We start from the raw sequence: 72,089 nt of genomic DNA on the forward strand, positions 1-72,089 counted from the left end.
TAAGGACACAGGGTTTTTCCGTTTTTGCATTTTCATTTTTTCCTCATCACTTTCTAAAAATCATAGTGCTTTCAATTTTGCACATAAAATTCCATATGATGGCTTATTTTTTGTGCCGCGAATTCTACTTTGCATTGACATTAGTCATTTTACCAAAAAATCCACGGCGAAACAGAAAAAAACATTTATTGTGTGACAAAATTGAAGGAAAAATGCCATTTTGTAAATTTTGTGGGCTTCTGTTTCTACACAGTGCATTTATTGGTAAAAATAACACCTTATCTTTATTTTTAAAATGATACCCTACTTATATAGGTTTGATTTTGTCGTACTTCTAGAAAAAATCATAACTACATGCAGGAAAATTTATACGTTAAAAATTCTCATCTTCTGACCCCTATAACTTTTTTATTTTTCCACATACGGGCCGGTATGAGGGCTAATTTTTTATGCCGTGAACTGAAGTTTTTATCGGTACCATTTTTGTATTGATCTGACTTTTTGATTGCATTTTATAAATTTTTTCCTGATATAAAAAGTGAGCAAAAATAAGTTATTTTGGACTTTGGAATTTTTTTGCGCATACGCCATTGACCGTGCGGTTTAATAAACTATATATATTTATAATTTGGGCATTTCCACATGCGGCGATACCACGTTTATTTTTATTTACACTGTTTTTTGTTATTTTTTATGGGAAAACTTTTATTAGGGAAGGTATTTTTATTTTTTGACTTATTTTTTTTGCAGTATTATAGCTCCCATAGGGGGCTATAACACTGCACACACTGATCTTTTACACTGATCCCTGCAAAGCCATAGCTTTGCATTGATCAATGTAATAGGTGGTTGATTGCTCAAGCCTGTATCTCAGGCTTGGAGCAATCAATCGCCGATCGGATGCGATGGAGACAGGTGAGGGGACCTCCGCTCGTGTGCTAGCTGATCGGGACATTACGATTTTATCGCGATGGTCCAGATCAGCCCGGCTGTGCTGCTGGGAAGCTTTCACTTTCATTTTAGGGTTAAAGGGTTAATAGCGCACGGCACAACGATCTGTGCCGCACGCTATAAGCCCAGGGTCCCGGCTATCATTAGCCACCAGGACCGAGCCGGTATGATGCAGGGTCACAGGGTCATCTGTACGCCCTGCATCCTTAAGAGGTTAATATAAAAAATACATACATTTTGTATGTATATTTGTGCATGAACTGAAATATTGTTCTTCTTCGATTTCTAATATAATGTATTTATGTACAATATTTGTGTGTATATAACAAAAAAATATAAGAAAAAAGTATATATATATATATATATATATATATATATATATATACTTACCGTATTTATCGGCGTATAACACGCACCCCCATTTTAACAGGGAAATTTAAGTAAAAAAAATAAAATGTAAAATAAATAACTTGGGCTAAATGCCACATCATCCCCCCAACTTCGTTTTCTTCTGCACCTCAGTTTGGTCCCATCCCCTCCAGTGCCACATCATTCCTTCCCTTTTATCAGTCCCTGTGCCCCATTTACCCCTCTCATAGCCACCCCCCATGTCTCATCATTTCCCCCCGTCATAGACCACCACTAGCCATACAGACATTAAGCATTTAGTGCCTCCACCATTTCCCCGTCTCATCATCCCCCACCCTGTCTCATCATGTCCCCCATCATTCCCCCCTCATCATCCCCCCACCCTGTCTCATCATTTCCCCGTCTCATCATCCCCCACCCTGTCTCATCATGCCCCCCATCATTTCCCCGTCTCATCATCCCCCCACCCTGTCTCATCATGTCCCCCATATTTTCCCCCTGTCTCATCATCCCCCACCCTGTCTCATCATGTCCCCCATTATTCCCCCCTCATCATCCCCCCACCCTGTCTCATCATGCCCCCATCATTCCCCCCACCCTGTCTCATCATGCCCCCCATCATCCCCCCCTCATCATTTCCCCCTGTCTCATCATCCCCATCAAGACCATCATGGTCTTTAACCTGTGGACCTCCAGATGTTGCAAAACTACAACTCCCAGCATGCCCGGAAAACCAACGGCTGGTCCCAGTCCAGCCCTGGTTCACACTGTGCTTTCTCTTGTATCAGTTCATATGAAGTTCTGTTTTATATTTCTGTTTTCCTACTGGGTCAGCTTCTGACCACACTGTGGAGTGTGCCGCTGGCCAGTAGTCTATTTGGATTTATTATTAATGGCTACTTAGTTAGTGGAGTGGAGTGTCCAGTTTGTGTGTCCAGTGTGAACAGTGTTCTATATCATATACTGGGTATTTAGGCATCCCCGTTACCTGTCCATGGGGACTCAGAGGGTATTGTTATTCCTGCGTCTACTGGAGGTGTTCTGAAGGGATTGCGATTATTCCTGTCTTGTGTTCAGTGTGAACAGTGTTCTATAAATATATCTTGTGTATCTAGGCATCCCTGTTACCTGCCCATGGGGACTCAGTGTCTACTGGAGGTTTTATGTGGGATTGCAAATATTCCTGTTTAGCTATAGATCCCTGTTATTGGTCCATGGGGACTTTGTGTCTACTGGGGGATTATGCTATATTCCTGTCTGTTCCTGGAGTCTGCTCAGACTTATCTGTTTTCCGGTCTGGTGTTTTGAACTCTATGAGGGAGATTTATCAAACTGTGTGAGAGGAAAAAATAGAGTGATTTTCCCACAGCAACCAATCACAGCTCAGCTTTCACTTTACCTCAGCTCTTTAGCTGAGCTGTGATTGGTCGCTGTGGGAAAGTCTCAATTTTTTTCTCTCACACAGTTTGATAAATCTCCCTCTATATGTTTATTAGTTCTTTATTCAGATCTTTGGGGTTCTGTCCATAACCGCTTATCTATAGCGTCCTCTGTTCATGACCGCTGATATAGTGTCTGCTGTACTAACTCTCTGATCTGTGCTCTCTGAACTTTTATACTATGGAGTTCTATGTTCTTGGAAGTTTCTGGTTTGTTAACAACTATTTATTAGTATGTGTTTTTATTAGGCCCCTAGTTCAGGAAGGGACCGGTGCCCAGTTGTCGATCCACCTTTTAGGGTGCATGGGCAAGTAGGCAGGGAGAGCGGTTTTTGGGTCAGTTTAGGGCTCACTCTCCCTGTCCCCTGGTCAGTCCCTGACACGCATGTTTTTGGTCACTTTGTATACCCTAAAAAAATTATAAAAAAGCGATCAAAAAGTCCTATCAAAACAATCAAAACTAATTATAAAAAATAGAGATCACAGGGCAAAAAATGAGCTCTAACACATCATCGTATACGGAAAAATAAAAAAGTTATAGGGGTCAGAAGATGACAATTTTAAACATACTAATTTTCGTACAAAAAGTTATTTTTTAACAGAAGTAAAACAAAATCAAACCTATATAAGTTGAGTATCATTTTAATCGTATGGACCTACAGAATAAAGATAGGGTGTCATTTTTACCAAAAAGTGCACTGCATAGAAACGGAATCTGCCAAAAAATACAAAATGGTGAGTTTTTTTTTTCAAATTTGTCACACAAATACATTTTGTTTGGTTTCGCTGTAGATTTTGTGCTGAAATGATTGATATAATGACAAATTAAAATTGGTGTCGCAAAAAACAAGACCTCATATGGGTCTGTAGGTGGAAAACTGAAAACGTTATGATTTTTAGAAGGTGAGGAGGAAAAAACGAAAGTGCAAAAATAAAGGGATTAAAAACACATAGCAGAAGAAAATTTGGTGGCACGGCGAGCATTATATATATATATATAATTATATATTTTAAAAGGTTTTCCAGAGAAAACTGAAATGATTGCCCTATCCACAGGATAGGCCATCAACAGCTGATGTGCAGGGTGCCAGCTGTGGGCACTCCTCTGATCAGCTATGGACAACCTATCCTGTGGATAAGCCACCAATCCAGTTCTCCTGGCCCTAATGCACTTTGTCAGTCTCAGGAACCTTTTAGCAGGTTGACAACCACTACTGGCCATCATTACTAAATCCAGAAGTCTATATTTTTATTAGGTAAATTTGTTGCAGAAATGTCTGTTTCACTCATATAAATGGAATAGTTTCTGAAGCATGGTCATAGATTTCTGCTATTTCCATTCAGATAAATGGGACAGAAATGTCTGCAACAAATCTACCAAATGTAAATAAGCCCTTACTCTGCTTTTTACTGGGCCTCAATGCCTATAAAATGTGTATTGTTATGTAATGCCCTCTGCTCTGCCTAGTGGCTCATGGCTCACACGTGAGCATATTACAGTTCTGTAGGAAGTGCACACATAGTGCTCCTGGGAGATTACAGAAGCCTTTGTATGAGAAGGGTTGGCACTAAATATAAAATTTAATTGCAGAGCAGAAGTATGGCTTTGACTGCTAGAGTGTCTCCTAAATTGTATTAAAGAGTACCTGTCATGATCTTGTTAAATGTTATAATCTTCCCAGTTTACTGCCCCCATCATGATAAACCACCCCTGCCTTTATTTTTATTATTTTTTAGTTTTCTACCTTGATATTGCTCTGTATTTTCTGCTCAGCCTCACAGACTGGGAAGGGGCATTGCCCAGCAAGTGTGACATCATCTGAAGCCATACAGGGGAGAACGTTCTCATGCTGAACTGCTCTGGGCTGTGTGTAGCAGAGTGAGGGAGATGAGCTATGAATGGCTATTGCTGCACATCCCCCTCAGCACTACAGAATGCATTTCCTGATTTTGGACTTCTGCCAGGCCAGCAGGAGTCCAAAGTCTGCAAGAGATGGGGGGGGGGGGGGGGGATGTGCTCTGGACAAGTAGGGAGACACCTAGTGGCAGCTTTTTTTAAACACAAATAAAAACATTTCTCGGTCGTCTCCATTGGAGGACACAGAAAGCGTGGGTACATCTTGCTGCCACTAGGGCTTACAGTAGGCATACAAAAAGAAAGTCGGCCCCTCCTGGCAGGATATACCCCGCCTACTGACTGAGCTAATCAGTTTTTAGCTTAGTGTCAGTAGGAGGCAAACACAGGTCTGCAGTTCTACAGACCTGGTCATCTTATTTTTTAGCTAGGGCCTGTTTACATTTTTTCTCCCTTTTATGTCTTGTTTTTAGGTGGGGGTTCAGGAGCATAGCACTACCTGTTACCCCATATGCAGTGAAGGGGCACAGGGCATAGAGTATGCATCGTTAACCCCTTCCCGCCAACGGTCAGTGCTTGGTATTGCACCTTGGGTTCGAGTTCCCCTAACTTCCCTGCTTGTCCCGCTCTTTCAACCTAATATGACGGAGGTGACCATAGCTGGCTGAAGACATCCTAGGTGAGTATGTTCCCAGCTTCCCCTTCTTTCTTTTCCTTTTTCCCCTGTCTTTTCCCGTGCCCCTCTCCTTGGGACCCCAAGTGGGTTTCCCTATCTTATTTTCTGGCACATGACCGTGGCCGCTGGGACTCTCAGTCCCCGGGATAGTCGGGGTTACTCTATCCCCTATTTCCCCTTCCGGCACCGCTTACTTTTCTTTTTTTTTTATTGAAAGCCGAGGTACGTGCTCTCAAATCACCCAAGTGCAAGTAAAAAGTGCAAGTGTTCACACAAAAAACCGTGCACGAGGATGCGGTCTATCGCAAGCCCTTCTCCAAAGGGAGAGAGGCCCTCCAACAAACCAAACCCTTCGCCTCCGGGCAGGGTTCCAGGTACGATGTCCCCTTTCGCGGAAGCTACTCAGGGACCGAAAGTGTTCCCGGCAGACAACTAGGCGTTAACCAGGTTTTCACCAAGGAAGCAGTAAAACCGGTTTGGCATCCTGCCGAAACAGGATGCCACGGGGTATAGCAGGGAGGTGAGGAACCTAATGGCCACACACACCTCCCCTAGACCGGCAGGAGGGACACCTAGAAGGGCTACCGCACCCTACCAAATCCTAGTAGACAAAACGAACACAAAAAGTGGACACAGTGACAAAAATAAAAAAATAAATAAGTGGATGTGCGCAGTGTGTAATACTGCCCGGACATCTGACCGGCTCTATAAAAATTCCCCGAACCTAGCCGGAAGGCCGGGATACTAAGGGTGAGTGCCCAGAAGAGTGAGAGAAAAAGTGCGTGCTATGTGCTTTCACTCAAGTGGGGTTGCCAATCCAAAGTGAATTCCGGCACCCTAGGGTCACCACGCCCAGGGCACTTGTGCACCTCGGCCTTCACTCTACCTGGACCTTAAGGCCAGATCCAGCAGGGAACAGGTCTCATCGGGGATGACTGCTGTGCTATACAGTCATCCCTGGTACCCCCCGTCCTACTGTGTGGTTCCCCATCCTGCCTTGGTGGTTTTCCACACCGCCAACTAACAGGAAAGGTACTACATTTGATCTTAGCCAAAAGGGCGAGAAGCGATTACTTTTCTGGCGCATCTCATTCGGGCGTCAGTGTTACAGGCAGCCCGATCCTCCACATAAGTGCTCCGGCGCGCCGACTGTGGTCCTTACCTTCTGGGCTGCGGCTATGCGGCCGATCCTTTTTACTTTCACTTTTGCCTCAGTTCGCATGCGGCAGCGAGGGCATTGAGGCCGTGGCTGCGGCCTGTTCTTGGAATTAGCGCCGCCCGCTCCACGCCGGCCAATAAGTTTTTGCGTGCTTCTGGGGGCCTCCTCCTGTCCCTCCAATGGGGCACCATCTAGGTCCCTGAGTCACCTGGCCAGTGCAGCTAACACCTCCCTCTTCTCCTCTTCCTGCTTAGCGTGCAGGTTCTCTTCTGATGCTGCCCGCTTCCTCGGCTCCGGCCACAGTACAGCTGCAACCTGCTTCTTCAGCACCAGCCACGGGACACAGGACCTGGGCGAGACTGCTCCATTTTCTTGGCTGTCTATTTCTTACTAGCACCTATGTCCAACCCCTGACCCGAACCCCTCCTCAGACAGGTGACCGCAGCCTTGCTCACCTACTATTCTTGTGTGGGCTGCAAGACCAAAATGCCCGGTGTTTCCACTAAATCCACCTGTCTTGCCTGCTCCACCACGCACTCCATCCCCCTGTGCCGCCTTCTCAGGATTTCCCTCCGGAACGTGAGGTGTTTGCCCAGAGTGGGTTTTTTCCCTTTCCCAGTCGATCTCCGACCTGGCTAGGGTCTCCAGATCAGTGGCTTCGGCTTTGGAGCGGTATTCCCTGCGCATGAACCCCAGGGAGTCCCACTCGGTCTCTCCTGACCCCCACTCCTAGCACTCTCACAAGCGCCCTAAAGTAATCTGGCCAGGCTCTTCTCCAGAGTCGCGTGTTCGGGATAAACATTCTTCCCATAGGTCACGCTCCTTTTCACCAGCTCACCGGTAGCACCCCCGCTCCAGAGGCCACTCCCCTGGTGACCATGCCAGGTCCCGACTCCTCGTTCTTGGTCTCACACGTCTCAGTCTAAGGCTACCACCACACACTCCCACTCTCCAGGGGAAGTAGTGGATGACGGGTCGGAATCCACCTCGGATCATGAGGACCACTCTGCCATGTCTGATATGGTGGACAGCTTGGTGTAAGCCATCAAGGACACTTTTCATCTGGAGGATGCTGATCCAGAAGTTTCTTTCCTCTCTGGATGTTCTCCTAAGGCTTTCAGTTCTCATGCTGAATTACTGGACGCGGCTAAGAAGCATCCGGACAAACGTTTCCAGGGAACCAAGAAGATTCAAGCTCAATTTCCCTTTCCTCCAGATCTGGTTTCCAAGTGGATAGTGCCACCTGCAGTAGATCCTCTAGTTTCTCGTCTGTCCAAATCTACTACCCTGCCTCTGGCAGATGCAGCATCCTTTAAGGAATCGGCGGACAAGAAGATTGAGAAATTGGCAAAATTTGCCTTTGAAGCAGGTTTATCGTTGCTACCCACCTTCGCTTACGCTTGGGTGTCCAAGGCATTTTCGGTTTGGGCTTCTCAGCTTCGGCAGGGTGTCCTGTCAGGCGCCCCTCGGGAGGACTTGGCAGACCTCGCTCGTCAGCTCTCTCAGGCCGGGTACTTCCTCTGTTCAGTGGCTTTGGAGTCAGCCCGATGGACGGCCTTTGCCTCAGGTAACTTGGTTGCGATTCGTTGCTCCAAGTGTCTGAAGGTGTGGGATGCAGATGCTGCTTCAAAGAATTCTCTAACAGAGTTGCCTTTCTCCGGTACTTGGCTCTTTGGGAAAGGCCTAGATGAAATTATTTCTGAAGCTACTGGAGGTAAGAGTTCTCTGTTGCCGCAGAACAAACCTCACCGCTCCGATCACAGTCAGAAGACCGATTCCTTTTAGCCCTTTGCTTTGGGTTGCCCTCCCACTCTCGGAAAGCCCCTTCTTTCAAAGGCGCGTCATTCCTGGAAGCCAGAAAACCGTTCTGGCGGTTTGTGGCCAAGTCCGGTAACTGAAAGCCTTCCTCCTCCTGAAGGGACGCCCCCCACCCGTGTCCTCTTCTCGAGTGGGTGGCCGTCTGTCTCTTTTCCAGGACGTTTGGCGCAAGTTCAGGACATCTGGGTCCGGGACCTCATATCCGATGGTTACCATATAGAATTTGCTTCCTTTCCCCGGGATTGTTTCTTCCGATCTCGCCCTCCTCGTTCCCCTTCTTTGGTGGCAGCCTTTAAGTACCCTCCTCAAGGAGTTATTGTGCCAGTTGCTCCAGGGGAGCCTTTTTCTGGGTTCTACTCAAAACTCTGTCGTCCCCAAGAAAGGGGGCTCTGCCCACCCCATTCTGAACCTCAAGCTGCTCAACCGCCACTTTCGGCTGTCACTTTCAAATGGAGTCCCTCCGATCCGTGGTAGCAGCCATGGATAAGGGGGAGTTTCTTTCCTAGGTGGATATCCAGGATGCCTATCTGCATTTTCCCCGCCCATCAGCATTTCCTCCGCTTCGCTGTCCCTGCGGGTCATTTCCAGTTCGTGGCTCTTGTTTTTGGTCTAGCTACGGCTCCCAGGGTTTTCACCAAGATCATGGCAGCGGTGATTGCCATCCTTCAGGCCCAGGGGATCTCGGTCCTCCCTTACCTGGACAATCTTTTGATCAAAGCTCCGTCTCGGTCCCAAAACCTAGAGAGTCTTCATCTCACGGTACAGACTCTGTCCGCCTTCAGTTGGGTGATCAACCAGGAAAAGTCCAATCTTTCTCCCTCCCAGTCCCTTGTCTTCCTGGGTCTTCTTTTTGACACGTCGGCTGTCTGTGTTCGGAGGGTGTCTGTCTCCTATGGCGCCCCTCTCTTGTTCCTATTCACTTCTACATGGAGGTGCTGGGCCGGATGGTGGTGGCCATGGAGGCGGTCCCTTTCGCCCAGTGCCGCTATCGCTCTCTTCAGCTGGCCATCTTGGCCCGGTGGAACAAGTCACCGTCCACTCTGGATCGCCGGATTCTTCTGCCCCCCTTAATTCGTTGGTCTCTTTTGTGGTGGCCCCACTCTCCCCTCCTTCTCCAGGGGCGGCTGTTTCTTCCCCTCCACTGGCAGGTCGTCACGACCGATGCAAGTCTCCTGGGTTGGGGAGGTGTGTTTCAGGACCTAACGGTCCAGGGTTGCTGGTCTCCTCAGGAGGCTCACCTCGCCATCAATCTTGTGGAGCTCCGGGCCATCTTTCTCTGCCTCCTCCACTGGGAGATTCTCCTACAGGGTTGTCCTGTTAGTGTCCAATCAGACAACGCTATGGCGGTGACATATCAATTGCCAGGGCGCCAAGTGCAATTGCTTTGCGATGGAGGAGGTTTCCAAGATTCTGCTCTGGGCCGAGACTCCGGTTCCTGTTCTTTCCATGATCCACATTCCAGGTGTGGAGAATTGGGAAGCGGACTAGATGTGGGGGAGTGGTCTTTACATCTGGTGGCATTTTGTGCAGACCTGAGATCTTTGGGGGTCCCCAGATGTGAACCTATTCGTGTCTCACCACAACAGAAAGGTTCCTTGCTTTGTGGCGAAGTCACAAGACCCTCTGGTTCTGGACGCACTCGTCATCCCGTGGTCATCCTTCAGTCTTCCTTACCTCTTTCCGCCTCTCCCTCTCCTGCCCAGGGTTCTGAGGAAACTCAAGGCAGAGGGCTTTCCCGCCATTCTGGTGGCCCCAAACTAGCACAGGCGCGCGTGGTACACCAAAGTAATTCGGCTGGTCTCAGACGTACCCCTGCATCTTCCAGTTCGCCCGACCTGCTCTCCCAGGGTCCTCTTTGCCACCCTAATTCACTGTCGCTGCATTTGACGGCGTGGCAGATGGAACCGCGGTTTTAAGAGCTCGGGGGTTTTCTTCTGGGTTGATTCGCACCATGCTTTGGCCTCGGAAGCCTTCCTCCTCTAGGATTTACCACCGCATTTGGCGTGCTTATTTCCGGAGGTGTGAGGCTCAGTCCGTCTCCTCAGTTGTCTTCTCCTTTCCGCGCCTTCTTGTAATCCGGTTTGGATCAGCGCTTGGTGTTCAGCTCCCTGAACAGTCAAGAGTTGGCTCTTTCCATTCTCTTTCAGTGGCAGTTAGCTTCCACCCCTCACGTCTGCACCTTCCTGCAGGGCATGGCCCATGCGGCTTCACGATATTGGTTTCCCACCCCTCCTTGGGATCTCAACCTGGTGCTTGGCGCCTTGAGGAAGGCTCCATTCAAACCTCACCGGGACGCTTCTCTTAGCGTTCTTTCTTGGAAGGTCACTTTCCTCATTGCCATTACCTCCATTTGGAGGGTCTCCGAGCTGGCTGCTCTCTCGTCGCTCTCCCTTCTTGGTCCTTCATCAGGACAAGGTTGTCTTTCGGCCACCTCCCTCCTTCTTGCCCAAGGTGGTTTCCTCCTTTCATATGAATGAGGATATCGTTCTTCTATTTAAATAGTATTTATGATACGGATTTTCTGTCATGAAGCAATGTACAAATTCTTGCATGTTGTTCCCGTGTCTTATACTGTATGCATCTGAGAATAAAAAAAACTTTATTTAAAAAAAAAAAATAGTATTTATTAAAGGTTTTTCAAAACATTTCAAACAAGACAGACATCATTAAACAATGCCTCAAACAAGCACGAGAATGTACAGTGCAGTTAATGCAAGTTTATAAGAGTTAGTAACAACAAGAGTAAACCAAACACACAGTGAAGTTACGCTTTGGTGATCGTTAGAAATAACTAATGGGTCTAGATTGGATAAGTAGTAAAAACAGAAGATGTATGCAAGTACTCCTAGGTATTCGATAAACGGGTATATGACAATATGTCAATCGTATTATGTGAGTAGTGAACTAACCCGGACAAGCATACATGTTAGCTATTTAACAGTCAGAGGGCGTATTATATATCTATACAGTGCAAGGAAATTCTCCACTAATTCCATCTCCTTTGAAAGGATTTAAACGTGTTAGAGCCCAATGCTATGATTTTCTCAAATGAGTAGGTGGTATTGATCTTGGCTAGAACGGTGTCTAAAGACGGTACAGTATCCATTTTACAGTGGCTCTCTAAAGCTATCTTGGCGGTTATGCACATAATACAGTATAGATCCCCTGTGGGTTTAGGCAGAGAAGATAGATCCTAGAACAAAAAGGTTGATTGTGGTGACCAGGGTATGTTGTTGCCCAATACTTCCTTAAGTAGTGTAGAAAATGCTGACCTGAATTGAGTGATATGTGGGCAACCCCAGAGGATGTGAAACAATGTGCCCCTTCCTCCAACATAATCCCGAGGCCTCAGAGTAAATCAGTGCTAGTCTGTCTGGTGTGTAATACCACCTTAAGATAGTCTTTGTGGCTGATTCTATGTGAGAGGTGCAATGGAGATGAGTAAAGGCTTTCTCCCAAGTAGGTAGGGGGATTGTCGTACGTAGTTCTTTTTCCCATAAGCGTAGGGGGTAGGGCTTTGAGTTGCCCTGACATGCCATAAGAGCGTTGTATAACAGTTTAAGCCCTTTATTAGAAGAGGTCAGGAGACATATAGCTGAGCCATCTAGATCCCCTGGGGAGGGGGTGAGGTGTTGTGTAAGGTGCCTAACCTGCAGATACTTGTAAAAGTCTTTGTTAGATAGTTGGTATTTCATAGTTACTTTGGAGAAGGGCAACTAAGAGCCATGGTCCATCATATGCCTAACAGTAGTAATGTCCCTCTCAGTCCAGGTGGACAAATCCAAGTCTGGAACCTGTGCTTGAATGAAAGAAAGTGGTAATTCCTTGTGGCTCAGGCTAGTGGGTGTGTACATGTGGGAGATAAAGTAAAACCAAGCTGAAAAGGATGCTTTAATTATTGGATTGGATAAATTTGGAAGTGTGGCAGACCAGAAGGGGGCATACAAGACATCTCTAAGAAAAAATGGAGCAACACTTAATGTTTCGATTTCCAACCATGGGATTTTTCTCGGACTGTACCACCAAAGCTTAATAATAGACACTATAGTTGAGATATAATAGAAGTGGAGGTTAGGCGATCCCAGACCTCCCACCAATTTGGATCTAGAAAGCAAGCTAGAGGCCAGCCTGGGTTTCCTTCCTGCCAAAATGAAAGAGGATAGGAGTCTCTGATCTAGAAAAGAAAGAAGAGGGGAGATAAATAGGTAAAGTACGAAAGAGGTAGAGAAATTTGGGAAGTAAGAACATTTTAAAAGGTAACAACCCTACCTATCCATGAGATTTCCGCTTTAGTGTAGTGTTCCAGCTCAGTAGTGATAGACAGCAATAGGTGGTCAGAGTTGTCGGCATACAATGACTTGGTGGGGTAGGACAAATGTATGCCTAGGTACTGGATGTTTGTGGGGCGCCAATCAAATGAATATGCATTTTGAAGGGACGATAGGAGGCGGGGAGGGAGGTTTATAGGGAGAGCCTGAGTTTTTGAGCTGTTTAGTAGATAGTAGGACAGTGTCCCATAGTGTGCTATAATAGCTAACACTGCTGGGATTGATGTAGAGGCATTAGTCAAGGATAATAGGTCATCCGCATAGAAGGATGTGGTATGACTAGTATGACCGATGGTCACTTCCGACACTCGAGGATCTGACCTAAGGGACTCCATAGATAAAATATATATTAGGGGAGAAAATGGGCATCCCTGGCGGGAGCCATTGGAGATGAAGAAAGGTTCAGATAAACACCCATTGGCCAGCATTCTAGCAGAGGGATTGGAATAGAGGGAGGTGAGCGCTGAAAATATGGAACCCGAGAACCCCATCTTGGCTAGGACCTGAAAGTGAACGACCAACGGAGTCGGTCGAATGCTTTCTCTGCGTCCAGGGCCAGGATCATTGCCGTCACAGATGTACGCTCCAAGTGGTGGAAAATGTGGAAAAGTCGCCTAGTGTTGTCAGTGCCCTGCCGTCCAGCCACAAATCCCGATTGATGCACATGAACCAGGGAAGGCAAGACCAATGAGAGTCTGCTTGCCAGGAGTTTTGCTAAAATTTTTATGTCTTGGTTCAATAAAGAAATCGGATGGAAGTTATGTGGCTTATCTGGGTCTTTACCAGGCTTAGGCAGAATGGTGATGATAGCCTGTAAGTTTTCCTGCAGGAATTGTCCAGTGGCAGTAGCTGTCCGGCAGAACCCCAGCAAATGAGCCGCTAAAAGATCGCTAAAAGCTTTATAATATGAAGCTGCAAATCCATCTGGGCCGGGTGCTTTTCCTTTCGGCATGGATTTAATTACTTTGATGATCTCAGGTAGTGTTATGTCTTGATTTAATTCAAATATTTGGGTGTTGGACAGGGTAGGGAGGTGGAGTCTATCCAGATATGATTGGATGGAGGAGGAGATATCGGGGGGGGGGGGGGGAAGAGATGGAGTCTCTCATATTATAGAGGTGTGAGTAAAAGTCACTGAAGCCGTTAGCGATATCTTGAGGAGTGTAGAGTTTAGTGTTAGTGCTTGGCTGATTAAGGTACGGGATACGTGATTTTGCCTGACGACGTTTTCGACGATTCGCCTGCAGCTTACTGGCTTTGTTATTCTGTGAATAGTAGCACGCTTGAAGTTTTCTGTGTTTTTTCATAGGACGACAATAATAAGCATCGCAAGTCCCTTCTCAAAGAGTGGACAGCTGCAGCATTAGATGCAGAGGGATTGTTTTGGTTGGTGGTTTCAGCTAGTTTAAGTTGTGTTAGTGTATCCCTAAGAGTTTGTTCTTTACGTTTCTTTAAGATAGAGCTATATTTGATGCAGGAACCCCTTATTACTGCCTTATGGCAGTTCCAAAGAAGAATAGGATCTTTCACCGAGCCCTCATTGTGAGTGAAGTACTCAGTGATGTCCTGTCGTAAGCAATCTGCAAACTGAGGATGAGACCAAAGATAGGGGTTATTACGCCAAGTATAGGAGGGAGGGGAAACTGAACTCTCTCGTAATTTTAGGAGAATGGCGGCATGATCTGACCATGTTATGGGTTCAATTTCAGTGGACATGGCATGTGTCAGAAGAGTCCTATCTATTAAGAATAGGTCAATACAGGAATAGGTATTATGAGCGCCCGAAAGAAACGTGTATGCTCCCTCGGATGCGTGCTATATACGCCAGATATCATAAAGATCAGAGAAGGAAAGAAAGGAGGAGAAAGAGGTAAGAGAAAGACGGGAAGATGAGGTAGAGTCAAGACACGTGTCTGGGACAGTGTTGAAATCACCACAAAAAACTAAGAACCCCCAGGCTGGGTCCCCCACCACCTTCCTCAGACATTTCAAGAAGTTTATCTGTCCTCTGTTGGGAGCATAGAGGGAAAGGATAGAGAGACGTGTGTCCTTGACGGTGCAGTGGAGAATTACACACCTCCCCATCCCGTCTTCCACCACTTCATGAAGAGAGAACCCCACAGAGTTCTTTATTGCAATTAGTACCCTTCTGGACTTGGAGCTGTAAGTGGAATGAAAAACATGAGAAAATGCATGGTGATGAATGCAAAAAGTATCCTTAGCTAGGAGATGTGTCTCCTGCACACATAATATATCACATTTCAAATTAAGGGCTTCCCTCCATAAATGTGCTCTTTTGCTAGGAGTATTCAGGCCGTTCACATTCAGACTAGTAAATATTATAGACATATCACTAAGTCAGAAAGCGAGAGATAGGGCAGTAGAATGTTATGGATATCAGGGTGGCAAGGCACACCTCTCAGCCAGCGTGCGCCTGCCATACTACCAGGGAGTACTGCAAGTAGACCATTAATAAGATAGATATCACTGTGAAAAGGACAAACAAAAACAGAACCACAGAAAAACACAAACAAGAACAAACTAGACATTAGAGGAGATGGCTTGCCTAGGCAAGAGCCATCTTTCTTCAAGTGGGGGCTAAAGTCCTTGCTGGAACCAGGCATCACAGACAGGACTTCGTCGCCTGCTTCTTGAGTGAAAAATGTGGGATCATCACCAGGTAAGCCTGTAAACCATTGTTGCGGTGGGCATATTCCATGATTTTCTCTTTTACATGGAAAAAATTAACGCGGACTAGCACGTCCCGAGGGACAGAGTCCTCTAAATGTTTCGGTCTTGGGACCCTATGGGCCTTATCAACTATGAGCTCCTGGGACAGACAATCAGGTAAGGTGGTACTAATCAAGGATCTGACATAGGTATATCCACAGGAGCCACCGTTTCAGCAATGCCACACAATTTGAGATTGTTGCGGCGACTGCGGTCCTCCAGGTCAGCTACTTTAAGTTTAAAAACTGATACTTCTTCTTCCAGACCATGTCTGAGATCAATGAGAGTGTTATGGGAAGTGGCAAACTCCCCAAATTTCTGCTCTAGGTGGTCCACCCAATCGCCCAGGGCATGGACAGAGGTCTGGATAGGGTTAACCAAATTGTGCATATCTTGCAGGAAAGATGTACGCAACATTAACATGTCTTTTAGAGTATCATCAGTTAAAGCTTGGTTGGTAACAAGAGCAGTTGCTAGAGGGTCTGCTGATTCAGTAGCCTCTATAGGGGAAGCGTCCCAAGAGCTCACCTCATGCTGTAGCGATGATAGGAAAAGCAGACTTTATATCGCCGGAGGGTGAACTTCCCTTGGAAGGAGATGGCGGGAGGGAGGAGGAGGAGCTCCGCTCAGCACCGGACTCCACAGACTCCAGACAGGCTTCTCTCCGTGGTGATCGGTCCCCTCTTAGCTGCAGCGAGTGACCAGCTGAGACGGAGGTATGTAGAGCAGGATCCGAAGTCGATCTCCGGGGAGGCAGTGGAGAATGCGCAACGCGGAACAAACTGAAATTTTGCTAACGCCCACTTTCAGCTGTTTCCTACTTTTTACCGGCATGTCAGTGGAGTGTTAAGAGGCCACGGGGTAACTTTTCTGGCGATGAAAGGCAGTAGATTTGTCGCTATAGCGGGTTGAAGCACGGAGCTCGCTCAGACTCTGACCATGCGCCTCGGCTGCCAGGCCACGCCCCCGGATATCGTTCTTCTTAATTTTGTCCGGCTCCATCCAACTCTAAGGAACGTTCCCTCCATTGTCTGGATGTGGTTCCAGCTGTCCGGATCTATCTTTCCGTAACCTCTTCTTTCCGTCAGCGTGACCCCTTCTTTGTGATTCTGGAGGGTCATCGCAAGGGTCTTCTGGCTTCCAAGGCGACCATCTCGCAGTGGATCCATTCTGCCATCACTGAATCCTACAGGCAAAAAGGGAAGGTCCCACCTTTTTGGGTCACTGCGCATTCCAAGCGTCCCATTGGGACTTCTTAGGCGCTACACGATAAGGCCAGGGTGGGTGGGATGAGGGTTTTCGACTTTTTTTATGCCTACGTGCAACATTCACACTTCATAAATTCACGAACAGTGCAAAGGGGACCCCCGCAATCTCTCATGAAGCACCCACCTGTCTCAGCTGCACAAAGCCATGATCACTCTGTGTCTGAAGACTCATGACCCCGGGGCTGGAGTATTGTGACGCCACGCCTCTGCCCCCTTGTGACATCACACCCTGCCCCCTCAATACAAGCCTCCCATAAGCTTGCACTGAGGGGGCGTGGTGATGTCACAATGGGGCGGAGTCATGTCATGATACACCGACCCCGTGGTCGTGAGGCTTCATACATGGAGCCTCCAGCGCTGCGTGCAGCTGAGACAGGTGGGTGCTTGGGCGTCCCAGCGGCAGGACCCCCGAGATCAGACATCTTATCCCCAATCCTTTGGATAGGGGATAAGATGTCTTAGGGCCGGAGTACCCCTTTAAAAGGAACCTGTCTCTAGTTTTATGCTGCAAAACCATGGACAGCATAAAAGTGGTGCATTCATCATGATGCAGGAACACCATGATTTACTCTGAAATGCCCGGGACCTGGGTATCATTGTCCCAGCATTGTGCTGCCTGCACCAGTTTAACTATGCCAGCGGTTTGGGCAGCATAAGGCTAGGTTTCCACACAGATTTTTTTCTGGCATATTTTTGGAATACTACCTCTGCAGAATTTGAGCCAAAAAGTCAGAAGTGGATCCAGTAGGAAGGAAAAGTATAAATCTTCCTTTATACTTCCCATTCCTTTTGAATCGACTCCTGGCTTTGGTCAAAAACTGCAGTGGCAGTTTTCTAAAAAATGCCAGGAGAAAAAAAAAACCTGTGTGGAAACCTAGCCTAAAACTGGTGCCAGGTTCCCTTTAAATAAAATGATGCTGATTAAATGCTCTTTAAACAACATTGCAAATCAACAATATTATGTAAGAGGGGGAAATGAAGGGAAAGTACACCTTTAAAATTTTATACAAAGACACTACTAACAAAAAAGACATTTTCATGTACTTATGTATTAGAGTTCAGAGCCTAAAAGGTAACCCATCACCACCTTCATGGTGTCCAAACTACATGTCATCATTGGTTATAAAGAGAGATCTAACAATGAAGGCAGGTGTGCAGTGGGCTGTAAAGATGAAAAAATGTGTTCCATACACAGCTGTGTGATGCCTGGTTAGGTGCCTACAGAATGAAAGTGTGTAACAATTTTCTTTGCCTTTTAGATTTAAAGTTGAAGCTCATCTGCCTGATACCAGCCAGACACCTGGGTAGGCACAGAGAGCCTGAAATGGCATTGGATCATGTGTTCATATGTGCTCAGTCCTGGATTTTCAGAATGTTCTTCTTCTCAAGATCGTTCATTTCCTTTAAGAGCAAAGCAACATTATATCGCAACTCTTGGAATTTAGCAACTGGAACCTGAAAAAATGAAAATAAGAAACATAAATACAATTTCCTAAAGCAAAGATATTAATTTTTTTTTTCCAGGATTAATATTATTGGTCTATTCTATGGATAGACAATAATTATCAGATTGGTGGGGTCAGACTCCCTGCACTCCACTGATCAGATGACTAAAGGGGCCATGGTGTTCCTGTGAGTGATGTGCCCCCATTGTTTACCAGTTAAAGTATTGTACATTTTGATGTTTCTGTGCCAGGTACTGTAGCACAGTTTCATTCATTTGAGCTGCATAGTGCACAAATACTAGATACAACTGCTACAAATTATATAGTGCTGACCTAAGGACAGATCCTTAGTAGCAAAGTGGAAAACCATTTTTAAAAGGTTTTTTTTGGGGTTAACTAACCCCCAGGTATAGCGTTTCCTTTCAGGTCCTGATGACGTCGGGGGCCGCCGGGCGGGACGACCGGGGAGTCCGCGTGAAGGGGGGCTTGGCTATTTCTTGTATTTCCTCACAAGCCAACCCCTGATGACGTTTGCGGTCCATCTGTATGTCCTGACGTGCCAGCGTTCCCTGCCCAGATTGCCGAGATCACGGGAAGCCGGAACGTCAGGACGTACAGATGGACCACAAACGTCATCAGGGGCTGGCTTGTGAGGAAATTCAAGAAACAGCTAAGCTCCCGTATACCAGCTGCTGCCTCAAGCTGCAAAGGATTGTGAGGCGATGTCATCAGGACCTGAAAGGAAACGCTAGACCTGGGGGGGACCATATAATGATGAAAAAGAAGACGATCCATGGCAAACCAGTATAGCAAGTAAATGTAAAACTAACATAATTCTTCATAATGGGCAAGTTAGTTAAGACCGGAACACTCCTTTAAAGAAAATCTGTCAGCAGTAAAACAGAGATATAAATGAGCACATAAAATCCATCGTACCACCAAGGAGGATAATGGAGTGCTGCCCATGACTTCTTGAATAATATTTATTAAAAAGGATTATAAAAACATACAACGCGTTTCAAAGCAGGTACGGCTTTGAAACGCATTGTAGGTTTTTATAATCCTTTTAAATTATTATTTAAGAAGTCGTGGGCAGCACTCAATTATCCTCCTTGGTGGTACGATTGTGGATTTCGATTTTATGGAACACACAGCCTAGCGTGTTGGAGGAGGCAGATGCAGCCTTGTATTCATGCCCTTGTACCAGTTGTGCCGGCATTAGCACAACCACCCCAGGTGAGTCACTTCTTGGCTCACCTTTTCAATTTCCTATTAGCTTTTGGAGGATATCACACGAGGAAGCGCCTCTTGTTCTTTTATTGCATAAATGAGCACATGGCTACATGGGGCTAGTCATCAGTATTCCAGGCACACCTTTTTATTTCAATAGTCCCCTCCATGGGCAAAAAATAAGCCTTGTTGTTATTTTGCAAATGAGGCTTAAGTGCCCGGAGGCACCCAGTTACCCAGCATTAGGTTTGTCTGGCCCATGTCCTCTTATTCACCACCCCACTGTGTGCTTACATCACACAGGCTGGACTTACTTGGGCTCTTTCTGTGTTGGGAAATGCCCCCTGGACAGTTAGACCTCACTTGCATGACAACAAAAAGTTTAACATTTCAGCACTGGAAGGGAGCTATGGAGATATAAAAAGGACGGCCTAAAACCCTGATAACTGTGATATAAACCAACATGCAAAACATTAAATCATAAAATCATGCCTATAAGCCATTTTAACCCCTTGCCCCATATTGACTTTTATAAACGTCCATATGTGGCTCCCGAGGTATGACGCGCGCACCATACCCGGTGGGTCCCGGTTGCTATAAGCAACCGGGACCCGTGGCTAATGCCAGACATCGGCGATCGGGCTGATGTCCAGCATTAACTCTTTAGACGCGGCGATCAAAGTTGAAAGTGAAAGTAAAAGCTCTGTCGGGCTGATCAGGACCATCGCGGTAAAATCGCGATGTTCCGATCAGCTAGAACGCAACAGGAGGGTCCCTTGCCTGCCTCCTGCACGTCCGATCGGCAATTGATTTGAAAAATAAAAAGTTATACGGTCAGAATAGGACAATTTTAATTGTATACATTTTCGTTCATGTAGTTATGATTTTTTTCAGAAGTAATACAAAATCAAACCTATATACGTAGGGTATCATTTAAACCGTATGGACCTACAGAATAAAAATAAGTTGTAATTTTTACCGAAAAATGTACTGTGTAGAAACGGAAGCCCCCAAAATTTACAAAATGGCGTTTTTTCTTCCATTTTGTCGCACAATTATTATTTTTTCCGTTTCGCCGTAGATTTTGGGGAAAAATTACTGATGTCATTACAAAGTAGGATTGGTGGCGCAAAAAATAAGCCATCATATGGATTTTTAGGTGCAAAATTTAAAGTATTTTTAGAAGGTGATGAGGAAAAAACGAAAATGCAAAAAGTGAAAAACCCTGCATCCTTAAAGGGTTAAATACATATGAAATGTTAAGTAGACTTAGACATATCCTTTTAGATATGTTCCCTTTAACCAACATCTAATTAATCATTAAAGATGATTAAAGAGCCCAGCAAAAGAAACATCCTGTGTATGGTGTGAAAAAGTATAATAAAGCAACTTGCTAATATAATGTTATTATCTATAGTACAAAGATCTTCCAAATCAGCTGTGCTGCTCCCACAAGTTGTGAATGCAGAGCCCCTGCACCCCCCCCCCCCCCCCACACCTTTTTGTCTCCTAAGCACAAGACCATGAATGTAAAGAAGGGAGCTCATATTACTGCTCATTAGATTTTAGGGCAGCAGGAAGCCTTTCTCAGATAAGACACCAGTGAGCCTGTTCTGAAGGAAACTACTGTGACTGAGAAATGCTTTCTCTTAGCTTAAAATTTTACTGAACAGTAATAAGAGTTTCCTCTCTCTGCAGTAAGTGCTAGAGTTAGAAGAAGCTATAGAAGAAGAACCTTTGCCACTATGGTAACAAGTAAATGGATACTTCAGTTCCTCATCGGGAGAAGGTTATTAGCAAGTCCTTGGTGACAATTTTCTGAGAAGTGTATATGTACATACCTATGACCAACAGCGTACAGTATGACATCTACATTTTTATAGGAAACTTACTTCGAAACGATGGGACTCTCCATTGGAAAGCTTCATCTGCATTAGGATGGATGGCTGCAGTGCCCGGGAAAGAGAGCTGACAATATTGAACAGGATTAGCTTAATATTAAATCAAGGTCAAAAATACTTTGAAAAAAAAAAAAAAAAGACAAAACAAAAAAAACATACTTTTTCCCACTGGAAACAGCGGAGCATAGAACACTGTTGTTTTCTGTATGGGAGCGCCTAAATGCCAACATTCCAATTGCCAACAAGGTTTCCCACTTGAGCAGAATTTGCGCCAGATTTGGCATACCTCCTGCTACTGAGCTACTGGTGGTCCCTAAAGGCTGCAGGGACAAGGTAGGCTGTGTTGCCACATAACTTTATCCAGAAAACGAATGCTGAAAAACTAATTACAGCCTTCCAGCATTTTCTGGGTGCCCTTCCCTGCCACTTTAGCAGCTAGCACGTGCAGTTGTGAACTGTGGGTGGGACAAGGACTTGCCAAATTAACCAAGGGGGAGCATCATTGAAGCAAGTGTAAGGGATAAGGGGCAAAGTTTCCCATAGTAACAAAAAAGGGCACTGCTTTCAATCATTAAAAGGCCTCTGAGAAATAAGATCTAAAATCTGAATTTGTTGCTATAAACAGCTGCACTTTACACTTGCTCTAATTTTGGTATCTTCTCCAATAACTTCTGTCAGTGTATATAAATGGTTCTATACCAGCAATGATGTTCTCAGGTCCCCTATACTTCTGAATAAGGCTGTAAAATATCAATTTAGTATTATACATATATTATTACCTGGTGGAAATTGCAACATCCACTCTCCATCTCATATCTTCTACAGTTGGTAATCTAATGCTTTGTTTCAAAGCAGCATCTTCAAGAACTGGTCGCCTGGGGGAATATTAAACATTAAAAGGGGTTATCGAGCATTTTGCTAATATTCAAATCCTGCTGTGGACTGGATAAAGTAAAAAAATAAAAACTATATTTATTTAGCTACTGTCCCCAGCAGCTCCTTCCTTTTATTCTCTTTCTGGTACCCATGATCTTCTGTGTTAATATCGAGCGCATGGTGAAGGACCTGCCTGCTTAGCCAATCATTGGACGGGACACGATGGCTGCCAGTGATTGGCTTTGTGGGTAGGTCCTGCACAAGCACTTGTCTTGAAGAAAGACAGAAAATCAAAGGAGTAGACAGGAACTAAACAGGAGGTGTGGGGGGACCTGAGCTAGGTAAATCAGGGATGTGAAAAAATAAATAAATACTTACCCAGGGGACTAAAACTGGAGCACAATCTATGTGACCCTCATGACAATCCACTTGTTATATATATTATATATATATATATATACACACATATATACATATATACACACGTGAGGCAAAATACATTAAAAAAAAAAATAATTTAGCAAATTTGGCGGTTTTCTTTTTTACACCATTTACCTTGTGGTCAAGCTTACTAGTTGTTTTCATACTTTAGGTCAACCTGATTGCAGCAATACCAAATCTGTATAGTTTTTGTCACGTTTTACTAATTTAAAAAATAATTGCCATTTTCTGACCTCTGAATTTATTTAAAAAAAAATTTTGTATACCTGGCTGTAAGATCTGCTGTTTCTGCTACTGATCTCACTTTTTAATCACTTTTACTCTCATTCTTTTTGGCATATCATGTTATAAAAACATGCAATTCTAGGGTTTGGTATTTTTTTTTTTTTTTTACATTTATGTAATTTACCGTACGGGGTATATAATATTATAGTTTAATAGTTGGGACAATTACCCACATGGCGATACCAAAATATGTTTATTTGGAAGGGGTTAACCTGTGTCTTCTAAACTTTGACACTTTTTTTTTTAACACATCATTAGTGCCTTAGGGGACTTTTAAGAAGAATCATTAGATTCATCATACAGATCAATGCAGATCTATTGAACTCCATTGATCTGTGTGCTCTGTGCTCATTTGATAAAGCCTGGTCCAGCCAGGCTCTATCAATGACAGAGCCACGGTCCCTAGGGAAGCAGAGCTCAATCCACCCCACTAGACCACGAAGTAGCATCTACATGTCCCTTTAGACACCACTGTCAGCTTTGACAGCAGCGATCTAAAGGGTTAATAGTCGGCCGCATGACAGCTATTAGTGGCCACCCCCAGCTACTGAAATCAGCTAGGGGCCGCCGGGTATGAAGCAGGCTCCTGACAGGTGGGGCTATGAAAGCCAGTGTACTAAACTCAAAGAGGGAAGTCGGTCAAGCCCTGCTTGCCTGAAGCAGGGCTAAAGGGCTGAAAAATTCACTTGTCTGGCACCCGGAACTGCTTGTCCCGGGCATCGGGTAATATATTTACAGGGATGTAGAAATCCTAAGATTTTTTTTTCTGTTAACCTGCCCCAGCAAGATATGAATTTTAGCAAAACGCTGGATAAATGAATTTTACAGCAGGATGAATATTGTTTAAAAGGAACAGATAGGCCACCCCTTTTTATAAAAAAAAAAAAAAAAAAAAAAATTTGCCCTTCAGACAACCCCTTTCTGTACTCTGCTAATGGGCTTGTAGTGTAGCAGTGTCTGCAGCTATTGTTACATAGTTTAGTTTCGCAAAAAGTTGGTGCATTATTAGCTATAAACAGATTTGGAAAATTGCAACATGTTAGTGAAGGTGTAACAAAGATAAGATATTATCACATAAACAAAAAAAAAAGCCAACACAACAACCAAATACATGGGGGCACGTTACTGTGGCTAATACTCAATATACAAACAAAGGTTGCAGCAGCACTCTTGGTCAAAAATTGTAAGGCTCTTAATGAATTTTTGATCAAAACGTGTCCCCCATCCACCACGTGGAGGTGACCTCACTTCGGATGGGACCCTAACACGCTTACTATACCCACCTCTGCTGGGCATATAGCCTCTGACTGGGTGAATGCAGGATCCACTACCTTCTTTTTGTATTTTAGATATTATCACATGGATGTAATGATTAAAACAAAACTACATAGCAGTGGTTCTTAACCTGGGTTCGATCGAACCCCAGGGGTTCGGTGAGTCAGTCCCAGGGGTTCGGCGGGGGAGGTCGCAACAGGACAGGCAAACCAAGCAATTGCTTGGGGCCCCGAGCAGAGCCGGTGTTTGCCCGTCCTGTAGCGACGGGGCAATTCCCCCCATCACTATTAACTCCCTGCGGCCTCGCGTTAAGTTTCAAAGTGCAGGGCCGCCGGGACATAGCGCATGCTGGGACGTCACTGACGTCCCGTGCGTGCGCCCATGGAAACGAAGGTGCCGAGGACCGGAGGAGAGAGAAGGAGGAAGATGCCCGCTGGCCAGCTTGGTAAGTGACCAGCAGCACGTCATCTTCGGAGCACTGAAGTGGGCAGTACACAGGCATACAGCCTCCGGCCATACACTGTATATGGCTGGAGGCTGTATGTCTGTGGGGGAACACTGCCTACATCAGTGGTGTTCAACCTGTGGACCTCCAGATGTTGCAAAACTACAACTCCCAGCAGTTGTAGTTTTGCAACATCTGGAGGTCCGGAGGTTGAACACCACTGGCCTGCCTAATGTGGGGGAACTCTGCCTGCCTAATGTGGGGGAACTCTGCCTGCCTAATGTGGAGGAACACTGCCTGCCTAATGTGTGAGGGAACACTGCCTGCCTAATGTGTGGGGGAACACTGCCTGTGCCTAATGTGTGGGGGAACACTGCCTGTGCCTAATGTGTGGGGGAACACTGCCTGTGCCTAATGTGTGGGGGAACACTGCCTGCGCCTACTGTGTCTTAATGGTTTTGTTCTTTAATTGTTTTGTTCATTTTGTGCACCTATGTATAAATATAAACTTAAATATATACCTCCTATGTTTTGAATTTGAAAAAATCGTATTTATTTTTTCAATTAAGAAGGGTTCGGTGAATGCACATATGAAACTGGTGGGGTTCAGTACCTCCAACAAGGTTAAGAACCACTGCTACATAGTGTCCCTCTGCTCATCATATGGTGATACTGACCTGCTTCCATACACAGTGTTAGAAAAGTCTTCTATAAAGTCATCTGGGATTCTACAACACAAAGAGAAAACAGGATTGTTCAATATTCAAAAATTAAAATATTTTAAAATTACAGTAATAGTAAAATTTATTTATGGAATTTTGATTTGGAACTTTAAAAAAATAAAATAAACAGGCAGTAATACTGAATGCTGGAGTCGGTCTATTTTATATTACTTCAGAGACAGGACCCTAAGAGTTGGTGCATTTATTTATAGGAATTTAGGGAAATTATAGTTGTGTAATGAGGCGTTATCTAATGTACTCTGAGTTTTAATTCCTGTTTATTTCATATCCTTTGCAAGCAGTGAGTGAATAACTACATTTATGGGGGGTTATCAAGGTCGCCATCTCACACAAGGGAAAAAGATAAAATTCCAACTCCCCTAAAAAGAGCTAAGCTTTAACACCTTCCCTCTCGGGCCATTTTTCATTTTTTTTTCTCCTCACCTTCTAAAAATCATAACACTTTCAATTTTCCACCTACAGACCTATACGAGGGCTTGTTCTGTGGTGCCAACAATTTTACTTTGTAATAATAATAATCCTTTCACCACAAAATCTACGGCAAAACCTGAAATAAAATATTTTGGGGCAAAAAAATAAAAAATTACACCTTATCTTTATTCTGTAGGTCCATACGGTTACAAGGATATCCAAACTTAAATAGGTTTTATTCTATTTATTCAATTTGTATGTTTTAAATTGTCCACTTCTGACCCCTATAACTTTTTTTTTTTTTTTTTCCCTTATATAGGGATGTATGAAGGCTAATTTAAACTTTTATTAGGGAAGGGGTCAATGCATACTTTTTTTTTTTTTTTTTTTTTTTTTTTTTTTTTTTTACACACTATTTTAGATTGCATACACTTAACAATGCTTCTCCACTGGAGAGCATTGATCAGTGTTATCGGTGTTCTGCAGCTCCAGCCTAGTTCTCAGATATGGAGCAATAGAACACCGATCGGACAGCAAGGTAAGAAGCCTCCCATTGTCCTCTCAGCTGTTGGGGACGCCGCAATTTCACCGAGGCGGTCCCGAACAGCCCACTGAGCTAACCTCCAACTGTTTTCTCCCGTTTAAGACGCCGCAATCAACTTTGATCGCAGAGTCTAAAGGGTTAATGCCAGACATCAGCCCAATTGGCGATGTCAGGCATTAGCCGTGGGTCCTGGTTGCTGATAGCAACCGGGACCAACCGGGTATGATGCGCTCTCACCTGCTGAGCACGCATCATATGTGCTCAAAAACAAACATAAAAGCTAAATGAAACGCTGATGCGTTTCAGTTTATCAAAATACCTTAATCATGGCAGTAATCGCACTGTAACATACCTCTTTATACATCTTAGAAGAATCAATCAAGTACTGGTCACGTGACCTGCCCTAAGTCCGGCGTGGTCACGTGCTCATTCATAATTAGCTAGTGCTATGCACCTGTTAAAGTCAAGTTAAAGAAAGCAGAGTATAGAGACTAACATGTAAACCAATATCGCACTCAGTTATAACAGCATCCTATATATATATTATAAATCCACAGGATGTATACAAAATAGTTAATATATAGGCTAAATCCTTTTTCTAATTTAAACCCCGCAGGTATCTAGTGTCCAGATGGAGGATCCAAAACGCCTCACGTCTGAACACCAGCTTAGCCCAATTGAACTCTTTCAATACCTTGCATTACAAGAATAGGTCACCTGCGTGGACTTTTTTAAATGCCGCGTGAGGTCCCGACATGGATCTTTGGATCTCGTTTTAATTATGAGACATACGAGTATGCTCCACAATTCTCGTTTTCAGGACCTGCAGCCCACATACTGAAGGCTGCACATAGAGCATGTTGCCAGATATATACAACGTGAGTAGTTTGGAAATTAATAAATGATTTTACATCGTAAGACGTGTGTATTGAATAAAAAGGAGAGGGATTCATGAATTTTTGGTTGGTATGGCAGATATATTGACAACCTCCTCTTAGTGGGAAATGTCAAATCACAAAAATCATAGCAGTTTGTCACCTTTTTGAATTAAAAACAGTTTGGATTACAATTTACTGCTAAATGGGATAACCAGATAACCGGCTTCTTAGATGTCACCTAGATTGGATCTGTACAGGATAATAAAGTCCACACCAAAATGTACCACAAGGACACTGAGGGTAGTAGACTTCCTGTCACATGCAGCACATTATCCGAAACCTCCCAATTGGAGAATTTGCCAGAGCAAAGAGAGCCTGTTCACGTAGGGAAGACTACAATACTGCCTGTCTAAATATAGAAGATCGCTTAAAAGGATATAGCAAAAATATGAGGAGAGGAAAAAATATTGTGGACTCAAAACCAGAGGGACTTTATCTAAGGGACAAAAAACAGGATAACAACAAAGAAAGTCTATGAAAAAATAAGAAAAAAAATCATAAAATCAATTGACGCAAGCAAGAAAGATATGATTAAAAGTAAAGATGTACCAACATTCAGCACGACATGTAGTGTTCACTTCCAAGACATTAGAGATATCATATTGAAACACCTACCAGTGTTACACCATGATGACACACTGTCAAAAACTCACCAGAGGTATCGGAGTTGTACCGCTTAAAGGTTTTTCTTTATATAATCAATTTTCCTCCAGTAATTTCTCTAACAGTGCAAACAGTATGACTTGTCTATCATGTAAAGGTATAGTCAAATGTAATCGGGCTTGGTGTAGCCTGTGCAAATTCATGAATCCCTCTCCTTTTTACTTGTTCAATACACAAATGTCTTATGATGTAAAATAATTTATTAATTGCCAAACTACTCACGGTATATATCTGGCAACATGCTCTACGTGCAGCTTTCAGTATGTGGGCTGGACATCCAGAAAATTGAAAACGATAATTGTAGAGCATACTCGTATGTCGCATAATGAAAATGAGATCCAAAGATCTATGTTGGGACCTCAAGCGGCATTTCATAGAAGTCCATGTGTTCAGACGTGAGGCGTTTTGGATCCTCCATGCTGCCACAGTGAACAAACTGTGCTAAAAGAATAGGTGTGGGGGCAAGTTTTGCTCGCTTAATAATAAATCCCCCTTGTGGCGATTATAGCTGTGGAGGTGAACGCTGCCACGTTCACCTTGTATGTTAAAAGCCGATAAAGAAGGTCCTTCTGCATAAGAAATAAGAATTTATCTATAAGAACTGGATTTGGGTGGAAAACCCTAATTGGGACAGTGTATTTTTTTTTCTTTCTCCTGAGTGAGACACCTGATGAAACACCTGTAGCACTGCAGGAGCAGGTCTATAGTCTGCAGATAACTGAGCTTCTCCTGTGATACAACAAGCTGAAAGTGTCCGTTGGAAATATTTAGTTGGTAATCTTTTCTGAATCTCCCGGCGCAGCGTATGAAATACACGTGACTGTTCTGGGTGGGACAATATATTGACAACTGGAGGATAAGATGGCACCCAAGCTGAATAAAATACATAGCCCAACAAAGGACGCTAAAGCAGCTGGGAAAGTGGATAAATATTTTGTCTCGCCGGGGGTAGTGCCTAGAAATCGTGGACAAAATAAAACCAATGCAGGAGATCTGGGATTAGATGACTATAATGGAGAAGGAAGGGGATGTTCCCCAACCTGCCCTAGATAAAATATTAGCGGCAGTTGCAAAATGTAATACTTCCATAGATGTTCTCTCCAATCAAGTGGGGGTTATCGGTGTGGAAATCAATTTGATCAGGGAAGATCTAAAGAAAGTCAGGGAGAGGTGTACAGAGGTGGAGATGAGAATGTCGGGTGTGGAAGATGAGGTCCATAAGTTAAAATCTGAAGTACAGAGGATGTTAGGGGAGAACAAGTTATTAAATCAAAAAGTGACAGAATTTGAAGACCGCTCCAGACGGGGGAACCTTAGAATCTTGGGTTTCCCAAAGAGAGCGGAAAGTAAAGATGTGATAACTTTTATCCAAACATGGTTGATTGCGCAGTGTGAGGAGGAAAACCTCTCTAAACACTTTAGTGTGATACGTGCGCATAGAATTCCAACCCCCGCCAGTAGGGGGCAGACCACGTACCATAATACTTTAACTCCTGAATGATAATGACCGTGACAACATCTTGAGAATAATGAGGAAAAAAAAGGAGATAGAATACAATGGAAATAGAACTATGCTTTTCCCAGATTATGCAATTGAAACACAGAAGAAGAGATATACTTTCAGGGAAGTTAAAGAGAGACTTGCACATAATGGAATAAAGTTTGCTTTAATGCTCCCAGCCAGGCTGAAGGTTTTATATAACAATGAGACGCTCTTTTTCTCTAGCGTAGTAGAAGCGGTGGACTGGATGGACACACGGGGATTGAAAAATAGTGGTTAAGGTCCAGGGGGGGGGGACAATCACGTAAGGCTAGAGATTTGCCCAAGATGGCAGGTCACCGGGGGGGGGGGGGGGGGGGTGTAGGTTTGGGGAACCCTGGGGAAGACTGTAAGAGAATGACCATGGATGACTGTTAAGGCAGTGGTATGGAATGTATGAGGACTTGGGGATAAAATTAAAAGATCAGCGGTAATGGGAGTTATTATGAAGCACGCACCAGGTATAGTCGGGTTAGTTGAGACACATTTAACGAGAGAAACACTAATGGTTTTGAATCGTAATGTTTGGGGACATTATTACCATTCTCTTCATGCAGCATATTCACGGGGGGTTTTGGTGTTAATCTGTAGAAACTTAAATTGGGAATTGATTAGAAAAAGGGTAGATGATGAGGGGAGGCTTGTTTTTTTTTATATGGGAGACTAGAAAATGTAAGATGTGTATTAGCATTTGTATATATACCCCCACCTTTCTCATCCGCCGTCCTTCTTAAATTATTAGATTTTTGCGTGAGTTGCGGAGAATGCCCTGTGTTTGCCATGGGGGATATGAACTGCGTCCTAGATGAGAGGCTAGATAGATAGATGGAGGGCAAGCGGGAGTAAAGGAGAGGTGGGTTGCACTCCCCTGGCGAAAGTATGTAATGAACTGGGACTCAGCGATATTTGGAGGATATACAACCCTCAAAAGAAAGAATATTCATGTTGGAACAAGACCTGTCAGACTATGTCCAGAATAGATATATGTCTGGGAAATGACTCTAGTTTAAATAAGGTGATAAAAATACATTATTGGGTTAGATGTCTGTCGGACCACACAGCTCTAGAAGTACTGATAAAAACAGAGGAAGAGGTAAGAGATGGGTTCCAGAAAATTAACCCTCACTGGTTAAATTTGATAGAGAATGCCACAGTAGAAAAAAACTTGAGGGAGTTTTTTGCAAACAACTGGGGCACAGCAAGTGACCCGATTGTCTGGGAGACCTGTAAAGCTTACCTAAGAGGGGAAATAATAAGAGCAATAAAGTGGGGGAAAAAGAGTTTAAATCAAAAGAGGAGGGCTTAATAAGTAATCTTAGGGATACAGAGAAGAAATATACACAAAATTCATCAGAAGAGAGTAAGGAAAAATTAAATAAGCTACAAAATGAATTTAATGAATATATGTTGGAAAAGAGTAAAAATAAATTGATTTTTCAAGGCCAGCAAAGATTTGTACAGGCAGGGAAGCCTAACAAGTATTTGATGGCAATTGTCTCAAATCAACACACTAAGCAAAGAATTTCTGGGATAAGGAATAAAGGAGATTGGTGTATAGAAAAAAAAGGAAATAAGGGAATTTAGAGAATATTATGAGTTATTATATAGATCTTAATATAATAAGGAAAGAAAGGAAACGCTAAATTATTTGGACCAAATGGAACTCCCTAGACTCCCCAAAATGGAAAAACAAACAAACTAGAATAGAACTGAATAAAGCGCTAGATCAGATTAGGGGTTATACAACACCTGGAAGCGATGGACTACCCTTTGAGGTATATAGAAGGTTTGGCGGAATTTTGATCCCGGCATTACATAGAGTGATTGAGACCAGCATGGTGACCGGGAAATTACCGGACTCAATGCGGGAAGCGGTTATAATATTGATCCTGAAAGAGGGGAAAGATAAAGAGGATATGGGGTCGTATAGACCCATATCGTTAATAAATACGGATATCAAGATCTTCGCCAAAGCATTAGCCATTAGATTACAGAGTAATATCACAGAGTTAATTCAGGAAGATCAGTGCGGGTTTATCCCGGGAAGAATGGCCCGACACAATATATATATAGAGTCCTTACGAATATAGATTTGGGAAAATTACAGGGCGGGGAATTCCACTCCATCCTGTCTTTAGATGCCACTAAGGCTTTCGACAGGGTGGAGTGGGAGTTCTTGTGGGCAGTATTAGAAAAATGCAGCTTTGGGAAAACATATATAGACATGATCCGACTGTTATACTCCGAACCTAAGGCAAGAGTGTCGATCAATGGGAAATTATCAGAGCAATTTTCGCTCTCAAGAGGCTCTAGACAGGGATGCCTTCTCTCCCCCTTGCTGTTTGCTATGAGCATGGACCTTTTGGCTGTTAAGATCAGAGAGGAGAAGGTGATTGGCGGGTCTGGTGCAAGGGGGAGAGAGGACAAAATATCCTTATATGCAGACGATATCCTGCTTTTTTTTGGAAAAACTGTCGGATCTGACCAGAGTGATGGAGATTATCAAGGAATATGGGAGTTTCTCAGGGTTAGAAATAAACTGGTCCAAATCAGTACTCCTTCCATTGGGGGAGAATAATATATTCATAGAAAACTAAATAAAAATATTAAAAAAAGACGAGCACTTTAAATATTTAGGTATACAAATCTCAGGTAAATTAGAAGATCATTATAAATTAAACCTAGAACCCTTAATAAAAAACATGGAAAAGAAAATTAAAATATGGAGCGACTTCAAAATTTTTAAAGCAGACAGAATGATATTAATTAAAACTATTGTGTTGCCGAAAATATTATACGTATTTAGTGCTTCACCCATTTGGTGTGATGAAATTTTTTTTAAAAGAATGCTGTCAATCTTCAATGCTTTGATATGGGGTCGAAGAAGGGTAAGGATTAAGATAGAATATTTATGTCTACGCAGAAGAGAAGGGGGAATGGCGTTTCCGGACGTGAAAATATTTTTTAGCCGCCCAATTATACTTTATTAGGGGCTGGAGAGGATCATGTAGAGGATCATATGATGATATTTACCAGTTACTGGAGTCAGGGCAATTAGAAGAGAAAGGATGGAAAAACTGTATAAACAATAGCTGCCTTGAAAAGAACGTGGAAAATGGTAAAAAGGGAGGTGGGAATAACTGGGATATTGGAAATAGCCCTCATTTGGAATAATAAAAACACAGTAGAGGAAATAAATAGATTAGAATTTCGAACACTAGCACAATGGGGGGTGAATAAAATAGGGGATATATATAAGGAAGGGAAGATTAAAACATAGGAAGAGTTAAAAAAGGGTAGAGAAGTTGGGGTTGGGACATGGTTTGAATATATGAGATTAAGAGGTATAGTAAAAGTTACGGTAGATAAGGGGAAGAAAGTAGAAATAGTAAAAGGTAGTTTTTTTGATAAGATGGTGAATACAGAGATGGGAAAAAAGAGTTGTCAAAGATATAGAGAGCACTTAATACATTTTCTATATTAAAGAGAAATCATCACAGTAGAAAAATATGGCAAAAAGAATTGGGTGAGATAGAAGAAGCACAGTGGGGAAAAATAGACAAAATAATTAATGTTATTCCATTAAATGCGAATCATAGGGTGATACAGTTTAATATAGTTTATAGGCTGTACTAGACACCTCTCTTTTTGCATAAAATAGGTAAAAAGAACTCGAGTGCCTGCTCAAAATGTGGGCAAGAAGATGTAGGATTGTTGCATATGCTTTGGACATGTCCAGAAATAAAGAAATTATACAATTAGTTGAGAAAAGTTGGAAGATTAGTATAAAATTAACACCAATAAATGCGATCCTGGGAGGTGATATTGGGACAGAAATAAAAAGGGATTGGGGAAAAAATAATTCAAAGGTCACTTTTTTTATGCCAGATTAATTATAGTAACAGTAATTTACAAATCTGTTGAACTTTCTGGAACCAGTTGCTAAAAAAAAATATATATATATATATATATATATATATATATATATATATATTTTATTTTTTAACCCCTTCCCGCTATTGGACGTATGCATACGTCCAGGCGAATTACAAGTTCGTGCAAATGGACGTATGCATACGTCCAAGCGATCTCCTGCTCTGCCGCGGGCAGCGCAGGAGATCGCGGGTGGGACTCAGCTGTCAATCACAGCCGGAGTCCCACCGCAGCTGCCGGGGCCGCGATCGCGCTGTTCCCGGCAGCATGAACCCCATAGATGCCGTGATCAGTTCTGATCACGGCATCTATGGTGTTTGCAGGGGGAGCGCTCTCCCCCTGCCCATCAACGGCGGCTCCGCGATAAAATAAGGGGGATCGGGGGTGTCCAAGACACCCTCGACCCCCCTTGAAGAGATAGGAGTGAGGTGGCAGGGTTGCCACCCCTCCTATCCCTGCTATTGATCGGCGGAGCGGCCGACCAATAGCAGACTGGGGGCGGGGGGTTAAAGTTCGGTTCCCCGCGCTGTGCCCGCCCATCGGTGTCCGGGCACAGCGGGGGGAACCGTGTAGTAGCGGCGGCGGCAGCGGCGGCGGTCACTTACCCGGCGGCGGAGCTCCAGATGACGGCGGCGGTGGTGGTAAGTATGACGCCGCGTGTCCAGAGTCTGTTGCCTAGCAACATCTGCAGGGCGACAGTTTAGAGAGTGGTCTCTAAACTGTCGCCCTCCAGATGTTGCAAAACTACAACTCCCACCATGCCTTGACAGCTGTTTGCTGTGTTGGCATGCTGGGAGTTGTAGTTTTGCAAGATTTAGAGGGGTTCAGGCTAGAGATCACTGACAGTGGTCTCTAAACTGTAGCCCTCCAGATATTACAAAACTACAACTCCCAGCATGCCCAGACAGCAGTTTGCTGTCTTAGCATGCTGAGGTTTGTAGTTTTGCAACATCTGGAGGGCCACAGTTTAGAGACCACTGTCAGTGATCTCCAGCCTGAACCCCTCTAAATCTTGCAAAACTACAACTCCCAGCATTCAGGAACAGCAAATGGCTGTCTCGGCATGCTGGGAGTTGTACTTGCGTGCCTCCAGCTGTTGCATAACTACATCTCCCAGCATTCCCTTTGGCAATCAGTACATGCTGAAAGTTGTAGTTCTGCAACAGCTGGAGGCACACTGGTTGGGAAATACAGAGTTAGGTAATAGGTTCTATTACCTAACTCAGTATTTTCCAACCAGTGTGCCTCCAGCTGTTGCAAAACTACAACTCCCAGCATGCACGTTCTGTCAGTGCATGCTGGGAGTTGTAGTTTTGCCCCCCCCCCCCCCCCTCCCATGTGAATGTACAGGTTACATTCACACTGGCGGCGGATTACAGTGAATTCCCTGCTTCAGGTTTGAGCTGCAGCAGCCGCAGCTCAAACTCCTAGCGGGAGACTCAATGTAATCCGCCGTCAGTGTGAATGTAACCTAAAAACACTACACTAACATAAAATAAAGAGTAAAACACTACATATACACACGTACACTGCCCCCCCACCCCCCTTCCCCCCCAATAAAAATGAAAAACGTATCCTACAGCAGTGTTTCCAAAACGGAGCCTCCAGCTGTTGCAAAACAAAAACTCCCAGCATTTCCGGACAGCCATTGACTGTTCAAGCATGCTGGGAGTTTAGCAACAGCTGGAGGCACCCTGTTTGAGAATCACTGGTGTAAAATACCCCTATGTCCACCCCTATGCAAATCCCTAATTTAGGCCTCAAATGCGCATGGCGCTCTCTCACTTCGGAGCCCTGGCGTATTTCAAGGCAACAGTTTAGGGCGACATATGGGGTATCGCCGTACTCGGGAGAAATTGCCTAACAAATTTTGGGGGGCTTTTTCTCCTTTTACCCCTTATGAAAAGGTAAAGTTGGGGTCTACACCAGCATGTTAGTGTAAAAAAAAAACATTTTTGTACACTAACATACTGGTGTTGCCCCATACTTTAAAATTTCACAAGCGGTAAAAGAAAAAAAGCCTCCAAAATTTGTAACGCAATTTCTCCTGAGGACGGAGATACCCCATATGTGGGCGCAAAGTGTTCTGGGGGCGCACAACAAGGCTCAGAAGGGAGAGTGGACCATGTAAATTTGAGGTCTAAATTGGTGATTTGCACAGGGGTGGCTGATTTTACAGCGGTTCTGACATAAGTGCAAAACAATAAATACCCACATGTGACCTCATTTTGGAAACTACACCCCTCACGGAATGTAACAAGGGGTACAGTGAGCATTTACGCCCCACAGGTGTCTGACAGATCTTTGAAACAGGGGTCTGTGAAAATGAAAAATAAAATTTTTAATTTGCACAGCCCACTGTTTCAAAGATCCGTCAAATGCCAGTGGGGTGTAAATTCTCCCTGCAACCCTTATTACCTTCCGTGAGGGGTGTAGTTTTAAAAATGGGGTCACATGTGGGGGGTCCACTGTTCTGGCACCACGGGGGGCTTTGGAAATGCACATGGCCAAATTCTCTCTCCAAAAGCTCAATGATGCTCCTTCTCTTCTGAGCAGTGTGGTTCGCCCCCAGTGCACTTCACGTCCACTTATTGGGTATTTCCATACTCAGAAGAGATGGGGTTACAAATTTTGGGGGTTATTTTCTGCTATTATCCCTTGTAAAAATGTAAAATTTGGGGGAAAACAAGCATTTTAGTGTAAAAAAAATATATTTTTTTTTACATATGCAAAAGTCGTGAAACACCTGTGGGGTATTAAGGTTCACTTTACCCCTTGTTACGTTCCCCAAGGGGTCTAGTTTCCAAAATGGTATGCCATGTGGTATTTTTTTTCTGTCCTGGCACCATAAGTGCTTCCTAAATGCGGCATGCCCCCAGAGCAAAATTTGCTTCCAAAAAGCCAAATGTGACTCCTTCTCTTCTGAGACCTGTAGTGTGCCAGCAGAGCACTTTTCATCCCCATATTGGGTGTCTTCTGAATCGGGAGAAATTGGGCTTCAAATGTTGGGGGGTATTTTCTGCTATTACCTTTTTTAAAAATGTAAAATTTTTGCTAAACCAAGCATTTTTGGTAAAAAAAAAAAATCTTTTTTTTTACATATGCAAAAGTCGTGAAACACCTGTGGGGTATTAAGGTTCACTTTATCCCTTGTTACGTTCCTCAAGGAGTCTAGTTTCCAAAATGGTATGCCATGTCGTTTTTTTTTGCTGTCCTGGCACCATAGGGGCTTCCTAAATGCGACATGCCCCCCGAGCAAAATTTGCTCTCAAAAAGCCAAATATGACTCCTTCTCTTCTGAGCATTGTAGTTCGCCCGTAATGCACTTCAGGTCAACTTATGGGGTACCTCCATACTCAGAAGAGATGGGGTTACAAATTTTGGGGGGTATTTTCTGCTATTAACCCTTGCAAAAATTTGAAATTTGGTGGGAAACACACATTTTAGTGAAAATTTTTTTTTTTTTTTTACATATGCAAAAGTCATGAAACACCTGTGGAGTATTAAGGCTCACTTAATTCCTTTTTACGTTCCTCAAGGGGTCTAGTTTCCAAAATGGTATGCCATGTTTTTTTTATTTGCTGTTTTGGCACCATAGGGGCTTCCTAAATGCAACATGCCCCCAAAAAACCATTTCAGAAAAACGTACTCTCCAAAATCCCCTTGTCGCTCCTTCGCTTCTGAGCCCTCTACTGCGCCCGCCGAACAATTTACATAGACATATGAGGTATGTGCTTACTCGAGAGAAATTGGGCTACAAATTCAAGTATAAATTTTATCCTTTTACCCCTTGTAAAAATTCAAAAATTGGGTCTACAAGAACATGCAAGTGTAAAAAATGAAGATTTTGAATTTTCTCCTTCACTTTGCTGCTTTTCCTGTGAAACACCTAAAGGGTTAAAACACTTACTGAATGCCATTTTGAATACTTTGGGGGGTGCAGTTTTTGTAATGGGGTCATTTATGGGGTATTTCTAATATGAAGACCCTTCAAATCCACTTCAAACCTGAACTGGTCCATGAAAAATAGCGAGTTTGAAAATTTTGTGAAAAATTGTAAAATTGCTGCTGAACTTTGAAGCCCTCTGGTGTCTTCCAAAAGTAAACACTTGTCAATTTTATGATGAAAATATAAAGTAGACATATTGTATATGTGAATCCAAAAAAAATAATATTTGGAATATCCATTTTCCTTACAAACAGAGAGCTTCAAAGTTAGAAAAATGCTAAATTTTCAATTTTTTCATCAAATTTTGGGATTTTTCACCAAGAAAGGATGCAAGTTACCACAAAAATTTACCACTATGTTAAAGTAGAATATGTCACGAAAAAACAATCTTGGAATCAGATTGATAAGTAAAAGCATTCCAGAGTTATTAATGTTTTAAGTGACAGTGGTCAGATGTGCAAAAAAGGGCTGCGTCCTAGAGGTGAAAATGGGCTGTGTCCTTAAGGGGTTAAGTTTTTTTCCTGGAATACCCCTTTAACTTGACTTTAACAGGGGAATAGCACTAGCTAATTATGAATGATCATGTGACCAAGCCGGACTTAGGGCAGGTCACGTGACCAGTACTTGAATGATTCTTCAAAGATATATAAAGAGGCATGTTGTTCCAGTGCGATTACCACCATGATTAAGGTTTTTTGATAAACTGAAACGCATCGTCGTTTCATTTAGCTTTTATATGTTTGTCTTTGTCTGGATTTATTTGAAATGATTAAAGTTTAGATTTTTTAGAGGAGCTGGAATTTCACCTTTTTTTTTTTTTCAGAGATTACCCAAGAACCGGCCTGACTTTCTTATTCCATGCCTCCCTACTTACTTCCCTGAGGTGTGATTACTGGACTTGACAAGCGAGCTGACTCTTTACATATCTCTATTTTTGCACGCCATCTCACACGCCAGTCTAAATGAATCTCCTGGCAGCGCCTCTGAGGCTCTCGGTGTACCCTCACTGTAATGTTCCCAGCTCTAAGCTGGCGACTTCAGTTTAAAGGGGTATTCCGCCCCTAGACATCTTATCCCCTATCCAAAGGATAGGGGATAAGATGTCAGATCGCCGGGGTCCCGCTGCTGGGGACCCCGGGGATCGCTGCTGCAGCACCCCGCTATCATTACTGCGCAGAGCGAGATCGCTCTGCACGTAATGACGGGCAATACAAAGTCTTACCTGAGCTCTTTCAGATCTTCTTTGAAAACCTATGAATGAGACATGACACAGTTCAGTGATATTGCCTTCAGAGCTGCTATCCTGTATAAGACTGAATAAAGTGTATGAGGTCCCAAACAACAAAGGCGTATATAGATCAATGGAAAAAATCACTTTATTAAGTACACAGAAAGACATACATTTTAAAGTTAATAAAATCACATGTGAGGAGAGAATAAAACTGATGGAAACAGAAATGGAGGCATACATGGAAGATGTGACCACAATGTAGGTATTACTGTGGCAAGCATGAACCATATTCCCCAAAGACCTTAACCCCTTAAGGACGCAGGACGTAAATGTACGTCCTGATGCGGTGGTACTTAACGCACCAGGACGTACATTTACGTCCTGTGCATAACCACGGGCATCGGAGCGATGCCCGTGTCATGCGCGGCTGATCCCGGCTGCTGATCACAGCCAGGGACCCGCCGGCAATGGCCGACGCCCGCGATCTCGTGGGCGTCCGCCATTAACCCCTCAGGTGCCGGGATCAATACATCTGCGGCAGTGCGCGATTTACGATCATTCATTGAATATCAACTGGCTCCAGAAAGTTAAACAGATTTGTAAATTACTTCTATTAAAAAATCTTAATCCTTTCAGTACTTATGAGCTGCTGAAGTTGAATTGGTCTTTTCTGTCTAAGTGCTCTCTGATGACACGTGTCTCGGGAGCTGTCCAGAGTAGAAGCAAATTCCAATAGGAACTGCACAGAGCAGAATAGATTTGCTATGGGAATTTGCTTCTACTCTGGACAGCTCCCGAGAAACGTATCAGAGAGCACTTAGACAGAAAAGAACAACTCAACTTCAGCAGTTCATAATTATTGGAAGGATTAAGATTTTTTTAATAGAAATAATTTACAAAGCTGCTTAACCTTCTGGAGCCAGTTGATCTAAAAAATAAAAAGTTTTTTCCTGGAATACCCCTTTAAATACTAAAGGTAACGATAATAAATACAAAGTGCATACTGGGGAAATGTCAGAGCAAAAGATGCAAAGACACAGGGAACACAGAAGAAGCCTTGAGCGAAACGTTGGGTGGTGGAGGCCTACACACCTACTCAGTCCACTTGGTAATGATTGCTATTATTTTGCTATCTTTCTGTGTTCCCTGTGTCTTTGCATTTTTTGCTCTGACATTTGCCTAGTATGCACTTTGTATTTATTATTGTAAGGCTGCTTTCACACTATAAAAACACTTCCGTTATGAACGCCCGTTAGGAAATCGGCAGTTATACGGCCGGCACAAAATCACTAACGGCCGTTAGAACGGGAGAAATAGTGCATGAGCTAATTCTCCCGTTACTATCGCCCGTCACAAAATAATGGCCGTTATTAACGGGCAATAACGGGTTAAAACGGCTATTAGAAAAATCCCATAGACTATAATGGGATTTTCTAACGGCCGTTAGTGATTTTGTGCCGGCTGTATAGCTGCCGATTTTCTAACGGGCGTTCATAACGGAAGTGTTTTTATAGTGTGAAAGCAGCCTTACCCTTAGTATTTAAGGTCTTTGGGGAATATGGCTCATGCCTGCCACGGTAATACCTACATTGTGGTCACATATTCCAAGTATGCCTCCATTTCTGTTTGGTGTTTCCATCAGTTATATTCTCTCCTCACATGTGATTTTATTAAAGGGGTTCTTCACCATAGGGTGATTTTAGTACGTACCTGGCAGACAGTAATGGACATGCTTAGGAAGGATCTGTGCTTGTCTTGGGGCTAAATGGCTATATTATGAGATTACCATAACACTGTGGCTAGCTTTTTGTGAACTGGTATTTCCTTTTTCAGTTTTCTTTCATTGACTAAAAATCCCATAATTTCATTTTTCTCCCTCCCACCCATCAGCCACCCCGCCCATTGAAACATAAATGAGCTGCATCCATTCAAAAGACCTGTGCTTTTCAATCAAGGCGCCTACAGCTGTTGCATTAGTTGCAGTTTGATCTCTCTCCCACCAAGTGATCGCTCCACCCATAGAAGTAGACAGGCTCCCTGTCATTAGCTGACTAGTGAGTCAGGTCTCAGCCGCATTGCAAACTGGGAAAAATCTGAGACAACAGTCATTTTGTATGCTGTTAAAAATAAAAATTGGGGTGAAAATCACAGAAGAATTGTGGGAAAACCGTAACACACAGGTACAGACACTATATTATGAACTACACTAACTTTACAGCCCCTGTAGCATTGTCAAATAAAAAAAAATTCCTGGAATACACCTTTAACTATTAAATGTATGTCTTTCTGTGTACTTATGTTTAATAAAGTGATTTTTTTTTCACCTGATCTATATACGCCTTTCTTGTTTGTTGTTTGGGATTAGCTTTGGGCGTGGATCAGTCACACATGGGAATTCTTTTTGTTTAGTGTATGAGGTGACTACAAGCTTCTCTAACAGGTTACAGAACATATAAAGACCACTACCTCCTGCTTAAGCGTTGACGCTGACAGTCTGAATGCCACACGTAAGAGTGTGTATGAGCCCGAGATGACAAAGCTGAGTTGTTCTTCTGATATGGAGGTAGTTTCCTGTATAGCCTTCACTGAGTCGGAGCTGTCCTTGCCCTCAAGAGCGCCAACAACAGCTAGAATAGAAAAGAAGACCACAGATGACATCTGCCCTCGTGCCACCATATTACCCACATCAATACTCTAGTAAGAGGCCACTCCAGTGATAGCTGTACATAATTAAATATGAGTAGCTATAAGGAGCACTGACATCCTTCCACAATAGTATTACACTCGCATCTGTCTGCTGATACCAGATTCTTAAGAGGAGTACTCCAGTGGAAACCTTTTTTTTTTTTTTAATGAACTGGTGCCAGAAAGTTAAACAGATTTGTAAATTACTTCTATTTAAAAATCTTAATCCTTCCAGTACTTATTAGCAGCTATATGCTACAGAGGAAATAATTTTCTTTTTGGATTTCTTTTTTGTCTTGTCCACAGTGCTCTCTGCTGACACCTCTGTCCGTGTCAGGAACTGTCCAGAGCAGCATAGGTTTGCTATGGGGATTTTCTCCTGCTCTGGACAGCTCCTGATATGGGCATCAGGTGTCAGCAGAGAGCACTGTGGACAACACAAAAAAGAAATTCAAAAATAAAATAATTTCCTCTGTAGCATACAGCTGCTAATAAGTACTGGAAGGACAAATATTTTTTAATAGAAGTAACTAACAAATCTGTTTAACTTTCTGGCACCAGTTGATTTAAAAAAAAAATGTTTACCACCGGAGTAACCCTTTAAAGAGCAACTGTTATGAGATTTTAGCCCTCCAGACTACTACAATGTTGTTACAGATGTCCATAACAAGAGTGTAACCCATAACTTTATGGGTTTTTCTCCTTTTAGAACTTAGAAAATACATTTATCCAGCGGTCTGGCACAGCCGGATAGGCGTGGCTTGGGGTTTGCAAAGCCCCATCACGCCTATCCTCTCCTTTCAGCGCTGGGATCATTGTGTAGTAAGACACAGCGCATGCGCCCCTCCTGACGTGCACGCGCCACCGCCCTGTATTGACAGAGCGAGCACTCACTCCCGCTGCCTATGTGCTCACTGCACAGGTGCAGTACTAGAGGAAGGGAGGGGCGCATGCGCTGCTGCGTCTTACTACACAGCGATCCCAGTGCTGAAAGAAGAGGATAGGCACAGCGGGGCTTTGCGAACCCCAAGCCACGCTTATCTGACGGCTGGATAAATGTATTTTATAAATTATAAAAGAAGGAGGAAAACCAATAAAGGTATGGTTACACTCATGTTATGGATATCTGTAACAACATTGGAGTAGTCTGGGGGGCTAAAAACTCATGACAGTTGCGCTTTAAGGCAGCCATGGTGATGTGACTTCTAGACTACCACTTCACTCCAGTAGTAATAGAAGTAGTCTATGCTGACATCTGAAATAGACTTGTATATAGTGTGAGTGAATACAGCGGGTGGGCAAAGCTGGTGACACCTGTTACCAATGCCCTGCACACTCACTCCAAAATAGAGCCCCAGGTAAATGATGTGTAAGGGTGCGTTCACACTGAGGAATTCACGAGGAATAATTTCAGTCAGGAAATTGTTGCCTTCTCCATCAAGCGGAATTTCCATGTGGAAATGAAGAGGAATGAAGGAGGAGCCTATTTAATCTACTTTTCTGAATTCCGCTCCAATTCCGCTTGAAAACGATGTCGGGCAGAATTTTTTTTTACCATTGACTTCTATTGGATTCTGCTCGCGGATTCCACTTGAAGAATGAACATGTTCTTTCTTCAAGCAGAAAGGAATTCAGCGTCAGAATTCTGATAACAGAATTTCCGCAGTGTGAACAGGACGGCAGAAATAACATTAAAGTCAATGGGTGGAGGAGATGTGCATTAATATGGAGCGGAGAATTCAAGAGGAATTACTCGAGTAAACTCCTCTTGAATTACTCAATGTGAACGCACCCTGAGTGAGGACACTTTACTGTGTCTCAACTAAGCCTGAGGGAGATATAATGAGAAATGACTGGACAGTCACAGTAAAGGCTATGGCAAAGCAGAATTGTAGAAATTTTGCTTGAAAATAAGTATTCAGACCCTTGGCTATGATATGTTAAATTAAGCTCTGGAGGCCTATGTCTTTTGATCATCTCTAAGATGTTTCTACACCTTGCTATGGGCAACAGGTCAACTTTTCCTCTGCACAGGTTTTGATAAAGCTCCCAACTTGTTTGGAGTCACCTGTGGGAAATTCAGATGATTGGACAGAATTTGGGAAGACACAGCCCTGTCTATATAAGGCTCAGAGCTGACAGTGAATATCAGAGCACAGGGGTGTGGAAATTTAATAAAAAACTACTTGTCCACGGGACTAAAACGGAGCAAAATCTACTTGTACCTCATGACGATCCACTCTCATTTTTTCCTCCTCGCCCTATAATAGCCATAACTACCTACTATAATGATACTTTTTAATTTTTCAATAACCTATTCTCCGAACCCAAAAAAATTAATAAAATGTATTAGAGAGATATATATATATATATATATATATATATATATATATATATATATATATATATATATATATATTTTGCAGGGATGGAGGAAGCACAACCAAAAGTACCGTATTTTTCGCCCTATAGGACGCACCGGCGTATAAGACGCACCTAATTTTAGGGGCAAAATAAAAAAAAATAAAGATTTTGAACCCAATAGTGGTCTTCAACCTGCGGACCTCCAGATGTTGCAAAACTACAACTCCCAGCATGCCCGGACAGCCGCTGGCTGTCCGGGCATGCTGGGAGTTGTAGTTTTGCAACATCTGGAGGTCCGCAGATTGAAGACCACTGCATAGGAGGTAATACTCACGTGTCCCCGCCGCTCCGGACCCGTCACCGCTGCCCTGGATGTCATCACCTAGTTACGCACGCCGACGCACGTACGCGACAACGTGATGACGAGGAAGGAGAGCGCCGGCCAAACAGGGGATCCCTGAACTGAGAAGACAGCGAGGAGGCAGGTGAGGTCCCCCCCTCGGTGTCCTGTAAGCACTAACCCGGCTATTCAGTTGGGCTGTTCGGGACTGCCGCTGTGAGATGGCGGCGGTCCCGAACAGCCCGACTGAACAGCCGGGTTAGTGTCACTTTCCCTTCAGACGCGGCGGTCAGCTTTGATCGCCGCGTCTGAAGGGTTAATACAGGGCATCACCGCGATCGGTGATGTCCTGTATTAGCCGCGGGTCCGGGCCGTTGATGGCCGCAGGGACCGCCGCGATAGGGGTGTATTCACCGTATAAGACGCACCGACTTTTTCCCCCCAGATTTGGGGAAGAAAAAGTGCGTCTTATACGGCGAAAAATACGGTAATCACAAATATGTGGGGTGCAAGCAGGCACAATAGCACAGTCCCAATCGCAAACCATGAAAGTAGATCCAAAGAAGAAATTATCCCTGCAGCACACCCATAAAGTGCAAAACAGATGAGGTTTTATTAACCCATGTGGACGATGCATGCTTGAGAATGGCAGCGTGATGCTGCTGAAACGTTGTTTCGTCCACATGGGTTAATAAAACCTCATCTGTTTTGCACTTTATGGGTGTGCTGCAAGGATAATTTCTTCTTTGTATGTATGTATATATATATATATATATATATATATATATATATATATATATATATGTATAAATTGGTGAAGTGAAATTGAAATAGTAAAATATCATTTAGCAAATTTGGTGGTTTTCTTTTCTAAGCCATTTACCTTGTGGTTGAGATAACACGTTGTTTTGATACTTTAGGCCTGATTACAGCAATACCAGATTTGTATAGTTTGTGTCATGTTTTACAAATTTTTAAAAAATTCTGAACTTTTTAAAAATATTTTAATCGCTTTTTTTTTTTTTTTTTTACCCCTGTAGCTTATATATATATTTTTTTCTTTCTTTTTGCATACCAGGCTGTATGAGGGCTAATTTTTGGCGCCATAATTAGTTTTTTGTATCGGTACCATTTGGGTTTAATCGCTTTTTAACTTTTTTTTCTGGGATATTATAAAAATTGCAATTCTGTGTTTTCTACATTTACGTCATTTACCATATGGGATACATAATGTTATATTTTAATAGTTTGTACAATTACGCACCCAGCGATGCTAAATATGTTTATTTTCATTACGTTTACATGTTTTTATATAGGAAAAGGGGGCGATTTGAACTATTAACATGGAAAGGGTTAATGTGTGTCTTTTAAACTTTTATTAAAACTTGTTTTTGTTTGTTTTACACTTTATTAGACTTTTAGATGGAATCATTAGATTCCTCATACAGATGAATAGAGTTCTATTGTACTCCATTGATCTGTGTGCTCTGCGCTCCATTGATAGAGCCTAGTCCAGCCAGGCTCAATCAATGACAGAGCCACGAACACCAGGGAACAAAGGTAAGCCCTCCGGCTACCTCTATGGTGGATCTCCCCCCTGCGATCACGCTGCGGGGGGCGATCCACCCTCCTAGCCCACCAAGGAGCATTCACACGTCCCTTTAGACACTTCTGTCAGCAACGATCTAAAGGGTTAATAGCCAACCGCAGCGATCGCCACATGCTGGCTATTAGCAGCGGCCCCCTGCTACTGAGAACAGCTGAAGAGTACAGAGGGGACAGGAGTCAGGAGCCTTCTTCATACAGACTGCTGAGCGCTGCCGTGCTTGAAAAATTTGCCTGCCCGGTGCCCGGAACTGCATGTCCCGGGCGTCGGGCAATAGGAATTCCACATCCCTGGAGCAGAAACCAAGCAATAAGGGGGTAAGAACTGCCTATGAAGCTCAGAGACAGGATTGTATGGGGCATATCTTGAGAAGGGGACAAACATTTCTACTACACAGACCAGGCAAGAGGGATGCACCTGACATAGAAACTACTCTCTCCTCCAGATGCCTTGAAATGAGTCACATGACCTTCTTAACCAATTAAAGCTACAGATGTTTTCCTGGTCCTTTTTTATGATGGACTAAAGCATTGTTCCCCAACTGAGGGGCATTCAGCTGTTGCAAAACTACAACTTCCAGCATGCCCGGACAGCTAATGGCTGTTCAGGCATGCTGGGGGTTGTAGTTTGGCAACAGCTGGAGGCTCGGTGCTTAGGAAACACTGTCCCAGACCCTCCATGACTGACATACAATGCTCTGTAGATTTATCAAGGACAGTCTGGGGGTGAGGTTGAGACGTTGGCTGTCCGGGTATGCTGGGAAGTGTAGTTTTGCAACAGCTGGAGGCACACTGGTTGGGAAACACTGTTGTAGCTGATGCAAAACTACAATTACAATCATGGTCTGGCAGCCAAGAGTTGTGGTTTCACAACAGCTGGAGAGCCACAGGTTGGGGGCCACTGCATTAGTCCATCAGTACTCCATAATGAATTATTACCATGGGAAGCATGTTTGCTGGAGTTCCCCTTTAATAGTGGAGTAATTGTAATAGTGAAGCACAAATCTCCATATTATAACCCCCAGCATCACTTCTCACCCTTCAGAATCTTCCTGAAGACATCCTTGTCCAGGTCTTTCAGATGTCTGGCCATACCCTCCACCACCGGCGGAATCCGGGCCCCTAGGTAGCTGGTCCGGTCATTGCTGGTCACCGAGGAGGACGGATAGGGATGGACTGCCCTAACCGATGTCATCTTTACCCCTAAACCCCACACCGAGCGGGCTCTCTCTTCCTTGTCATGTGACAGCCAAAGAACGGGTCATGTGACAACTGAACTCCCCAGACACACTGCTGCCATAGACTTTGTCAACCTCAGCGCCACCTGGTGGCCAACTGGATTATAGCACGTATGAGAGATTGGTATATTGGGATGCATGAAAATAACGAAATCATTAGACTGTATTATTATAATGATGGTCACAATAATAGAAGTAGACATTTGGTTAGGGGTAGACTTTGTGTAAATATATGTGTTGGCAAATGTCACTGCTTTAACGCTCTGTAGCTGTTGCCCTCAGCAACCATGGTGCCTCCAGCTGATGTAAAACTACAACTCCCAGCATGCCCGGACAGCCGAAGGCTGTCCGGGCATGCAGGGAGTTGTAGTTTTGCATTTGTTGGTGGCTCTCTGGCTGGGAAACAGAGCCTCCTTGACTGACATACAATGCTCTGTACATACATCAAAAGGATGCTGGGAGGAGAGGCTGTTAAAGGGGGGGTGCCAGGCTGTGGCACTTGAGCAGCTCAGCTCTGCCTTCTTGACACTTGGCTGAGGGTGTGTTCACACCACGATTTTGCTATGCGGTTCCGGCATACGGTTTCATAAAAAAAAACAACGTATGCAACCGTACAGAAACCGTGCCCATAGACTTCCCATTCAAAACCGTATGCACCATAATGTATACGGTTGTCTCCGTTTTCAAACCATACATTTTTTACTTTTTTTTTTCCGGACAGAAAACCGTGGCCTACCACGGTTTTTGGTCCAGGTGAAAAACTGTATTAAACCGTATACGTTTTTTTTTTTAACCCCTTAAGGACTCAGGGTTTTTCCGTTTTTGCACTTTCGTTTTTTCCTCCTTACCTTTTAAAAATCATAACCCTTTCAATTTTCCACCTAAAAATCCATATTATGGCTTATTTTTTGCGTCGCCAATTCTACTTTGCAGGGACATTAGTCATTTTACCCAAAAATGCACGGCGAAACATAAAAAAAAATCATTGTGCGACAAAATCGGAAAAAAACGCCATTTTGTAAATTTTGGGGGCTTCCGTTTCTACACAGTGCATATTTCGGTAAAAATTACACCTTATCATTATTCTGTAGGTCCATACGGTTAAAATGATACCCTACTTATATAGGTTTGATTTTGTCGCACTTCTGGAAAAAATCATAACTACATGCAGGAAAATTTATACGTTTAAAAATGTCATCTTCTGACCCCTATAACTTTTTAATTTTTCCGTGTATGGGGCGGTATGAGGACTCATTTTTTGCGCCGTGATCTGAAGTTTTTATCGGTATGATTTTTGTTTCGATCGGACTTTTTGATCACTTTTTATTCATTTTTTTAATGGTATAAAAAGTGACCAAAATACGCTTTTTTGGACTTTGGAATTTTTTTGCGCGTACGCCATTGACCGTACGGTTTAATTAATGATATATTTTTATAGTTCGGACATTTACGCACGCGGCGATACCACATATGTTTATTTTTATTTTTTTTACACTGTTTTATTTTTTTTATGGGAAAAGGGGGGTGATTCAAACTTTTATTAGGGAAGGGGTTAAATGACCTTTATTAACACTTTTTTTTTACTTTTTTTTTGCAGTGTTATAGCTCCCATAGGGACCTATAACACTGCACACACTGATCTTTTACACAGATCACTGGTGTGTATTAACACGCCTGTGATCAGTGTTATCAGCGCACTCAGGCACGGAGCAGTCATTCGTCGATCGGACACCGAGGAGGCAGGTAAGGGCCCTCCCGGTGTCCGATCAGCTGTTCGGGACCGGGTCACTTTCAGTTTCACTTTAGGAGCGGCGGTCAGCTTTGACCGCCGCTTCTAAAGGGTTAATACCGCACATCGGCGATGTGTGGTATTAGCTGCGGGTCCCGGCCGTTGATGAGCGCCGGGACCGACGCGATATGATGCAGGATCGCGGCACGATCCTGCTTCATATCGCGGGAGCCGGCGCAGGACGTAAATATACATCCTGCGTCGTTAAGGGGTTAAGAGTCAATGGGAACCGTACAGAACCGTATGTGTGTACGGTTCCATCCGGTTTTCACCATACGGTTTTTGGCTTTGCTCAGTTTTTTTTTCTTGGAATTTCAATCAAACAAGTAAAACTTTATTCATACTGGAGTGGAAAGTTAAAAACGTATATGGTTTTTACTTAAAAAAGAGGATGCAACCGGACATCATTTTTCAAACCGTATACAGATAAAAATTTGTACACACGTTTTGATACAGTTTAGTCAGGTTCTGAGGAATCCGTTTTTTTAATCAAAAACCTGTTACAAAACTGTATCGCAGAAACGTGGTGTGAACCCACCGTGAGCAATAAAAAGGCCCCCCCTCAGCTCCCAGAAAGGTACATTTTGACTGGCATTTATCATTATAGTGTAAGTGAAGCATTTTTCTTCTACACCTTTTTTTGTGTGTGCTGTAATGTGTAGGAGAACCACATTTTTGAAATGGTCACAGAGCATTTGATACATTTTGTACAGGTCACATTTTCTGAAATTTCTTTCTTCACATACACCAAAAAGCTAAGCTAAGTCTGGGCTGGTGTAGTTTTAGAGACTTTTCAGTGGCTTTGTTCCTTTTTTGCGCCTTTCCACAAAAAGGCGCAGTTCATAAAACCCTTCCATATCATGTGTATTTCCATAATCAGTGGTACCATGATAAATGTCAGCCTTTGTCTTTATACTCTAAGGCTAGGTTCAGACTACGGAATTTCCGCCTGCAATTTTGCTTTGAAATTGCAGGCGGAAATTCCGCTTTCTAAAATGTATAGTGTAGCGAATGGTTTTCCGTTCACAAATTCACACTTCGGAATTTGTGAAGCGGAAAATCCGCTTAGAAATTTCCGCCTGAAGAAAGGCGGTGCTCTTTCTTCAGGCGGAAATCCGCGCGGAACACATTGCAGTCTATTGGAGACTGCAGTGTCCGCGCGGTCCTAGCCTGGAGATTCCTGGAGATTCCGTAGTCTGAACCTAGCCTTACAGCTATCCAACGTGTCTGCATCTCAGGATGAAGAATTAATCATTCCTGGTCCCAGTTTTGGAACTTCCACAGGAAATAGCAGTGTTGAAACCAGGGCTTGATAGCATTTTTTGATGCAGTTTAAATATAAACTACATGGCGGCCATTCATGTGAATGGTCATCCTTGTAATTCAGGGACAGGTTGGGTATGCTAGAACAAGTGCTTCTTTGTTCCTGCTCACAGAGGGGGAGGTCCCGTGCAAAGACCTCCCTATAAAATCCATGTTCACTAATACTGCATATGGACATTGACCGTCTTCCTCCCTCCTTGTTTGTCCATGTTTTCCAGCCATTACTGGTATTAGAGTTATCTGCTTCGCGCAGTCACTATTTGTTAAAAGGGCTGTCTTCGTAATCATTGGCATGGCATGTCAGTGTGTGGGCATCTTGATACAGACCACTGCAATGACATCATGTCTGCCTGCATCAGCATTTAGAGGTCAGTTCAAATGGGGCAAGGGCATCATACCTCTCTTCCTCTACTAACCCTGGATGTATGGGGGCAGAGAGTAGCACATCGCTGTTTTACAAGTACAAAGCCTAGGCTGCAGGTTGAGGCCTTTCGTGTCCTTTTGTTTAGTGTGGTGTCCCGGTACCCTATTGCATACCGTACCTAGTGTGGTGGTCCCCAAAGTCAGAGTAACTACGCTGAGGTAGGGTCCCCTAGGTGGGACAGCCCCTAGTCACCTCTTCTCAACTCTAATTCCATGCTGTTAATACATGCACATATTTGGTAATATGTATTTTGTAAATTGTATATTTAATATAATGTATAGTACTTACTAGTGTTGCTCGCGAATATTTGCAATGCGAATTTTATTCACGAATATCGCATATCGAATATTCGCGAATATAGCACTATATATTCGTAATTACGAATATTTTTTTTTTCACAGTACACATCACAGTGATCATCCCTCTCTGCTTCCAGCTTGTGTGGTGTAAGAAGGCTCTAATACTACTGTGTGAGACTGGCGTATGAATTTTCGCATATGGGAAAACTTGCATATGCGAATTTTTGCTTATGCTAATTTTTCGCATATGGTAATTTTAGCACATGCGAATTTTCATTTCTGCAAATTTTCGCATATGCGAAAATATAACGCGAATATTACGAATATGTGAATTTAGCGAATATATGACGAATATTCGTCCATATATATGCAAAATATCGCAAATTCGAATATGGCCTATGCTGCTCAACACTAGTCAACACGCGCTATCTGGCCAGCGAGCCAGGGCCCCGTACAGGAGATCACGGGGCCCCCCAGTGGTCGGACCCCCCGCAGTCTGAAACTTATCCCCTATCCTTGGGATAGGGGATGTTTTTCAACACTGGACTACTCCTTTAATGGCCTCCAAAATGAAGTTCCTCTGATGTATGGGCCTCAAGGGATCTTCCACTAAAAAAGATCACACAGCTTCCACTCCTCTGTCATGTGGGATGTTACTATATAATGAAGCAACATCTAGTGTTGCCCACATATAGTCCTCTTCCCGTATGATATCTTTCAATAGGGTTAATAAACGCCCTTTTATTTCTGAGGTATGCTGGTAAAGACACCACACATTTCTGTAACTGATGGTCTATATATTCAGATAAACATCTGGCAACTATCGGACGACCAGGTGGTTTTTTTTCCGGTTTTTATGTACCGTAGGTAGAAAATAAAAATAAGGTACATTTTGGTTGGGGTTAAATATATATCATGTTTTTCCCTCTTAAAGTGGTACTACGCACCAAGACATCGTATCCCCTCTCCAAAGGACCCCTGTGATCTCGGTTGCGGCACCCTGCTGTCATCACTGCACAGAGCAAACTTACTCTGTGCATAATGACGGGTGATACAGGGGCCAGAACATCGGCATAGCCATTGACTGTCCTGGCATGCTGGGAGTTTTGCTACAGCTGGAGACACCCTATTTGGGAAGCACTGCCGTAGGGTAATTTGGTGGTGGATGCAAATCCCTAATTTAGGCCTCAAATGCACATGGTGCTCTTTCACTTTGGAGCCCTCTCATATTTCAAGGCAACAGTTTTGGGTTACAATTTTTTTTTCTCTTCTTTTACCCCTTAAGAAAAGGTAAATTTGGGGTCTACACCAGCATGTTAGTGTAAACAGAGTGTTAACACCAAAAAAGAGAAAAACCAACCTACTGTAACAAGCAAGTGGGAGTGCACCAACTAAATAGGAACGCCGAAAATGTGTACCAAACAGTGCACACAAAAACATGAAATATTATAAATCCATATACTTTATTAAATACAAAAAATTAAAAATATACATAGAAAGGTGCAGAATACATAAAAAGGGCACTGAATCACCATGGAAGGGTAGGTATAAGTCATAAAGCAGAAAAATAACATAAGTAAGTGGCACTATGGGTTATGAATGCAAGGGAACCTCGGTATAAGACTATGACAAATATAAGTCAATTGGAAGAAAACAGAGCCCAATGCCTAATCAAGAATGCCAGACCATACCTACCAACCCCTTTTTATGTATTCTGCACCTTTCTATGTATATTTTTAATTTTTTGTATTTAATAAAGTATATGGATTTATAATATTTCATGTTTTTGTGTGCACTGTTTGGTACACATTTTCGGCGTTCCTGTAAACAGAGTGTGCCATATACATTTGAGGCCTAAATTGGTGATTTGCACAGGGGTGGCTGGTAGTTACAGCAGTTCTGACATAAACATAAAAAACACCCATATATTACCCCCATTTTGAAAATTACACCCCTCACATAAAGTAACAAGGGGTATAGTGAGCCTTAACATCCCACAGGTGTTTGACAAATTTTAGTTAAAGTTGGAGGTGAAAATAAAAAAATGTATATTTTTTTCCCCTAAAATGCTGTTGTTACCCCAATTTTAGCATTTTCACAAGGGGTAATAGACGAAAAAGCCCCGCAAAATTTGTAACCCCATTTCTTCTGAGTCAGAAAATACCCCACATGTGGATGTAAAGTGGTCTGCGGGTGAACTACAGGGCTCAGAAGAGAAGGAGCACCATTGGGCTTTTGGAGAGGGAATCTGGTTGAAATTGAAGGCCATGTGCGTTTAGGCCTCCATGGTGCCGGAACAGTGACCCCCCCCCCCCCCAGATGTGACCCCATTTTGGAAACTACACCCCTAATAAGAAGTGCAGTGAGCATTTACATCTCACAGGTGTCTGATAGATTTTTTTGAGCAGTGGTCTGTCAAAATGAAAAATTTTTCATTTGCACAGCCCACTGTTCCAAAGATCTGTCAAATGCCAGTGGGGTTTAACCCCTTAAGGAACCAGCCCATTTTCACCTTAAGGACCCAGCCATTTTTTGCACATCTGACCACTGTCCCTTTAAGCATTAATAACTCTGGGATGCTTTTACTTTTCATTCTGATTCTGAGATAGTTTTTTCGTGACATATTCTACTTTATGCTAGTGGTAAATTTTTGTTGAGGCTTGCATCATTTCTTGGTGAAAAATTCCAAAATTTTATGAAAAAATTGAAAATTTAGCATTTTTCTAACTTTTAAGCTCTCTGCTTGTAACAAAAACAGACATTCCAAATAAATTATATATTGATTCAAAGATACAATATGTCTACTTTATATTTTCATCATAAAGTTGACAGGTTTTTACTTTTGGAAGACATCAGAGGGCTTCAAAGTTCAGCAGCACTTTTCCAATTTTTCACAAAGTTTTCTAAATTGGAATTTTTCAGGGACCAGTTCAGTTTTGAAGTGGATTTGAAGGGCCTTCATATTAAAAATACCCCACAAATGACCCCATTATAAAAACTGCACCCCTCAAAGTATCCAAAATGACATTTGGGTAAGTGTGTTAACCCTTTAGGTGTTTCACAGGAATAGCAGCAAAGTGAAGGAGGAAATTCAAAATCTCCATTTTTTACACTCGCATGTTCTTATAGACCCAGTTTTTGAATTTTTACAAGGGGTAATAGGAGAAAAAGCCCCCAAAATTTGTAACCCAATTTCGCTAGAGTAAGGAAATACCTCATATGTGTATGTCAAGTGTTCGGCTGGTGCAGTAGAGGGCTCAAAAGGGAAGGAGCAACAATGGGATTTTGGAGAGTGAATTTTTGCTGAAATGGTTTTTGGGGGGCTTGTCACATTTTGGAAGCCCCTATGGTGCCAGAACAGCAGAAAACCCCCACATGGCATACCATTTTGGAAACTACACCCCTCAAGGCACGTACCAAGGGGTCCAGTGAGCCTTAACACCCCACAGGTCTTTGACGACTTTTCGTTAAATTCAGATGTGTAAATGAAAAAAAAAAAAAGTTTCACTAAAGCGAATTCACTTCCAGGCAGTGAAAGAGAGGTGGTTGTGGTTGTGGTAAATATAAAGCAAATACACTATGTTGAGCTAGCGATTGTTTGTCTGTATACAAGAGTGTGAAGCATACAAGTGAGTGAGTATAAAAGTGAGGGGACTTAAAACTAAGGGACTTTTAATTCAGGAAGTTTAAATTGAAATATTTGATTTTTTTTTCTTTTCTGTTAATTTTTGCAAACCCCAAATCTAGTATGACCTCCATGTTGGAAAAGGCAGTCCAGTGTGCCTCTTGCACAATGTATGCAATCCTTGAACAACAGTTTGAGGGTGCATATTGTTGTGCGAGATGTGTGCGAGTTGCTCATTTGGAAGCCCAGATCCTGGATCTAGAGGAGCAACTGGCAACACTGAGATGCATTAACAACCCGGAGAGGAGTCTCTCTCTGGAATAGAGGTGGGGGAGGACAGTGGGACGGAGTTGCAGGACAATCAGGCAGTTAGCTGGGTTACAGTTAGAAAACGGGGGTAGAGGGAAAAGTGTCAGGGAGGCTAGTCCTGAACTGGCACACCCCAACAAGTTTGCCCTGTTGGCAGATGAGGGGGATGCCATTTCAGAACTAGCAGTACTGCAGCAGGACTCTGCCTCTGACCACCAGGGGGGTGTCTGCTCCAGTAAGGAGGGAGGGAGGAGAGCATGGCAGGCCAGACAGGTACTGGTAGTGGGGGACTCAATTATTAGAGGGACAGACAGGGCGATCTGTCACAAAGACCGGGATCGCCGAACAGTGTGTTGTCTTCCTGGCGCTCGAGTTCGGCACATCGCGGATTGGGTTGACAGGTTGCTGGGTGGGGCTGGAGAAGACCCAGCAGTCATGGTACATCTTGGCACCAATGACAAAGTAAGAGGTAGATGGAGTGTCCTTAAAAAGGATTTCAGGGACTTAGGCTGCAAGCTTAAGGCAAGGACCTCCAAGGTAGTATTTTCTGAAATATTACCTGTTTTACGAGCCACACCAGAGAGGCAGCGGGAGATTAGGGAGGTAAACAAGTGGCTCAGAAGCTGGTGTAGGAACCTAATGTGGGGGACTACTGTATGTATACTGCACCTAATGTGGGGGGACTACTGTATACTGCACCTGATGTGAGGGAACTACTGTATACTGCACCTAATGTGGGGAACTACTTTATACTGCACCTAATGTGGGGGACTACTGTATACTGCACCTAATGTGGGGGACTACTTATACTGCACCTAAAGTGGGGAACTACTTTATACTGCACCTAATGTGGGGGACTACTGTATGTATACTGCACCTAATGTGTGGGACTACTGTATACTGCACCTAATGTGGGGGACTACTGTGTACTGCACCTAATGTGGAGAACTACTTTATACTGCACCTAATGTGGGGGACTACTGTATACTGCACATAATGTGGGGAACTACTTTATACTGCACCTAATGTGGGGGGACTACTGTATACTGCACCTAATGTGGGGGAATTACTGTATACTGCACCTAATGTGGGGGAACTACTGTATACTGCACCTAATGTGGAAGAACTACTGTATACTGCACCTAATGTGGGGGAACTACTGTATACTGCACCTAATGGGGCAGGGAACTACTGTATACTGCACCTAATGGGGCAGGGAACTACTGTATACTGTACCTAATGGGGGGGGGGGACTACTGCATACTGCACCTAATGTGGGGGACTACTGTATGCATACTGCACCTAATGTGTGGGACTACTGTATACTGCACCTAATGTGGGGGACTACTGTATACTGCACCTAATGTGGGGAACTACTTTATACTGCACCTAATGTGGGGGGACTACTGTATACTGCACCTAATGTGGGGGAACTACTGTATACTGCACCTAATGTGGGGGAACTACTGTATACTGCACCTAATGTGGAAGAACTACTGTATACTGCACCTAATGTGGGGGAACTACTGTATACTGCACCTAATGGGGCAGGGAACTACTGTATACTGCACCTAATGGGGCAGGGAACTACTGTATACTGTACCTAATGGGGGGGGGGGAACTACTGCATACTGCACCTAATGGGGGAGGGGAACTACTGTATACTGCACCTAATGGGGGGGGGGAACTACTGTATACTACAACTAATGCGGGGGGACTATACTGCCCCTAATGTGGGGGGACTATACTGCCCCTAATGTGGAGAACTATACTGCCCCAAATGTGGGGAACTATACTGCACCTAATGTGGGGGACTACTGTATACTGCACCTAATGTGGGGGACTACTGTATACTGCACCTAATGTGGGGAACTACTTTATACTGCACCTAATGTGGGGGACTACTGTATACTGCACCTAATGTGGGGAACTACTTTATACTGCACCTAATGTGGGGGGACTACTGTATACTGCACCTAATGTGGGGGAACTACTGTATACTGCACCTAATGTGGAGGAACTACTGTATACTGCACCTAATGTGGGGGAACTACTGTATACTGCACCTAATGGGGGGGGGGGGGCTACTGTATACTGCACCTAATGGGGGGGGGGGGGAACTACTGTATACTGTACCTAATGGGGCAGGGAACTACTGTATACTGCACCTAATGGGGCAGGGAACTACTGTATACTGTACCTAATGGGGGGGGGGGGACTACTGCATACTGCACCTAATGTGGGGGACTACTGTATGCATACTGCACCTAATGTGTGGGACTACTGTATACTGCACCTAATGTGGGGGACTACTGTATACTGCACCTAATGTGGGGAACTACTTTATACTGCACCTAATGTGGGGGGACTACTGTATACTGCACCTAATGTGGGGGAACTACTGTATACTGCACCTAATGTGGGGGAACTACTGTATACTGCACCTAATGTGGAAGAACTACTGCATACTGCACCTAATGTGGGGGAACTACTGTATACTGCACCTAATGGGGCAGGGAACTACTGTATACTGCACCTAATGGGGCAGGGAACTACTGTATACTGTACCTAATGGGGGGGGGGGGAACTACTGCATACTGCACCTAATGGGGGAGGGGAACTACTGTATACTGCACCTAATGGGGGGGGGGGAACTACTGTATACTACAACTAATGCGGGGGGACTATACTGCCCCTAATGTGGGGGGACTATACTGCCCCTAATGTGGAGAACTATACTGCCCCTAATGTGGGGAACTATACTGCACCTAATGTGGGGGACTACTGTATACTGCACCTAATGTGGGGGACTACTGTATACTGCACCTAATGTGGGGAACTACTTTATACTGCACCTAATGTGGGGGACTACTGTATACTGCACCTAATGTGGGGAACTACTTTATACTGCACCTAATGTGGGGGGACTACTGTATACTGCACCTAATGTGGGGGAACTACTGTATACTGCACCTAATGTGGAGGAACTACTGTATACTGCACCTAATGTGGGGGAACTACTGTATACTGCACCTAATGGGGGGGGGCTACTGTATACTGCACCTAATGGGGGGGGGGGGGAACTACTGTATACTGTACCTAATGGGGGGGGGGGGAACTACTGTATACTGCACCTAATGGGGGGGGGAACTACTGTATACTGCACCTAATGGGGGGGGACTATACTGCCCCTAATGTGGGGGGACTATACTGCCCCTAATGTGGAGAACTATACTGCCCCTAATGTAGGGAAGTATACTGCACCTAATGTGGGGGACTACTGTATACTGCACCTAATGTGGGGGACTACTGTATACTGCACCTAATGTGGGGGACTACTGTATACTGCATCTAATGTGGGGAGCTATACTGCACCTAATGTGGGGAGCTATACTGCACCTAATGTGGGAAACTATACTGCACCTAATGTGGGGGACTATACTGCACCTAATGTGGAGGCCTATACTGCACCTAATGTGGGGGACTATACTGCACCTAATGTGAGGAACTATACTGCAACTAATGTGGGGGACTACTGTATACTGCACCTAATGTGGGGAACTATACTGCACCTAATGTGGGGGACTATACTGCACCTAATGTGGGGGACTATACTGCACCTAATGTGGGGAGCTATACTGCACCTAATGTGGGGGAACTATACTGCCAACCTAATGTGGGGGAGCTATACTCTTTACCTAATGTGGGGAGTACTATACTGTCTACCTAATGTGGGGGATCATACTGCCTACCTAATGTGGGGGGACTATACAAAAATATAAAATTGTACTATTCTGATCCCTATAACTCTTTTATTTTTCTGTATATGGGGATGTATGAGGGGCATTTTTTGCGCTGTGATTTGTAGTTTTTATCGGTACCATTTTTGTTTTGATGGGACTTTTCAATAGCTTTTTAGATATTTTTTATAGTATTTGAAGTGACCAAAAATGTTTAAATCTGGTTAGTTCACTATTACGACTTTTGGGCCCCCACTTTTGATTTTGCCTAGGGCCATGCTAAGCCTAAAACCGGCCCTGCCTATGCTCTCACCATGGTGGATCATTATTCCAAATGGGTTGTCCGGATCTCACAGCCAACACAGCAGCCAAGATGTTCTACTCCAAATGGGTGCAAACCCTTGGGTGTCCGGAGTCTGTCTTAACTGACCGAAGAACAGCCTTCGAGGCCCAACTCTTCCAAGAACTGTGTCAATTCCACGACTGCAAGAAACTCCGGACCACCGCCTATCACTCTCAGGGGAATGGGCTCTGGGAACGTATCAACCAATTCTTCACCCATATGCTGAGAGCAGCTTTGTGTCAAGGCAAGAAGAATGGCCCCGGTCACTGCCCGAGTTGTTTGAAAACTACAATAATACAGTACATTGCTCCACCGGATACACCCCCTTCTTTTTCATGATGGGTCGACATGGGCAGCTGCCGAAAGACCGAACATTTGGATTGCAGGCCCCGATTAACAATTCTCCACAAGCATCCCAGGAGTAGGTCTCTGACCATCAGAGGAGGATTCAAGAGGCCAAGAAAATTGTCAGTAAGAAAATGGGTCCCAACAAAGGCAACAAGAAGACTACAACCGTCATGCCTCTGCCAAACCACTCCAGGTGGGTGATAAAGTCTGGCTGCGGAAGTTCACGAGAACTAACAAGTTAGATTCCCTCTGGGAGACAGAACCTTATACGGTGACGGCCATACCCTATCCTGAGTCTGATGTGTACAGAAACTCTGGTATGAGCCCCAAGTCATTCACCGGAATCGCCTTAAGATCTTTCTTAACCTCTTAAGGACTTAGGGCGTACCTGTACGCCCTGAGCCCGGACGGTGTGAAAAACGGGGTCCGATCAGCTGGGACGCAGGCGGAGGTCTCCTTACCTGACTCCGCGGCGTCCGATCGTCGATAGATTGCTCCAAGCCTGAGCGACAGGCTTGAGAAATCGAGCCCCTATCTGACTGCTCCGTGCAAAGCTATGGCTTTGCAGGGATCAGCATAGGAGATCAGTGTGTGCAGTGTTATAGCCCCCTATGGGAGCTATAGCACTGCAAAAAAAAGTGGAAAAAAAAAGTTAACAAAGGTCATTTAACCCCTTCCCTAATAAAAGTTTGAATCACCCCCCTTTTCCCATAAAAAAATTGTGTAAATAAAAATAAAAATTAACATATGTGATATCGCCACGTGCGTAAATGTCCGAACTATAAAATGATATCATTAATTAAACCGCACGGTCAATGGCGTACACACAAAAAAATTCCAAAGTCCAAAATAGCGTATTTTTGGTCACTTTTTATATCATAAAAAAATTAATAAAAAGCAATCAAAAAGTCCTATCGATGCTAAAATGGTACCGATAAAAACTTCAGAGCACATCGCAAAAAATTAGCCCTCATAACGGCCCGTACGCGGAAAAATAAAAAGTTACAGGGGTCTGGAGATGACAATTTTAAACGTATAAATTTTGCTGCATGCAGTTATGATTTTTTTCAGAAGTCAAACCTATATAAGTAGGGTATCATTTTAACCGTATGGACTGCACTGCACTGCGTAGAAACAGAAGCGCCCAAAATTTACAAAATGAAATTTTTTTTCTTCAATTTTGTCGCACAATTATTATTTTTTTCCGTTTTGCCGTGGATTTTTTTGTAAAATGACTAATGTCACTGCAAAGTAGAATTGGTGGCGCAAAAAATAAGCCATCATATGGATTTTTAGGTGCAAAATTGAAAGCGTTATGATTTTTAGAAGGTGATGAGGAAAAAATTAAAATGCAAAAATGGAAAAACGCTGAGTCCTTAAGGGGTTAAAGAAGGTTTTAAAGCGTTCTTCTGTGTGCCGCCGACCCAGGGACTAACCCCACCAACGTTAGTCAACACGCCAGTCCCTGCTCTGTCTCCACTGTCTTCAGTGTATATGCCTGTCTCCAGAGCATCCACAATGGGGGAGATTTATCAAAACCTGTGCAGAGGAAAATTTGCCCAGTTGCCCATAGCAACCAATCAGCTTGCTGCTTTCATTTTTATGAAGGCCTGTGAAAAATGAAAGAAGCGATCTGATTGGTTGCTATGGGCAACTGGGCAAGTTTTCCTCTGCACAGGTTTTGATAAATCTCCCCCAATGTCTCCAATATCTCCAGTGCAACTGCCAGCGATCCTGAGTCCAGTTAGTCCTGAATCCTTCCAGCTCCTGAATTCGTTGAGGAAGGATTAGCTGAAGCTCCAGAGGTTCTGTGGGTTCCTGATTCTCCAGAGGTGGTGCGCAGATCCCAAAGGTCAACACAGGGACAGTTACCAGCCAGGTACAGAGAATAGTAATAGTACCTTTGTATAAAATTATCAGTATAAAATACTATGATATCTAGTCAGTCTAGCATAGATAATGCTAATGTCATGTACATAGTGCTTTGTGTACAACCTAGTCAAATGTCCTGCCTAGGTAGGACTGTAGCTAATAAGTCTATAATCCCAGACCATAATAGTCAATAATGTCAAATATCTAACCACTTTCCTGTCCATCGTGTACAGGGTGCCCTACTGGCCAGAGAGTTCTCCTGGGAGCTAGATAAACACGTATAGTGACAGAGCTACCATGTATAAAGGTAATATTGTTATTTTGTCTAAAAATGTGTATCTAAGTGTATAGTGTTCTGGGGAGAAGTAGCTATAGCCGAAGGGCCCCAGCAGCAAAAGGCATTCGGGTAGAAAGCCTCCGGCAGCCCGATCCGAATCAAATGTGTTAATGTATGCAGTTGCCAGACTCAAAAACTTCATATGTCTAACCATCCCAGTTATCCATACCCTTGCTAACAAAGGAGCCTGTAAGGACATTCTCACCATTGCTACATGGACTCGTCCCCAGTTATTTGTTGTTTATTCCTCAGACCTGAGAAGGACATTCAGTATCAATGCCCCAGGAACTGTTTGTATCACCAGGCTCCAGTGGCCACTTTAACCCCTTAACGACAATGGACTTAAATGTACGTCATGGTGCCATGGTAATTAACGCACCGTGACGTACATTTACACTCCGCCATGACCGCGAGCACCGGACCGGTGTTCGCGTCATGCGCGGTAGGACCCGGATGCTATCAGCAGCCAGGGACTCGCCGGTAACCCCTCAAATGCCGTGATCAATACATATCACGGCATCTGCGGCAGTGCGATACTTTAAATGGATGATCGGATCGCCCCCAGCAGCGCTGCCGTGGGGATCCAATCATCCATAATGGCGGACAGAGGTCCCCTTACCTGCCTCCGTCTGTCTCCAGGGGTCTTCTGCTCTGGTCTGAGATAGAGCAGACCAGAGCAGAAGATCACCGATAACACTGATCAGTGCTATGCCCTATGCATAGCACTGAACAGTAATAGCAATCAAATGATTACTATAAATAGTCCCCTGTGGGGACTAATAAAGTGTAAATAAAAATGTGAAAAATCCCCTCTCCCAATAAAAACGTAAATCATCCGTTTTTCCCGTTCCCGTTTTTCCCGTTCAAAATATATGGTTAATTATCACGTACGGTGAACGGCGTGAATGTAAACAAATAAAAAATATAAAAAAATTGCTGCATTTCTGTCACATTTTATTTAAAAAAAATATATATATAAAAAATTTATAAAAAGTAAAACCTAAAGCAAAAGTGGTACCGATAAAAACTACAGAAAAACTACAGAAAAAATAAGTGATGTCATTACAAAATTGGTGACGCAAAAAACAAGCCCTCATATGGGTCTGTGGATGAAAATATAAGAGTTATGATTTTTAGGACGCGAGGAGGAAAAAACGAAAATGCTATAATAAAATTGGCCTGGTCCTTAAGGCCAAAATGGGCTTGGTCCTTAAGGGGTTAATGTCGTCTGCCCTCCAGGACTGGGCACCGAGGATGGCTGTTGTTAAGAGGGGGAGTTTGTGGTGGCCCAGAACAGCAGTTGCACCCCTGTACCCTTGCTGCCCTCTCAGGCAGCCTCCATACAGTGACCCCTGGGCCCCCCCTGCACCTGTACCCTATGTATATTCCTAAGTGCATGTGTTGTATAGTGTATTGCATATAAAATGAGTTATGCATTTAAGACCTGTTGTCATGTGTTTGTAACCCAGGAACCCACAGAATCTCCCCCATATAAGCCCTGGGGGGAGCCTCTGCTCACTCTCTTTCTGCTTAGCTGAGTTGCAGTAAGGTCAAGTCCTGGAAGAGTGTGTCTGGAGTCCAGAAGAGGCCTAAAGTCTACCATGCAGCCACGGATCCACAAGTCCACTATCCCCCTGGTCCAAGTCAAAACCTGGTAAGCTACAAACGGGGTATAGTCAGTCTCAGTCAAGTCAGTCCAAGTCAATCTGTCTCAAGTCAGCGTTGCTCTGCAGCAAATACCCCCAGTCCACCATAAGTCCCAGCAAGCCCTGTGGTCTATGAAGTCACTGGTCACCTCTGTGGGCCTAGCCAAGCTGTTTAGACTGTTACATCTGTCTGATTCAGTAAAGCTGCTGTTCCGTAACTTAGCGTCGGAGTCATTATTTGCCCCCGTGCCTAGCCCAGGATCCAGCGGCCTACCTTTGGGTGGTGAAGTGGTTAAACCACGCTCTGGCATAACGAACACAAGGGGTTAATGCCATCTGTCCCTAGGGTAATTCCCACCACACATTAAAACAGCGGACACTACAGCAGAACCTGATGGACCCCATTATAGGTTAGCAGCCATAGACTGACATTAATAAGTTCAATACCCTGTATCACCAAAGATGCTGGCACTAATACCTTTACTTCTATAGACCATCAGGTACCTTACTGCCCTAGACTACTAAGGATACAGACAATAAAGGGGTTTTACAAGGATCACCGTTTTTCAATGATGACCTTTCCTAGGCACCACTCTACTGAGGGCGTGAACAGTGGCTCAGCTGTTGCCACAAAGATGGAGCTGCTGCACTCTGACCCCCCAGAACAGCATTTAAATTGAACCGATCGGTAACAAGAAGAGGAGAGCAAGAAAAAACAGTTTCACAGAGGCGCTGCTGGGTACATAAGTAAAGACAACTCTAGGCCATGCACAGGATTATATCAACTTTATTGAATGGAAAATCAGGACAACACGTTTTAAGCACAGACCAATGCCTTCCTCAGGTCCACTAATTATACGGGGAGAACACCCTGAAGTCCCCATATAATTGGTGGACCTGAGGAAGACGCTGGTGTGTGCTGAAATGCGTTGTCCCGATTTACCATACATTAGGCCATGTACAGAATTATATTTTATTGTATGGAAAATCAGAACAACGCATTTAAGTGCACACCAGTGCCTTTCTCAGGTCCACCAATTATACGGGGAAAGTGTCCTGAAGTCCCCGTATAATTGGTGGACCTGAGGAAGGTGCTGGTTTGCGCCGAAACACGTTGTCCTGATTTTCCATACATTAAAGCTGATATCGTACTGTGAATGGCCTAGAGTCGTCTTTACTTATTTACCCAGCAGCGCCTCTGTGAACCTGGGTTTTCCTGCTCTCCTCTGCTTATGTTATGCAGTGGTACTGTAGCTGAGCTCTCATTCACTTCTATAGAAGCTGAGCTGTAGGAACCCAGTACGGTCCATACAAAATGTATTGAGGTGTCTTCTTTAAGTTCTGCTCACTTTGTAGATGGGCTTCTTGGTGCTGGCAAATAGCTGATCAGCAGGGGCATCAGGTGTCAGACCCCAAGATAGGCCATCATCAGTAATTAAAGGGGAAACAGTTCTATGGTAGATGTGGTCTGGCACTTCAGCCCGTATAGTGTTAACAACACTTGAGGAGAGCTTCGCTATATGGAGGAACTAGTGCACATATAGTTGGTATTTCGGTGGTGCTCTATTGTGACAATGTAGATTTCAACAAGGCATATAATGTAGAGCAAATAGAAACAATGGCGACTCACCAATACCGGCAAATTCAGTCTTTATTTATCCAAATTTCATGTGCCAACATTAACATTTGGGGCAGAAATGGAGGTTGGAGAAACTAGCCAGGAGGCCCAAGTAGGGAGCTGGGTTAATGTAGTTAGAGGGACTGGAAAGGGGGCAAGGAAAAGGAAGGTCACTTCTGCTTCTGATCTCCCAAGTAAAATTGCCAAGTTGGGCGATGATGCGAGGGCCTCAGTATCAGAGATGGCAACCCTAGTGGATACTGGTCTCCCTAACAGCCGGGGGAACAGCTCAACTAGTAGTGTGGGGGATGGTAACGCAGGTAGGCCAAGACAGTTAGTTGTAGTAGGGGACTCTATAATCAGGAAGACGGATAGAATAATTTGTCGCCAAGACCACCTCAACCGAATGGTTTGCTGTCTCCCTGGTGCCAGGGTTCGGCATGTGGTGGAAAGGGTGGACAAATTACTAGGGGGGGCTGGGGATGACCCAGCTGTAGTGGTCCATGTGGGAACCAACGACAGAATACATGGTAGGTGGAGGTCCTTGAAGAATAATTACAAGGAACTAGGTGCCAAGCTGAAGGGAAGGACCTCTAAGGTTGTGTTCTCTGGAATACTTCCTGTGCCATGCGCATCGCAGGAAAGACAGCGGGAGCTTAGGGAGTTAAATGCATGGCTTAAGTCGTGGTGTGAGGGGGAAGGGTTTGGGTTTTTAGAGCACTGGGCTGACTTTTCATTGGGGTACAAACTCTATTCTACGGATAATTTGCACCTGAATGGAAGGGGGTCTGCTGTGCTGGGGGAGAGAATCCTGGAAGGGGTGGCTGAGTATTTAAACTAGGTGAGTGGGGGGAGGATAATAAAGCAAAGAAAGCAGACAGTGGGATGGATAGGTTAGAGAGGGGTCAGGACATAATGGCGGGTGGAGAGGAGTCCTGTGGGGGAAGGTTAAGAACAGTGGATAAGGAGATTCATGCGTTACAAACCAGCTGTAAAAATAAATGTAGCCCGAAAAATTGTAATCCCAATAATTCAAAAAATTCCATTAGCCCCAATAACTCAATAACTACAATAAGCCCCATTAACTCAAAAAATACCATTAGCCCCAATAACTTAAATAACAACGTTAGACGCAATAACGCAAAAAATCCCATTAGCCCCAATAACTTAAATAATAACGTTAGACCCAATAACTCAAAAAATCCCATTAGCCCCAATAACTTAAATAGTACAATTAGCCCTTATAACTCAAAAAATGACATTAACCCCAATAACTCTGAAAATCCCATTAGTGAGACTATATGTGTAAAACTTAATGGAAATGTAAAGTGTATGTTCACAAATGCCAGAAGCCTAGCAAATAAAATGGGGGAGCTTGAGGCCTTGATACTGGAGGAACATATTGATATAGTTGGGGTCACTGAGACATGGCTGGACTCCTCGCATGACTGGGCTGTTAATCTGCAGGGGTTTACATTGTTTCGCAAGGATAGAATGAACAGAAAAGGTGGTGGAGTCTGTCTGTATGTAAGAAGTGGTATGAAAGCCAGTGTGAACGATGCCATAGTGTGTGATGATTCTGAGGATGTGGAATCATTGTGGGTAGAATTACAAAAGGAGGGAAATACTGAAAATATTGTATTTGGTGTAATTTACAGACCCCCTAATATCACTGAAGAGATAGAAGGTCGGCTGTATAAACAAATAGAGAGGGCCGCCCGGGCAGGTACAGTGGTAATAATGGGAGATTTTAACTATCCAGATATAGATTGGGGCCGGGGGTTGGCTAAAACTACAAAGGGGAGAAAATTCCTAAATTTATTGCAGGATAATTTTATGGGCCAGTTTGTGGAGGACCCAACAAGAAGTGATGCCTTGTTGGATCTGATCATTTCCAACAACGCAGAGCTGGTTGGTAATGTAACTGTGCGGGAAAACCTTGGTAATAGCGACCAAAATATAGTTACTTTTGACTTAAAATGTAGAAAACAAAGACAGACGGGGAAAGCAAAAACATATAACTTTAAAAAGGCAAATTTCCCTGGGCTGAGGGCTGCACTACAGGACATAGACTGGGGGGAGGTGTTCTCAAATACTGATACAGAAGGTAAATGGGACATCTTTAAATCAACTCTAAATAACTATACAGCTAAATATATACCAAAGGGGAACAAATATAAACGATTAAAACTAAATCCTACATGGCTGACAAATGAGGTTAAAAGAGCAATAAACAACAAAAAAATAGCCTTCAAAAAATACAAATCTGATGGGTCAGCTATAACATTTAAACAGTACAAGGAGCTTAATAAAATCTGTAAAAATGTAATAAAAACAGCAAAAATTCAAAATGAGAGACAGGTGGTCGAAGAAAGCAAAACTAATCCTAAATATTTTTTAAGATATATAAATACAAAAAAACCAAGGACAGAGCATGTAGGACCCCTTAATAATGATAATGGGGAGGTTGTCACGGGCGATCAAGAGAAGGCGGAGCTACTGAATGGGTTCTTTAGTTCTGTATATACTATGGAAGAAGGAGCTGACATTGGCCAGGTCAGTGCTGGTAACACATCATATAATGTATTGAACTGGCTTAATGTAGAGATGGTACAAGGTAAGTTAAGTAAAGTAAATGTAAGCAAATCTCCAGGGCCGGATGGACTACACCCAAGAGTTCTTAGAGAGGTAAGTTCAGTAATATCTGTACCCTTGTTCATGATATTTAGAGATTCTCTGGTGTCTGGTATTGTGCCAAGGGACTGGCGCAAGGCTAATGTGGTACCAATCTTCAAGAAGGGCTCTAGGTCTTCGCCAGGCAATTATAGACCGGTAAGTCTAACGTGCATTGTGGGTAAATTGTTTGAAGGACTTATAAGGGATTACATACAGGAATACATAGGGGATAATAGTATTATAAGTGATAGCCAGCATGGGTTTACTAAGGATAGAAGTTGTCAAACCAATCTAATTTGCTTTTATGAAGAGGTGAGTAGAAGCCTTGACAGAGGAATGGCTGTGGATATAGTGTTTCTGGATTTTGCCAAAGCATTTGATACTGTCCCTCACAGACATCTGACAGGTAAGTTAAGGTCCTTGGGCTTGGAAACTTTAGTTTGTAACTGGATTGAACACTGGCTCATAGATCGTACCCAGAGAGTGGTGGTAAATGATTCGTACTCTGATTGGTCCCCGGTAATTAGTGGTGTACCCCAAGGTTCAGTACTGGGCCCGCTGCTGTTTAATTTATTTATCAATGATATAGAGGATGGTATTAACAGCTCTGTTTCTATCTTTGCAGATGACACCAAGCTTTGTAGCACAGTACAGTCTATAGAGGATGTGCATAAGTTACAAGATGACTTGGATAGACTAAGTGTCTGGGCATCCACTTGGCAAATGAGGTTCAATGTGGATAAATGTAAAGTTATGCATCTGGGTACTAATAACCTGCATGCGTCGTATGTCTTAGGGGGGATTAAACTGGCAGAGTCACTGGTAGAGAAGGATCTGGGTGTACTTGTAGATCACAGACTACAAAATAGCATGCAATGTCAGGCTGCTGCTTCCAAAGCCGGCAGGATATTGTCATGTATAAAAAGAGGCATGGACTCGAGGGGCAGGGACATAATACTCCCCCTTTATAAAGCATTGGTACGGCCTCACCTGGAATATGCTGTTCAGTTTTGGTCGCCTGTTCATAAAAGGGACACTGCGGAGTTGGAAAGGGTGCAGAGACGCGCGACTAAACTAATATGGGGCATGGAACATCTTAGCTATGAGGAGCGATTAAAGGAGTTACAATTGTTTAGTCTTGAGAAGAGACGTTTAAGGGGGGATATGATAAACGTATATAAGTATATAAATGGCCCATACAAAAAATATGGAGAAAAACTGTTCCAGGTTAAACCCCCCCAAAGGACGAGGGGGCACTCCCTCCGTCTGGAGAAGAAAAGGTTTAGTCTAAAGGGGCGGCACGCCTTCTTTACCGTGAGGACTGTGAATTTATGGAACGGTCTACCTCAGGAACTGGTCACAGCAGGAACAATTAACAGCTTTAAAGCAGGGTTAGATACATTCCTGGAACAAAATAACATTAATGCTTATGCAGAATTATAAAACTACATCCCTTTCCCTTATCCCCTTACATCCTTCCCTTCAATCCCCTGGTTGGACTTGATGGACGTATGTCTTTTTTCAACCATACTAACTATGTAACTATGTAACTATGTAACACTGAGGCGGGGAGCTGTAGTGGTGTTAGCAGGAGCTAGGAGTCAGCGCGACAGCTGTTTCCTACGTCATCACGTACTTCATCAGGCGTCTGACATCAGAGGATCCAGGTAAGGTGACATCCCCTTTGCCTCTCATTAATTAGGCTACACCTGTCTCTGTACAATTCACATTCAAAACAACACAAAACACTCAAAGAGATACAAAAAAAGCAAAATTATAATTACAAAAATGAACTCAGATCATTTCTGTCCTTTAGGCCCATAGGATCAAGAGCATCAAGTTTTAAAATCCACTTCGCTTCACATTGCAGGAGCAGGTTATTCCTATTCCCTCCTATGAGCGGCATGTTAACTATTTCTAGCCCCGCAAACCTCAACACTGTACCATCATTATTGTGAGTTTCTTTCATATGTGTTATTAGTTTGGGGGCTCCACGTCCTGTTTTAAGAGAGTATAAATGCTCCCAAATTCTAATGTGTAATTGCCTGAGTGTTTTACCAATGTAAAACAGTCCGCAAGGACAAAATAACGCATATACTACGTGAGTACTCCGGCATGTTACAAGCCTGTTCTGAACATGGGTGTATCCACCCAGTTTCACAACTTTCTTAGCTATGTTCAGATTGCAGTAATTGCATGTACCACAGGGATAGTTACCCTTTGGAGCAATATCTGTTAACCAATCACTATTCTCTTTCTTTTTATTTCTCGTAGCTTGTTTTAATTTTTCTCCTAACGTGGTGTTTTTTCTGTATGTTATTAAGGGGTTTCTACATGTGATTTCTTGTAATTCTTGGTCCGCTTCCAACATGTACCAGTTCCTTCTTATCGCATTCGCTATGGTTTTATTCATGTTACTATTGCCGAATGCAAAGGAGACTCTTTTTTCGTTTTTATTCTACTTTTTTCTTCTAATAGTTTATTTTTGGGAATACTATTTGCTTTATTGAAGCCTTCATCAATTTTTTTTTCTGGATATTCTCTTTCCTTGAGTCTGTTTTTTAATTCTGCAGCTTGTTCTATATATGTTTCCTGACTATTATTTATTCTTTTTAATCTTAAAAATTGAGAATATGGAATGCTTTTTTTTTTAACATGAAATGGGTGTGGACTAGCATAGTGTAGTAGCATATTTTTTGCTGTATTTTTTCGATACCCTTTTGTTTTTAGTTAACCCTGTTCTATGTATATTGTTACGTCTAGGAAATCTAGCTGCATATTGCCCCAGACACTAGTAAATAACATGTTTTCTATATTAATTTTGTTAAGATATTGTACAAAATTTGAAAATGAGTCCTCCTCGCCTTCCCACACTATTAGGATATCATCCACAAAACGTAGGATGAGTTTAATATCTTTGATGAAAGGTTTGTTTTCTGAAAAAATGTATTTGCGTTCAAACATGGCGAGAAATAAATTTGCGTAGGTACAGGAGACCAGAGTGCCCATGGCAGTACCATTCGTCAGTACCATTTCTCGCCATGTTTGAACGCATTATTATTGAGGATAAATGACAGTGCATCACAAGTGAAGTTTACAAAACCCGAGGACTTGTCTGTGAATGCTAGCAAATCTCTGATAGCCTGTACACCCGCATCGTGGGGGATGCGGGTGTACAGGCTCTCTACATCGATTGATACTAAATGGTAAGTATCGTTCCATACAAATGTATCTAGATGTTGTAGTAAGTCACCAGTATCCTTTAAATATGTAGGAGTGTATTCGAGGAGTGGTCTCGGTAACCAGTCGGTGTATTTCGACAACGTCTCAGTCACAGAGCCAATCCCGGCGATAATAGGTTGCCCCAGGGGTTGGCTCTGTGACTTGTGTGCTTTAGGTAAAAAATATTATTTGGGGAACCTCGGGAATTCAGGTATAAGCTGTTCAGCTGTTTTATGAGAGATTAATCCCTTTTCAACCTGGATTCTTAAAAAGGATCGTAAATTTTTCAGTATGCGGGGAACGGGGTTAGCATTTAAGATTTCATATGTCTCTTTGTTGTTATGTTGATGATTACTCTCAAATATTACATATTCAGAGGACATTACTACTGTTCCACCTCCTTTATTGGCCCTACTGACTATTAGGTCGGGCCTGTTTTTTTTTTTACCATTTAAGGGCTCTTTTTTTGCCTTCTGACAAGTTGCTGTTCACACTTGGGTATACTAAGGCTTTTACCGCTGCTCTTCCAAACAGGTCAATTGAACTGCCTGGTTGAACCTGTGGTGAGAACTTAGATTTATTCCCTCCTTTAAAGTGCAAAATGTCATACGTATCAGAGGTGTCATGTATTTCTCTGTCCTCAGCTAACTCTGCTAGCATTTTAGTACATTGAAATTCGCTATCTGAAAATGTGCTAACTGGGCTAAACCCCAAGGACCCTATGATACTGGGGATTTCTCCTTCTAATGGTTCTCAAGTAGTGGTGCTTTTATTTTTCCCCTCTTTAAAGAAAAATGTATGCAAATTAATTTTTCTTAATGCTTTATAAAGGTCTATTTCAAATTGTACTGGGTCGAACTTTTCATTCAGTCCGAAATTTAGTCCTTTAGCTAACAGAGAAATGCAGTCCTCAGATAAAGGGACCTCAGTTAAATTGATGACACTGTTCTTTTTTAATTCCTCCAGGACACGTTCTTGCATTTTTTGTTCCATTGTTCTTTTCTTTTTCCTCCCTCTTCTTGTTGGTTTCCTAAAGGGACCGGCTGAGGATTAAAGATTTTCAAATGACAGATTCCTGTAGTTTCATCTGACATGCTAGTGTCTGAATCCAAAAGTCCAAGTTATGTTTCTTGTGTGAATATGGTCTAAATCTTGCATTTCTTTTTGTTTGTCTTTGGCTGCTTCTTTTAGTATTCCATGTGAAGATCTCTCATAAATTTTTATCTTTTTTTCTTCTTTATTTCGGCTTGGATAATAAGCATTTTTTTTCTCAAGTTTTTTTGTAGAAACCGTTAGCTGTTATTTCACTCACTCTTGTGTGGTATTCGATTTTTACTTTGCAGAGTTCTGCTGTTATACTTTCATATTCTTGTTCCGTTCTGTGGAATACTAATTCTTGTAATTTAATTGCATGAATGATATGAGCTTGTTCGCATGCTGCAATAAAACTTGGATCGTCCTGAAATTGAGAGGGGTTCTTGTATATTCTCAACCCTCTTGGGACTCATCTGCTGTCATTGTAGCTGTCAAGGGAATTAATTGTCCAAAATGTGCGGACCTCTCTGTCAGTTAAGGAAGTGATATGTGACTCTAGCGACTTGACGCTCATAACTGACAATACATCTTTGGTGTTGCAAGATGTGAAAAATTCTCCTGCATCAGATCTCCCTGCCTGCAGTATGTTTTCTGATTCCTGTGTAGCTTCTTCTATATTCCCTTCCATGTGTGATAGGAGTGCTGAGTGCTCTACACTCAAAGGAAGTATATAAATTGCAAACAGTTCTATGGTAGATGTGGTCTGGCACTTCAGCCCATATAGGGTTAACAACACTTTAGGAGGGCT

The 72,089-nt window shown here is 43.4% G+C and overlaps 1 protein-coding gene across 1 annotated transcript; it reads right to left on the reverse strand.

Annotated features, from left to right (window-relative positions):
- Positions 1 to 17,449: 17,449 nt before the first annotated feature.
- On the reverse strand, positions 17,450 to 46,722 carry COMMD5 (COMM domain containing 5). The gene is made up of 7 exons (XM_056538696.1): positions 46,476 to 46,722; positions 40,910 to 41,070; positions 38,435 to 38,463; positions 25,169 to 25,219; positions 21,949 to 22,044; positions 21,161 to 21,236; positions 17,450 to 18,048 (listed from the first exon to the last, which is right to left on the reverse strand). Exons 1-7 carry the CDS (start codon positions 46,630 to 46,632, stop codon positions 17,947 to 17,949), a joined length of 672 nt encoding a protein of 223 aa, XP_056394671.1. The 5' UTR covers positions 46,633 to 46,722; the 3' UTR covers positions 17,450 to 17,946.
- Positions 46,723 to 72,089: the final 25,367 nt, after the last annotated feature.

The sequence above is a fragment of the Hyla sarda genome, chromosome 9 (assembly GCF_029499605.1).
Source record: "Hyla sarda isolate aHylSar1 chromosome 9, aHylSar1.hap1, whole genome shotgun sequence".
NCBI lineage: Eukaryota > Metazoa > Chordata > Amphibia > Anura > Hylidae > Hyla > Hyla sarda.

Coding starts and splice junctions, on each gene's coding strand:
- COMMD5 (XM_056538696.1), bottom strand. CDS start 46,632: ATGACATCGGTTAGGGCAGTCCATCCCTATCCGTCCTCCTCGGTGACC. Junction 38,464..40,909: donor CGTCAACGCTTAAGCAGGAG/GTAGTGGTCTTT, acceptor TCTCATTCATAG/GTTTTCAAAGAAGATCTGAA. Junction 21,237..21,948: donor GATGTTGCAATTTCCACCAG/GTAATAATATAT, acceptor CAATATTGTCAG/CTCTCTTTCCCGGGCACTGC.